The 60,948-nt window shown below is 43.5% G+C and overlaps 1 protein-coding gene across 1 annotated transcript; it reads left to right on the top strand.

Annotated features, from left to right (window-relative positions):
* The first annotated feature begins 13,964 nt into the window (after positions 1 to 13,964).
* Positions 13,965 to 44,726, top strand: Tmem123 (transmembrane protein 123). The gene is made up of 5 exons (XM_021171702.2): positions 13,965 to 14,177; positions 18,212 to 18,262; positions 41,053 to 41,319; positions 41,519 to 41,672; positions 42,377 to 44,726. The coding sequence occupies exons 1-5, from the start codon at positions 14,087 to 14,089 to the stop codon at positions 42,399 to 42,401; spliced, it is 588 nt and encodes a 195-aa protein (XP_021027361.1). The 5' UTR covers positions 13,965 to 14,086; the 3' UTR covers positions 42,402 to 44,726.
* The last annotated feature ends 16,222 nt before the right edge of the window (positions 44,727 to 60,948 follow it).

The following is a 60,948-nucleotide window of genomic DNA, read 5'->3' on the forward strand; positions in this document are numbered from 1 at the left end:
TTGGCCTCCCCCAAGAAAGGCTCTGTTCTCTAAGGCTTTTGCTCTCCCTGGGATCCAAGGGACTGCAGATTTGGACAATGACTTTTTGTGCTTTCAGCCTTGAAAGAGAAAGGTTAGGTAAACAAACACTGGGGAAGATGATTCACTGAAAGCCATGCTAAGGAGATGGGTAGGGAGGGAGAAGTATCCCCTCGAGGAAACAATGTCCACAGTCTACCCAGAAGCCCCTCCCCTATGCAACACTGGTAGAGCTTCCATCAATCAGCATTGTGGTCCATCTGCTTTTCGGAGTTCCTCAGAAAAGTGTGACTTTTCCTCTTTCACTCTTCCTCTCTTTTTCTTTCTGATACTGACCAAAATCTTGGCATGCTTTCCAGACACTGGTCTTTCTTGCTCTTTTTCTCTAAAGCTCCCTCCCCTTCTGCCACATAGACACTTAGCCTTTACTATGAAACTGTCTGCTTTCTTATTTTTTTTAAAGCCTTACTTTACTATTTTTAATTATGTGTATCTGTATGTGTCTGTATGTGGCTATGTGCACAGGAATGCTGGTGCCTGTGGAGGCTAGAAACCTTGAAAAACCCCTACAGCAGTTGTGAACTGTCCCATGTAGGCACTAGCAAAATTGGATCCTCTGAAAGAAAGAATAGTATATGCTGTTAACCAGAGCCCTACAGCCTCTGCCTGCTTTCTTCAAGGTGTAGGGGCACCACATTTTTTCCTGCCCAGAATGCTCTGCTCTATTCCAGTCATTTGGGTGCTTAGACCCATGAGGATGAAAGGAACATAATATGCACCAAGGCATCCCGTAAAGGCCATTGACCTTTTGATCTGGAATGCAACGTGGAGGGGAAGTAAGAACAGGACAATGGACTTCGAGTTGTTAAAAGTTGTCTTTGCCTCTGTAAAACCTGTTTATCACTATGGGAAAGGATGAAGTGGACTTTTTACTACTATAGAGAGAGAAGGAAAACACAACTCAGGGAAGTAAAAACAATTTTCCCCGCTCAACTGTGATTTCCATGGATATTTGTGTGCATACCTTTCTGATGGCTGCCCTTGAAACTCTCCTTAGCCTCCACTTCCATATGGCATGCTGTTTGCCTCTAAGACTGCCTTCCCACTAGCAGAAAGAATAAACTCACTTAACCTAGATTTGAATTAAGTCTAAGTCAATGATTTCTCCCAGTGGATTAAATGCCACCACACTTGCCCACCCATAGTTGATCTCTCAGACTCTAAGAATATTGTCCTCAAGCTTCCACCTGAGTCAGTCTAGGCTCCCAAAGAGGAAAATTCAATTTTCCCCAGAACAATACTGCACATCTCAGTGTGCATTTTTTTAACATTTATTGGTTTTTTTGTCAATTTCATATCATACACCCCAATCCCACTCATCTCCCCTCCCCTCAGTACCCACCTTCTACCCTCACAACCTGCCCCCCAACCAGAGTATGTGGGGGAGGGAGGAATCTCGTTGTAGAAGCTGTAGTGTGTATGTGTCCCATAGTATACCTTCTTGCCCATACTTCTTTGTTTGCAAATGTTTGCAATTCATTATGATGAGTTGTTTGTCTGGTTTGAGCCCTCTTGTGGGAAGCCACATGTGCCGTTGCAGGGTGGCGCAGGCTACTGCTGGCCACCACGCATAAGTTTGGGCAAACGACTAATGTGTACATATGCAGTAAAGATTTTCACCAAAACACTGCCTGGCCCCGGCATGATAATGAGGCTCTGCAAAGTACTAAGAGAGTTAACCAATCAGATGAGAGACATGCAAATGAGGTATGATAATGAGGTTCCGTAAGATACTGAGAGAATAACCAATCAGATGAGGAACATGCAAATGAGGTAGAATGCATAACTAATCCAGGTGTGAGACACGCCTCTCCTAGGCCTATATAAGCAGCACCAGTTCTGGGCTTGGGTCTCTTCGCCTCTGCAATCAAGCTCTCCCAATAAATGTGTGCAGAAGGATCTTGTTGCAGCGTCGTTGCTGGCGGATGCGCGCAAGACCCTCTGGCTTCTGCTACCTTATCAATACCTTATCAACCTCACTGGGACTCCTCTTCAATATCCCGTTGTTGTCCTGGGTCCTGGAGATCCTGTAGCTTTGAATCTGTAGGACTGGTCCCTTTACACACTCTATCAGTTCAAAGCCCTGAATCTGGGCCTGAGAGGTATCTGAGCTGGTCAGCTCTGCAGGTTCTCCCACACTCACAACATCAGGGTGAACTCTCCTGCCCTGCCCCGCCCTGCCCCAGCTGGCCTATCCAATGCCACTGGCAGCAGGGGGCAGAACCAGCTCTCCCACTCTCATGCCCTTGGGGCTTGTTCAACCTGAGCCCATGCCATCAGGGCCATCTCTACTGAGGCAGGGCCAGTTCTCCCACTCTCATGACCCAGGGGCCAGCTCTCCAGCTTGCCATAAGTAGCAAGGGATGAAGGGAGGGAGGAGGGCATCTTTCCCTCTTCCCACCACACATTCTTTTTAAATTTTTTTAATTTATTTTTATTTTAAATATGTGAATACAGTGTGGCTGTCTTCAGACACACCAGAAAGGTGTGAACCATTAGATGGTTGTGAACTACCATGTGGTTGCTGGGAATTTAACTCAGAACTTCTATAAGAGCAGTCAGTACTCTGAAGCCGTCTCTCCAGCCCTCTGCACCTGCATTCTTAATGGGGGCTTTATAACATCCGGAAATGACAGGACTGTAAGATAAAATTTCAAAAGTGAAACTATTTTAAAATATGCTATCTGGAGCTAACATTGGAATGCCCAAGCACAACAAGCCTCTTTCATTTCTCTCCCTCAGTTACCACATCCAAAATTGAATTTACGTTCAATGCGTACCCTAAGTACACTCCTGCCATTCTAGTTCTAACCCTACACATTCTCCTATGAAGGTTCATTTTCACTGTCCAATTGGCTGAACAGAAAATCACCATGGAAACACTCTGCTTGGCTTGTGCATGAATGTTTCCAGAGAGGTTTAAATGAAGGAAGACCCTGCAAGTGGGTGGTAAGTGGAGCTTGGGTACCAGACTGAGTAAAACATGAGGAGACAAGCGGTACCCCTGCTCTCATCTACCTCTGCTTCCTTAATGCCGTGTGACCAGCTGGCTCATAGACCGGTGACCGTGACTTTCCTGCTGTGAGGACTGGGTACTCACACTGTCATCCATAAATCCTGCCTTTGTGAAGTTGCTTTTTTCAGATATCTTTCTCGACAGTGAGGAAATTAAGTACTCTGCCTCTTAGTCACTCCACGGGCTGGGCGTGGCAGTGCATGCTATAATCTTAGGAGGAGAGCAGCAGGGTTGCTCTGGGTCTGAAGCCAGCCTGGGATACACAGAGAATACCAAACTACCTAGATTATAGAGCAAGACCCTATTGTTTTGTTTTAAGCAAAATAAAATAAAACCAACTAATAATAAATCCTAACCTCGCTTGCCATCCCTTGAATCACTTCGCATGCTTCGTTTTAAATGTTTGCAATGCTAGGTTTGGGTCCACGAGCTTCCCCAGTGCTGACTACGCACCGACCATTGAGCCATATTCCAAGCCCCTGTTTTATATATATATATATATATATATATATATATATATATATATATATATTCCAGTTCCTCATGTGAAAATTCTCAAGACATCATCAAGGCCCTCGCTGCCCATATGCAGTAAGCCCCAGGCATGCAGACTTTCGCTCTGTTCCCTTCTCAGAGTTGGTGCAATGTAGCGAGCCAGGCTTCTTTCAAGCCCTCAGAGTTCAGTAGTCCCTATTGATTATAAAGTGCCCAACTAATTCTTCTCCAACACATCACAGTCGTTGGGGTGTGTGTGTGTGTGTGTGTGTGTGTGTGGTTGTTTCCAGCTGCTCAGTCTTTGGCTAAGTGAATGAACAGTGAGCCCAGTTACTGACTCTGTCCCAGATGAGAGACTGTGGCACTGAGCAGGAACCAAATCTGTAGCAACTTCACATCCTTTTTTAAAACTTCCCAGATAGCTTGTTTATCTGTGCCTTTGATCTGAAACCTTTGTTTCTGAAACCCTGCCATTTGAAAAGTGTTTGTGTAAAGAAGAAGGAAGAGACTCGCCCCCCCCCCCCCACCTCCACCCTCGCCCTGCAAGGAAACCAGTAAGGCCTAGGACCAGAGAAGCAAGAACTCCAATCCAACTAACTGACAGAGGCCCTTCTCCACCCTCGGATTAACCCACTGCTGCTCCCTAGGAATCTCACCAAATTCCTGTAATGGGCCCAGACCTTAGCACAAATGACTTCATGAGGGAAGTACCATTCAGGCCATAAGCTCAGCACATGGACAATACCTGCCAAATCAAAAACAAAGCCCTAATCTATCCAAGTCTGGGAAAGTCTCTAACCTTGCCTTTTGCCTTCCATAATTCGACTTCTGGCTAACTGTTCTTATTAAATGAAGTATGTTAATATAGGACATGGTGTTTTTGCTTAAAAGCTCACTCTGAGAAAAGCTTAGGGCTACACTGGTATTCCCAATACCCTAGGTAGTTGTCAGCCAGTTAGCAAAGACTTTCTATTGCATTAAACCTGTGTCCACATAGTCTTCTCTGGTGGACACCCCTACCATTTATGAAGAAAAGACAGACACGTTCGGAACCTTTATGCAACACGAGTGGACCCTAGCTTCGTCTGTCAGATTGTAATCTCACATTTCCTATATTGTTTATATATCCCAGCAAAATCTTGCAAGCAGTGTATAATTACAATGTGATTACATTTTAGTTTTCTTCTAGTGAATGATTATTAATGTTTTTACAATGTGTTTTTCAATACCTTTACAAAATATAACATTATGTAGTACAGGTAAAGAAAACAAATTATTCTCAAAAACCCATGCACTTGTTATGGTAAGCTAGCAAGGTAGTTTCCTCAGCCAGTTTCTCTTATTGGCAGGCAGCAATTTGTGGTAATAAAAAAAAAGAGAAATAATTATTTCATGATGTATCTTTAAAAGTAATCTCGTAAGAACCATAAAAGAATCACAAATCTAAACTTTTATATAAAAATTAGTCGTATCTACCTTAAACCCTCAAAATACACATCTACTCATCAGCAATTCTTAATAAATCCTACCAGGAAGCTGAGGGGGGAAACTGGAATAAGAAATCAGTCATCACCAGTCCAGTCTCAGTGAAGTCACGTCAGCCAGTGCTGCCATTGTTCTTGTTCCCTGACCATAAGAGGTCCCTAGCTTAACTAATAAGAGTATGCCTTTCTGAACTTCAAAGTATTCCACAATATTTTTTGCATCAAAGCCAGTAGTAAAAAAAATCTCAACCTACCTTCACTAACAACTTTATTTTTCCAAATATTTTCTAAGGGTGGTGGCCATTGCTGACAATCTACATTGCTTAGTTCTTTTCTAGGATGGTGATTAAACCATTAACCTGCTCCAACAGCAATGCCTGAAAGAGATAAAGCATTGGTACTATGAATGCCAGAGATGCTGTCCAGTGAGGGAATTGAAGCCCCCTTAAAGTTTTCATAATTCTTAGATTAAGAGGGATGTGAGGGCAGCAAGCAGAGCAGAACTCCATAACAGAGTAAAGTCCTCAGGACACATAATCCTCCGGGCCATGCCACACCGAGGTTCACCTATGTGGCTTCGGTAACCTGTGGCCTGCATTCCATGGGTTCTAAAGCAATTTGTCATTCCTCCTGCATGGCCCTCAGCACTTGTGTCCACATACAAAAAATGTATACACTGTGTGTGTGTGTGTGTGTGTGTGTGTGTGTGTGTGTGTGTGTGTGTGTGTGTAAAGAAAAAAATAAGATGTGTTGGGTTTCAGATCCAGGACAAGTGGCTGAGGTGCATATTTAATATACCAAAGTGGACCTGGCCTTCAGCTTCTCCCAATTTGCCTCAGTTCCTACCTGTTACAGGGCATGGCTGGTATACTCTCCCTCTATGCTGAACTTTCCAACCTAGGGGCTCGACTTCCGCTCGGCCAGCAGCTCTCCAGTATATAGTCCAGATGTTTTGGTTTCCCCTCCCCCCTGCATCTTTCTTCTCTCTCTGCACCTGCACTTTCTCTTCCTTCTCCCCTCTGTCTCTTTCTGCTTAGCAACTTCACTGACACCCCCCAATCCCCACCCCCACCCCTGCCCCCACCCCACGCCGTGTGGTGAACGGCCCCCCAGAATGGCCCTCTATAAACCTTCCTTTATACTTTAATTTGACTTGAATTGGCTCATTTAGTCAGTGAGCAGAGATAACTTATCAAAAATGTTTTAAAGAAAGAAAAAATGGAGTAAGGGTTTCTTAACAACATTTTGAGATGTAACATGGGAGCCACTAAAATGGATAATGCTGAGAAAATTCATTGAGACTGTCCTTTAAGGAGCTTGCACCCACCGTTGGCTACATTTTTCTCTTTTCTAAGTGCCTCTTCTCCTAACTCTCATAAAAATCTCTAACTTGGCTTTCTCTCAACTGACTAGGTCTGAAATTATTTTCTATATGAAAGCCACAAACCCCGGTTTGGTCTCAAGTAAGATAACTCCACAGGCTGCTGGGAAGCAGGCTGGCAGCATGAACCTGCCTCTCTGTCCCTGACAGGGTGACATGAGGACTTCTGATTGACTCTACAGTAGGGCTGAAGAAACAAGAATCCCTAAGGACAGATAGCAAGATAGAAAACATCCCACAAAGAAGACAGTAAGGTATGATAAGCAACAGGGTACTTACCAGTAGAAAGGCCCTGGGGCTTTCCTGCAGCACCCAAAACTTGGAAGTATCCGCATCCTGCTGAGATAACTTCATTCTGAACAAACCCCAAAAGCACCCCAAGGTGACCTTTCCAGGCAACAAATAGCTCTGCATTCAGACACAGCTTCCCCACATTTTTCTGTTCCAATGCCACAGACCAAATCTAGTGTCTAAATATGATGGTTAGTATCATGTCAACAGAATAGAATCTAGAACCGCCTAAGAGATGACCTCTGGGCATGCCTGTGGAAGATTCTAAACTTTGGTGGGAAGACTCATATTATCTTAGTCATCTTTTATGTGTATGGGTGATTTGTCTGCATATATGCCTGTGCACCACCTGCAGGCCCAGTGTCCCGTGAGGCATCAGATCTCCCATGACTGAAGTTGTTGACAGTTGTTCCATCATATGGGTGATGGAAGTGGAACCCAGGACCTTTTGAAAGGCAGCCAGTGCCCTTAACCACTGAACAATCTCTCCAACCCAGGGAACGCTCATCTTAATTCCCTGGGTGGGGATCCTGGGTCTTATAATCATAAGACATAGAGATATGAACTGACAGCAAGCATTCACTACTTTTGTCTCTCAGTTTGGCCCACAGATGCAGTGTGACCAGCTGCCTCACACTCCTGCTGTTGTGACTTCCTCTGCCAGCATGGGTTATAACCTGAAACCATGAGCACACTGGGAAAATGGCTCTGTGAAGATGCCTTTGTCCTGTGGCTAATCATAGCAACTGCTAAGGGATAGAAACACACAAGTGTCCCTCTCATTGTCCGTCAGGCTGGACTCCCAAGACTGAGAACACCCTCTGGAGCCCCATGCTGGGCCAAGGGAAAGGCTGAAGTTTTGGTGAAGTTTGGTGAACAAAGGACAAACTTGTCTCCCAGGAGGATATTTCACACAGTTCTATTTAAGTGAGCATGTCTTTTTCCTGGCTAACATTTCATTTTTTTTCTAGAAAACAGTAATATTACAAAAACTCCAGAAAGACACCAGGACTCTCCTTTGCTCTGGTTTGACCAAAGTATAATTAAAAGTGTGTGTGTGTGTGTGTGTGTGTGTGTGTGTGTGTGTGTGTGTGTGTGAATGTGTGTGTGTATGTATGTGAGTGTATGTGTGAGTGTGTGTGTGAGTGTGTGTGTGTGTGTGTGTGTGAATGTATGTGAGTGTATGTGTGAGTGTGTGTGTGAATGTGTGTATGTGTGTGTATGTGTGTGTGAGTGTGTGTGTGTGAGTGTGTGTGTGTGAATGTGTGTGAGTGTGTGTGTGTGAGTGTATGTGTATGTGTGTGAATGTGTGTGAGTGTGGGTATGTGTGAGTGTGTGTGAGTGTATGTGAGTGTGTGTGTGCGCGCGCATGCATGCTTCACTCAGGAAATTCGCACCTATCAATGTAGCTGTCAGCGTCTTCAGGATTGTTCAGCAAGTACTCTTAACCACTGAGCCTCTCGAGAGTCTTTCCATTTTTCCTTCATCCATTTGCGTCTTAGCTTCCTTTAAGATGGTGGGTTTGGGGATCTAAGATCCCTTTAACAGCACCACTTAGTAGTGCTCCATTGTCAGCACCACTGAGCAGTGCTCCCTAACCCTCCCCTTCTTGAGAAGCCATTCTTTTAGAACATCAATCCACTAGGAACTTATTTATTTATTTTTACTTACTTATTTTTGTGTTTTTGAAATAGAGTCTAGCTTAGTGTCCCTGGCTGACCTGGGACTTGCTCTGTAGATCAAACTGGCCTCAAATTTGCAGCTCTGCTGTGTGTGACTCCCAGAATTCTTTGCTCACCTCCTTGTTAGAAGTGAAAAGTCCAACTTGTAAGCATTTATCTTTTGCTTTGTCCTGGTTTTTTGCTTATTTATTTTCCCTTTTACTCATGTACCTCTAGAATCTTGTACCGTGTCAAACACAAAAAATACTCAATTCTTGATTCATTATATGCACACTGGCTACAAATGTACTCTGAGAAAGACTGAACTAAAAGATGAAAGGAAGAGGTGGTCAGGGCAAAGAAATGGGGAAGTGCACTTTCAATGTAAAGTATGTCGATGTCTTAACTGTCAGTCTGCTGAAATGGAAGGTACAGGCACAGATATGGAAATGGACAGAGGCCAATTTACAGCATTTTGTTATACCTTTGCACAGCTTTACCTAATCTTTAGCTATCACAATCTCAAAGTCAGACAGATTCTGATTCTTTCCTCATCCAAATATTAATTTACCAAAAAGTCTTATTGGCCCACAACTATGAGTGATTATCCATAGCATGCAGAGCAGATGGACCCAGCTCTAGCATCTACTCCATTGTTTGTCTGTTTCTTGTGTAGGCTGGCTAGCCTCAAACTATGTAGCCAAAGATAGCCTTCAATGTCTACCCCTCCTGAGTACTGAGATTACAGGCATGTAGCCACAAATCCAGCACCTATTCCTTTTTAACTAAAAATTTACTATGGTGAATTTTTAAGCAAGTAGGATAGTCTGTCTACATTGTCAACTGGACTTTACAATCACTTAGCAAGTACACCTCTAAGCCTCTACTGAGGGTGTATCCTGAGAGGTTTAAATGCAGAGGGAAAATCATCCTGAAAGTGACTGGCACCATTCTGTAAACTGAGATCTTGCACTGAATCAAAGATAAATAGGGAGAAAATATGGGTGCAACCTTTCTCTTTCTGCCTCCTTCCTGAGGACATGCTGTGACCAGCTGCCTCATGTTCCTACTGCATCCTGTCACCCCTACCCCTATCCCATGACAGACCATACCTCTCAAACTGTGACCCAAAGTACAGCTTTCTGTAAGTTGCTTTCAATCAGTACTTTGTCATGATGATAAGACAAGCAAAGCAGAAAGTTTTGCTGAGAAAACATGAAATCTTTCTAACCTTTATAGAATCATTATAAAGCAGCCTCTGCTGTCCCTATGTGGAAAGCAACTCACATCTAGTCCTTCATGAATATTTTATTGTTTATTGTTATTTTAAATTTTATTTATGATTGGGGAGGGTATGCATATGCCCACCCCATGGATCAGAGGAGAACTTTAGAGACTGGGTTCTCGCCTTCCACATTTTTATGAGGGATGTTGTTAATCATAATATTGTATACTTGTACAAAAATGTATTAGAATTAGGAATTTCAGAAAACAAAGATTCACTACTGTGCCTAATATATAATTTGAAAATAGCCTTTTTTTTTTTTTTTTTTTTTTTGGTTTTTGAGACAGGGTTTCTCTGTGTAGCCCTGGCTATCCTGGAACTCACTCTGTAGACCAGGCTGGCCTCTAACTCAGAAATCCGCCTGCCTCTGCCTCCTGAGAGCTGGGATCAAAGGCGTGTGCCACCACGCCCGGCTCTCTTTTTTATTTTTAAATAAAGCAAATTTACACCTAGTAGCATGCTTCTTTCAATTTTTATTAGATATTTTCTTCATTTACATTTCAAATGCTATCCCAAAAGTCCCCTATACCCTCCCCCTGCCCTGCTCCTCTACCCACTTACTCCCACTTCTTGGCCCTGGCGTTCCCCTGTACTGGGGCATATAAAGTTTGCAAGACCAAGGGGCCTCTCTTCCCAATGATGGCCGACTAGCCCATCTTCTGATACATATGCAGCTAGAGTCAAGAGCTCCGGGGTACTGGTTAATTCATATTGTTGTTCCACCTATAGGGTTGCAGACCCCTTCAGCTCCTTGGGTGCTTTCTCTAGCTCCTCCATTGGGGGCCCTGTGTTCCATCCAATAGCTGACTGTGAGCATCCACTTCTGTATTTGCCAGGCACTGGCATGGCCTCACATGAGCATGCTTTTTGAAAGCAATGAAATATTTCATTTATTAAAAATATATCAAGAAATAAAGTATATAGAATCATTTTTGAGGTTCTCCCATAAAAATATAGTGTTTCTGCATTTATTATTGATTAAAATACTAGATTTTAATGGTTATAAAAGTAAATTATAATGTGGGTAATGGAGATGCATTTGCTAGGTTACTGTCTTGGTTAGAATTTCATTGCTGTGAAGACACACCATGACCACAGTAACTCTTATAAAAGAAAATATTTAATTTGGGCTGGCTTGCAGTCTCAGAGGTTCAGTTCATTATCATCCTGGTGGAAAGCATGGCAGTGTGCAGGCAGACATGGTGCTAGAGGAACCCAGAGATCTACATCTTGATCCACAGGCAGCAGAAGGAGACTATGAGCCACACTGGACATAGTTTAAGGACATATATGACCTCAAAGCTTGCCTCCAACAAAGCCATACCTACTCCACCAAGGCACATCTCTTAATAGTGCTACTCCCTATGGCCAAGCATTCAAACATATGAGTCTATGAGGGCCATAACTATTTAAACCACCACTTTCCTTTCTACCTTCTTTAGACTAGAAACTAAGTCACTGTTTATATAGCATATGTATGTTTGTATGCATGTGGAAGTCTGTGTCCATGTGTGTGGAGGCCAGAGGTGGATGCTGGGTAGCTTCCCCTATCTATCTCCACTATATACTTATTTTTGAGACAGTGTCCCACTGAACCAGAAACATACCAACTGGCTAGCCAGCAAGCTGTAGGGACCACCTGTCTCTGCTCTTAACAATAGGATTATAGGCATGTGACACATTTTTACATGAATGTTGGAGGTTTGGATTTGGGTCCTCATGTTTGCACAGTAGACATTTCACTGATCAAGCCATCACCCTAAACCCAACATACTTTAACCCCCTTCATTGGGGTCCATCAACATCTATCTTGCCACTAAACAACTATAAACACCATAAGGTTATGGTCCATCATATACTAAACATTCAATAAGTAGTTTGTAAGCCATCTCATAAGCAAAAGACTGACAGCATCTGTAGTCAGCTGGGAGGAGGAGGATTAGGGCATAAAGACCTGCCCAGATGGTTGAAGATTAAATGTAAAGGGAATCCAGAAAGACCAGTGAAAGCTGCACAGAAGGAAAGATCTGTGCAAACCGAACATCAACCTCTCAGTAGATGCAAGTGTCAACCTGTTTAAAAGAATGGTATTTATTTGAGAGCAGCATTGCATTGGGAATGTGTGTCATTGTATGTTGTATGCCGGCCCGAGGCCTACGTGAACCGGGTACACCTGGGAGGCAGGCTGGGGCTGAAAGAGACAAGACTGCTAGAGAAATTAATGGAGACCAAGACATGTTTCTGTTCGAGGCCCAAGAGTTTACTAAGAGACCGTGCTTATAAGGGGGAAGGCCCATCACCCCTGCCAGTCCACTCTTGGTGCCTGGAGTCATTCTGTCAGCACTGCTTATTCAGGAATGTCTCAAGGAGACAGGTTCAGCAGGTAGCAGAAGAGCAGGACACTTGTCACTTCAAAAGAAGCCAGCCAAGTCGGAAAGCTGCACAGCAGGTGGCCCCACCTCGGTGGCGACAAGGTTTGTAGCAGCCCGCTTCAGGCTGGGGAAGGCTAGCATTGTACACTGAGAATAGTCATAGAAATTACAGCAAGGAGAGGTTTCATGCTTTACTTTGTTCATTTTGGAAATTTTTGCTTGTTTTATTGACTGGTTGGTTTACTGAGTTAGGGTCTGATATAGTTCAGGCTGGCCTCAAACTTGCTATAAAGCTAAAGATGAGCACGAATTCCCAATCCTCTTTCAGCCTCCCAAGTGATCGAGTTACAGGACTGTGCCTCCATTCCTGACTAGTTTGGTTGAGACAGGGTCTCACTATAGATCAGCTCATCTTGGAACTCACTATATATATATATATATATATATATATATATAGTTCAGATTAGCCTTGAATTTTCAGCAATCCTCCTGTCTCTGTCTCCTAAGTACTGGAATTACAGTTTTGCGCTACTACACCAGCTAGGGAACTGTGTAAACATGTAAGGTTAGATTACATCAGTATTCTTGAAACATTTCTTCTCGGTCTGGGAAGTCAAAGGTAATGCCAGCAACTGACTTGGTGTCTGTTGAAGGCCCCTGGTCTCAGGCCACTTTCATGAGGCACTAATTTCACTGTTGAGATCTCTGCTCTTCTAGCTCAGTCACTTCTCCAATACCCGGCCTCTTTAAATCACCACACTGAGCACTGGGTTTCAAAAACTGGAGTCAGGGCAAGCATTCATTCTGAATACAGAATGATCCTTCCTCGTCCACGCCTGGAAGCACTTGGCTAGATTCTTCAGAAATAGAACCATCAAATCCTAAACACACAGCTGTTTTTTAAAACCCGTGGTAGATGCTGGTATTTTCAGGTTGGCTGATTGCAGCTTCATATGTCTTGTAAATGTAGAGCAAATGGGCCTAATTAATCCATGATCATCACACATCTATAACAAAGAAGCTTTGTGGAAGTCAAAAAGTATTTTTCATAACAAAGTTTTAGGCTTATCTTTGAAGTGCCCTGGATCAGGTGTTAGAGAGCTGCAATACCCTGTGGAAGCTGTGTCCATCTTCCACATTAGTTGAGTGATGTGCACTAGCCACATAATTTTAGAATTCTGTGTGGAATCAAAATGCAGCATTGGCTCTAGGGCTTACGAGGGATTTTGCCAAAAAACTAGACTACAACAGGCTGTTTTTGAGTCGGGACAGCGAACTCTAGAAGACAGGGATCTAGGTTATAGGTGCTAAGTTTCCAACTGGTCTGCAAACTGCACCGCCCACTCTACATGTTTTTCCACACTTGTAGAAAAAAGGAGGCACAAGTGGAGTACCAAGATTATGATGGTTACTTTGAAACTTTTTTGAGCCTGACTTTCCTACACTCCACTGAGAGGCTGCAATCATCCAGCCTGTGACTCCCTCTCTTACTCCGCGCCGCAAGCATGCCAATCCCACCCGAAAACTTCTAAATAAAGCCTGTCTTCAGGACGTCCTGGTAGACGACTACTCCTTAAAGTCAGAGATAGAGCCACAGCTGTGCCGACCACGCCACTCCCAAAGCCACGACCTCATCCACCTCCGAGAGCCCCGCCTCTTATCCGCTCCTCTGCACGGTTCAGAGAGCCACGCCCCTCCCGTCTGAGGCCTGTCCCCCTTGCCCCGCCTCTGTAAGCCACGCCCTCCCCCGGCTCTCCTCTTTTCTCAGAGCCACTCCCCCTCTTGGCCCTGTAGCTCTTCCCTGCTCCGCCTCCTGTGGGCCACGCCCCTCCTGACTTTGCGGACCACGCCCTGGCCCCGCCCCAGGCCGCCTGGCCCTATCCCTATTTGGTCACTAGGGGGACTGGCGGCGGCGTCTGCCGGGGAGCGGTAAGGGCGGAAGGGGACGCGGAGCGGTCGCGTGCGCGGAGAGCAGCTCTGGGCGCCGGGCGGTTGCTGCGGGCGCTCAGGGGCCCTGGGAACAATGGCGCTGTGCGCGCGGGCCGCGCTGCTGCTGGGCGTGCTGCAGGTGCTGGCGCTGCTAGGGGCTGCGCTGGACCGGACCGACGCTCAGGGTAAGTTGGCAGGCACAGGGGAAGCGCACTGCGGCGGCCTGCCTCTCCATGTCCGGCGTCCGCGTGGAAAGTTCCACGCGTCCGTGGTAGACTCCGCGGGCGAAGAGGGAAATGAGGTTGGGGTGGGTGTCCCACTTGCTCGAGGGCCACCTGCGGAGCGAGACTCAGTCTCTCCCCTGCTTGGGGACGGCAGGCCGGCGTGGTGTGCAGAACTTGCTGAGTTTCCCTGGGATGGCCCTTCAGCCGAAGACTTAAGTTGGTCCTCTTCACTGTTGTTCTGTGGCTGGTTGCAAGACCTGTAGATTGAAATATGTTCGCTAACTGCCGCAAAAACAGGTCTGATTATCTACCCACACAGCTTCCTGCTGAAGGTACTCCCAGAATTCAAGTTGGATTCCAGAGCCAGTTCTGGCTGAGTGGGAACCTTGGGTGTACGCGCCCTGTTCCCCTGCGCAGGTGAGGCTTGTGCTCGGACTGTAGTCACTACTACTGCGTACGCAGCAGCTTTGAGGTCCCTGTGGTCCAGAGCCTACGACGTCATCATTAAGGTCATAACAAGATGATGTTGACAGCCTTCTGTGTTGGGGATTTTGTTTCTCTTCGAAACCTTGACGTTTTGGACACTTTGAGAAGAACTCTGAGTTTGTGAAAATTCTATTGTCCCTTGTCACCTAACTAGAGTCCAGTCGCTAGGGAAATAGTAAACTAGGATAAGAAACTTTAAATGACCAAAGTCTTTGTGATTTTTCAGCTCAGTCATCTGTTGTGTTTTTCAGTCTCATCTATGAAGAGATAACCAGTCAGTTTACTTACTCAGATGATTTAGGCCCAACACCTGCTTTTGCTGGAATAATCCGGGTGAATTAAACAACCCTATTTCTGTTGTTGTGCTGAATTTCAGTTTGTTTTGTAGAGTCAGGATCTCTTGTATCCCTGGAGCCCTAGCTGGCTTTGAACTCCCTATGTGGCTGAAGATAACCTTGAACTTCTGATATTCCTAACTCTACTTTGGGGATTACAGGGCTTCTTCACTTCGATTGGTTATGTTTTACGTTTGCTCTTTTGACTTGTACCAGTGACAAACTGGAATTGCAGGACTACTTCTGAGATCAGTTAAGGAAAGAATGTTGAGACTCTGTCTTAGAGCAAATATTAGACTGCTTATGGGAGGAGGCCTTTATCCTACCCAGCTGCTTGCCTTGTGTGTACAAATACATCTGATTTTTTTCCTCTCACGAATTACTGATTGAAGTGGAGTACCCTTTTCTATCTTTTGCCCTCAAAACACATATTTGTTGTTGATGATGTTGATGTTGTTGCTGTTGGACTTTCTCACTGTGCTCTGCTTATGAGTGTCTCACTAGAGAGGTTAGTGCTATTTGGAAAACCTGAAATGCTTTGATGCCATGATTTCATGAACTAATAAAACCAATTAATTCAGTTCTATAGAGATACCTTCAAACTGTGCTAAAAGAAGGTATTGTTAAGGGAGTGTCAGGACCAGGCCTCTGGCTAATCCGAGGCACTTTTTAAGGCCAGCCAGAGCTACTTAAAGGAGACAGTATTTCTAAAGATTTTTAACAGCAAGCCAAAAAAACCCAAATAACTAATATTCGTAGTCTTTATGTACAGCATGTAATTAGTACAATTAGCATTACAATACACGGTGATTTTTTAACAGTGTTCTGAAACATAGCTAATATTCCAGGTTCATTTTCTGCCATTGTTCCCAACCACCACCACCACTATGCTAAATTGAGGTTTGTAAATCACCCTTAGAAACCTTACCAGCCATCTCCATTTCATAGCTGAGAAATCCTAGACTTCATGCAGTAAGCTAACGTATTTAAAGTAAAACTGTATTACACCTTTGACTTCAGAGCAGAATCCAATCTCAACCATTTCATCATCATATCACATCTCTCCGGGGTGTTGTAGAAAAGAGGAAATAATGCCATTGAGCTTTTGGCTTTTTAAAATACTATTCTGCTTGGCATGGTGGCATACATTAATCCCAGCATTCCAGAGACAATGCATGTTGATCTCTGTGAGTTTCAGGCCAGCTTGGTCTACATAGTACCAGAATAGCTGGGGCTGTATAAAGAACCTCTGTCTCAAAACACCAAGATAATAAAATAAATATATTATTAATAATAATGATTCCAGGTGTGGTGGCACATACCATTAGTCCTAGCATTTGGGAGGCTGTTAGTATTTTTTGATGCCAAATAACAAATTCATTTTCAACAACATTAGGAGAATGAGATAATTTTTCATTAACTTGTAACTAAAGTTACAAAACTTTAACTTGTAACTAAAAGTATGGAAATGTCTGTTAAAACATTCAAATATTTTGCCCAGAAATGCTGTCTTGGGAGTGACAGTAACTGAGTCCAGACACAGGTTGACCATGCTATAGAGATGTGCTGAGTATTGTAGCAGTGGGACACATTGCTTGTTAATAGGTTCACTTTGATGCCACAAGAGGGAGGACTCACGATGACTTGGTTGAGGAAGGAGCAGCTGACGATGCAACACCAGGACGATATGGGAGGAAGAACATAGATCTATGCTGACTTTGCAGATAATCCACCTGATCCACATCCAGACTCACTAAAGAGTTGAATAGGTTTTTTTTTTTTTTTTTTTTTTTCTGGGCCTCAGTTCCTGTCACTGCAAAACGATGCTCCTGTCATAAAGTTACCAGGAGGCTAAGATGAAGGAAACTTCTGTCTATAAGCACTTTATATTGTTGGCCCCAGCTTGATACGTGCCAAATACATCTGCATTGATCAGACCTTCCTGAGTTGTGTCTCACATGAATGATTCTCCCATGCAGAGGAAGATACGTGAGACACACATTGAACAGTTGCTAAAGATTTCAGTTACTATTGCTGGCTTTTCTTTGCATTTGACAGGTTTCTTCGGTTTGTTTTGAGTGAAGGGGAGTTGGGAGTGAGTTATGTTAGAAACAACACCTTTGTGCCTCTTTACAGGGCAGTGTCTCAGAGTAGGGCTCAGCCTGATAGCAACAGGGTTGGTCTCTATGACAAGGAACAATAATAGTATTATTTGAGCTCCCTTCCTGTGTAGGTTGTAGTCTTTTTTTCAGATTCCAGAATAAACCACGGAAAAGTTGCTTACCTGGAAAGTTAATCCGCCTGACCTGCTGAAGTCTTACGGCACTAGCTTAGACTTAGCAGTCATACTGAGATTTTCACTGAACAGTGAGAAGCCTACAAATCTCTTTGCACTGATTGACACTGGGGTGCCTGGTGGTTTTAAGACCAGGAGGCACCCATGAACAAGGAGGGCCTTTCCAGAGTGGTCCATACCGCCCAGAACAGCTGACATCCCTTCTGCAGGCACTTCAACAAAGCCGTTGTCACCAAAAGGTGGCACATGCCAGTTGCTAAGTTGCTAGGGAAGCTTGCTGTGTTCTGTGTGAAAGATCTAACAATGCAGCCTCAAACTCACTGACAGCTCCAGGATGTTTCTTAGCAACAATGGTCCAAGCAGAACTCCTGTGGTATTATCTCCCCTCCCCCATACCACTGCCATCCATAGGCCACGCCCATCAGCAGCTGCAAGTTCCCCTCCCCCTCATCTGCATACAAGCTCCAGAGACTCACAATGTCTGGGGTTAAGGGAATGGGATGTATGCATGATGGATTCACATAAACTAAATGGGTCTCTCAGTTACTTCAAGCTCACAGTTCCTTCTTTGAAATGCAAAGCCCTGGTCCTTCCCACTGCAGCCCAGGAAGCAGAGACAGCCTGACTGTAAGCATGTCCAGTGGACTGCTCATCAACCTGGTGACTCTGCCACATGGGCCTGAACTCTTCCTCAGGGCCCCCATCACACCATGGTGTAACAACTCTTCAAATCTCTCACACAAAGACAGTCAGACAGTTGGCTTCAATGTGTACACCCCTTGGAGCCCCAAACCTTTGATTGAAGGTTAGAGGGCTCCTGCTATGTTCCAAGTTAAATCTTCAGTATGCTTTAATAATGGATGTCTTTATTTTTATAGGCTCTCCAAGTGGAAACCACTCTGTGCTGATCTACAATGTTAACATAACAGGTAAATTTGAAAGATTCAAGGTTTCCTTCCATGTAGTTATAGCCATACTGACCCAGGAAGTATATTTAAGCTGATATAAGAACCTCAGCTGAGGCTGAGGTTGTCTCCTCCCAGATGACTGAAGCTTGTGTCAAATTCACAGAAAACAGTAACCAGGACAGGCCAAGTCTCAAAGAAAGAGAAAAATACTGCTTTTTTTTTATATTGCAGGAAAGGATTTTATATTCTGCATGTGGCTGATGAATGTGTGAGTCTTCAGGCCCTCTAATGAGCAGAATCCCTCTGCACCATCCTGGCTGTCTCTAAATGCAGCTCTTTCCCATCAGATTCCAACCTGCCATATTTAGTGAAACAGGCCCTCAGCTCACACTTCGTTTGGGACAAATGAGCTCCTTCTTGGGGCTGTGCACTCACTAGCCTGCAAGTGTCATCATATTGCATAACAGGGCATCTTCTCAATGTCCTTGTTTCCAAGGCTGAGTCAGAAACTGGAAAAGGTTACATGTATTCTGGTCTTCCTCAGTACTTAACTGCATGTCTGTGATACACCATCACAGCCTGGTTCAGTACTTAACTGCATGTCTGTGATACACCATCACAGCCTGGTTCAGTACTTAACTGCATGTCTGTGATACACCATCACAGCCTGGTTCAGTACTTAACTGCATGGCTGTGATACACCATCACAGCCTGGTTCAGTACTTAACTGCATGTCTGTGATACACCATCACAGCCTGGTTGCTTGGGGCACAAAGTGGGCTACACCTTGACCTCCCTCAAGTGTTTGTGTTTAATATTCTCATGGCAAAACATAGATGAGATAAAATTACTGACTTTTACAACTTAAGTTTACAGTTCCTGCTGTTATGTGCATTCATTCACATTGTGCAACTGTATGGAGTTGTCATTGTTAATTTCTTCATTAACCATGCCAATCAACACAGCTTAGGCTTGCCTCAAGTTCACTGTGTGATATACAAGCTGGTCTTGAACTTGTAGTCCTCCTGGCTCAGCCTTGTGGGTACTAGGATTAGAGACTCCTCCCTGGTCATGAGCTTCTCTCCCAGTGGCTCCCCTGGAGTCCAGTATGTTTCTCCCTCACAACTTTGTGCTTTGTTCTCCTCAGCTCCACCTTTCCTGCTGGTGCCTGGGAAGACATAGCTGTGCTCCTGTTATAACCATAGTAACGGCTATGCCGAGTTTCCATATATGAAGAAATATTACTAAATACAGAAGACTTTTCATTGGGGAGAAAAGGGCTAGAAAGATGTCTCCAAGAATAGTATTTATCACTGAGTAGTTAAAACTGCTTTACATATATGTTATTTGACTGTTAGGAGAGTGTCTTTTCCTGTTGACCTATTTTAGAGGGAAGGAAGACGTGTGTGTGTGTGTGCTGTAGGAGATGACATATCAGATAGGAGTTTATATTGTTCTTATCAGCAGATAACCTGAGCTCAGTTCCCAGCCCCGACATCAGAGGACTCACACAACACCCAAACCACTAAGTCCAGGGAATACAATGGTTTTGGCCTCAGCAGGCACCTGTACTCATGCACACACAGGCACACATGCACATAATTATAACTAAAATGATCTCTTTAAAAACAAAATAGAGCTTTAAAAGGTGTGGGGGAGTTACTGGGGGGGGTGTCTTGATTTGGGCGTTCCTAAATTTCCTTGAAGAGCCAGTTCACACTCCACCTGTTCAGTTCTTCATACTGTTATTTGCATACACATTTGTGTGTGTGTGTTCATATACTGGCATCTGAAGATTGCTGGTAATGTGTGATGTCCATAGATTTCTCCTCATGGGTTGTGGAGTGGAATAATCACTGTTATGTCTACTTACTGAGCAGATGTATTTTTGGATAGCCCACTTGACTTGGTGCTATTTCAGGCACAAATAGATCTGTGTTTGCAGTCATGAATGTTCCATCAAGGGATGGGAAGGGAGCATAAGGAAGTAAGGATTACAGGTGACTTTGGATGATGCTAACAAGTGAGCAGATTAAAATATATGCATGCATGTGTGCACACGAGCACAAGCATACACACACGCAGTAGAGACCTACAGCAAGGTCTGCTTCAGGTTCTTCTGTGTGGATTGACCTGTACAAGGCTGGAGAGAGCCAGCCCTACCCATCCCAGAGGAAAGAATGTTCCATGCAGGAGAAGTCACTAGCATAGACACCTTATTGCTGGTGCTCTTGAGTCTGGAGTGAGCCACTTCCAAGAGTATCAGCAGTGACCACCTGGCACATGGAGGCTGTTGCTCTTCAGTTATGGTATCATGCACAGGAGCCAGGGAAACCAAACAATTACATATTAGCTGTCAAAAACATAGGTGACCAGAAGCAGGAGTCCTGGCCACTCAGTTAGCTCTTCAGACAAGAGAGAGAGCTCTTTTTTGTACAATATCTTTCAGTGAGTCTAACCTACTGTACTCTCTCATTTTCAACAGCTAAAATGATGTAAGCAGCCTGGCTTTGTTTCCGTGTGTCTATAATACATTGGAGTTGTACTCAGGAGCCTTACCTGCTAGTGATTCAACCAGGGTTGGCTGCTGTACTGTTCTGTGGAGTGCACATTAACACTTTCAGCTTTTCTAACTGGGGTTCTTTTTGTTGCTGTTGCTGGCTTTTCTGTGCCTTTCCCCACTTTGTGGTTATAAAGGTAATTCTGGGTTCATGTGGAAATTTGTAATGTATAATAAATAGCTAACATCATTACTTGAGGTATTTTATTTATTTTGTGTGCATGTGTACATAGGAATGAGTTCTCTCTGTCCACCCTGTGGGTCCTGGGGATGGAATTCAGGCTGTTAGAATTAGCAGCATGTGCTTTTACCAGCTGAGCCACCTTGCCAGTCCAGTAACAATGCTTTACACTTGAAATTTGCTAAAAGAATAGATTGTGAGGTCTTACTATAAAAAAATAAATGTGTGAGAGAGGTCATGACTTGGCCATTCCCAGTGGGTGAAAACGTGTTATACATAGGAAATGTGTACACAATTTTACTCTATTTTGGTTAGTTTTGGGTTTCTTTGGGGTTTTTTGTTGTTGTTGTTTTGTGTGTTTGGGTTTTTCTTGTTGTTTTTCCCAGCTGAAATTCATGAGACAGTATTTGAAACATGGGGCTACAGAAATTCATGACCCTATACTTACAATAGACTTCTGTATGTGACCCATAATACATTTCTGTATGTGACCCACTGTCCTCCTTCCTTTCTTTCTTTCTCCTTTCTTCTTTCTTTCTTCCTTTCCTTCTGTCTTTCTTTCTTTCCTTCTTTCTTTCATTCTTTTCTTTCTTTCGTTCTCTCTTTCTCTCTTTCTTTCTTTTTAAACAACAGAAGCAAAATTACATTATCAAGAGAAAAGCAATAGTACCGTTCAGAGTGGGCTATATAGTCAGGTATAGTCAAGATGAACAGTCGGCCGGCCACATGAACAAGAGAACAGTCACTGTTTGAGGCTTCTTTTCTGGAGTTCAAGAGGTGGAGACTGCTCACCAGGTGGAGACTGCTCACCAGGTGGAGACTGCTCACCAGGTGGACACTGCTCACCAGGTGGAGACTGCTCACCAGGTGGAGACTGCTCACCAGGTGGACACTGCTCACCAGGTGGAGACTGCTCACCAGGTGGACACTGCTCACCAGGTGGAGACTGCTCACCAGGTGGAGACTGCTCACCAGGTGGACACTGCTTACCAGGTGGAGACTGCTCACCAGGTGGACACTGCTCACCAGGTGGACACTGCTCACCAGGTGAACACTGCTCACCAGGTGGAGACTGCTCACCAGGTGAACACTGCTCACCAGGTGGAGACTGCTCACCAGGTGGAGACTGCTTACCAGGTGGACACTGCTTACCAGGTGGAGACTGCTCACCAGGTGGACACTGCTTACCAGGTGGAGACTGCTCACCAGGTGGACACTGCTTACCAGGTGGAGACTGCTCACCAGGTGGAGACTGCTCACCAGGTGGACACTGCTCACCAGGTGGAGACTGCTCACCAGGTGGAGACTGCTCACCAGGTGGACACTGCTTACCAGGTGGAGACTGCTCACCAGGTGGACACTGCTTACCAGGTGGAGACTGCTCACCAGGTGGACACTGCTCACCAGGTGGAGACTGCTCACCAGGTGAACACTGCTCACCAGGTGGAGACTGCTCACCAGGTGGAGACTGCTCACCAGGTGGACACTGCTCACCAGGGGATAAGCATGGACACTGTTCTGGTTTTTAATTTTTATTTTGTTTTCTTTTTCTTGTTTGTTTAAATTTTTTTTTCATACAACATCTTCTCATCACAGGTTCCCCACCTATAACTCTCACCAGATAATGATTTATGAATTTTGCTTTGAATAGAGTTTCCTTTCTACTTTGCCAAGAAAGGAAAAGAGGGGAGGAAGGAAAGGGGAAAAAAAAGAGAATGGAGAAAAAAAAACCAACTAATAAGGTGTGCTTCTGCTCAGAGACTGGCCTAAGGACTCTGGGAACTGGTCTGGCTGCTTACTGTCTCCACTAGCTTTTTGTGTCTACCCATAGTATGTATTTCATGTTGTTGGTTGGCTATGGGTGATATGCAGTCTCTCTGAGTCTTTCCTCTCAGCTGGGCAGCACAGGGTAGATGGAGTGGTATATAAAGCCCCTGGCACACAGCACCAAAAAACCTAGAACTCAAGTGGTTCTGTCCCTCCTCCTCCTCCTCCTCCTCCTTCTTCTCTAGACTCCCCCTGCTCCCCTGCTTCAGGGCCTTTACCAGGACTGTTCTTGATACCTAAGGTACTGTCCTCTCCTGTCTCTGCCTTTGCCTGCCTGCTGTTCACTTGTCACACAGAGTGCTGAACTCTGAATGCTCAGGCTCTACTCCCTGGTGAGCAGTACTTGATCTCTGGTGTGTGAGTGTCTGTGTCTGTGTGTGTGTGACCCAGTAGCTCACTGGTCTAACTATAAATAGTGCCTGAAGGGGCAGTGCTGATTTCAGTCACCATCTTTTACCAGGGCCCAGAGCAGGACCTGGCACACATTACTGTTGGAAGAGTAAGCAATAAGCAAGTGTTCTGAATGGAAGAAGGCAGTAGTGTGCAGGCTGCTCCAGCCCTGGGTGCCAGGAGTCACCAAGGTGTAGCCAGCATAAGAGCACAGGGTTCTTGTGATCATGGATTTGCCATAATTAGATTCTGTGTAGAAGCAACCTTGACTCTTGCTTCTTCCCCAGATCAGGCTCTGTCCTGCTGTATTCTGGGTAAGGCCTCCACAGTGGATGCTGGCACCCGGCAGCTTCCGGCTCTGCTCTGTGTTTTTCTGTGAGAGCATAGAAAAGACTGGTTCCAAGGCTTCCTAAGTGGACAGAGACTTGCTGAAGTCTCCCCTGGCATTTGAAGTTGATTGTGTTACTTATAATTCAACAGAATCCACAGAGAAACTCAGAGGTGGGCAATCCCATGATTTGATTGACACTTCAAAGAGCAAGGTTCATGATTAGAAACCTGTCTACTGAGTACAAATGGCTCTGAGCCCCTCCCTCCCAGTGGTGGGAAGCCATATACAGGTGCTCTGCTGATGAAGTGGGTATAGCCAGTGGGAGCAGGGGCTTCAAGCTGGTGGATTGAGCTCAGATGTTTTGTTATTCAGGTCAGTGATTGGACACTTAACCTCCACCTCCACACACATTTGGAGACTATTTCAGAGGGAGAAGTTAAGAAGGAACACTGGCAGGTCACAACAAACCAGACAGACCCAGCAAGCAGAACTATGTGAGGAGGGAAAAAGAATTGGCCTACAGAAGAGAGAGATTCCCTCTTGCTGTGCCTCCGGTCTGTGCAAGGCAGAAGTGACTGGGGTAGTCACATGTTGAAGATGGGCAGTTTAGAGTTTCCCATTGGAAAGGGTCCACGTGGATCAAAGGATCCCTGAATCCTGGAAAGTATCTGGCAATTGGCTTATCTGTCACTTTTTAACTTCTGACATAAACTTTACAACTTGCTGCAGTCTTTTACTTCTTTATTTACATGTGGATTTGTCTGTGGGTGTGGGTCAGTGTCTGCGTGTCTGTGTGTCTTGACACATGCATGTAGTTACCATGGGAAACAGAAGAGGTACACGTGGGTGTGAGCCATTCTGTGAGATTTAGGAACTTGATTTCTGTAAAAGAGCAGTAAGCATTGTCTTAGTCACTGTCCTGTTGTTGTGAAGAGACACCATGACCAAGGTAGCTCTTATAAAAGGGAGCATTTAATTGGAGGCTTGTTTATCCATTCTTCTCACAGCAAAGAGGGTGGCAGTAAGCAGGTGTGGTGCTGGAGAAGTGGCTGAGAGCTACACACTGATCCAAAAGCAGAGATCCATGCTGAGCCAGGTGTAAGCTTTTTGAAACCTCCCAGCTCACCCCAGTGACGTGCTTCCTCCAACAAAGCCATGCCTCCTAGTCCTTCTTAAATAGTGCCACTCTCTTGATGACCAAGCATTCAAATATATGAGCAATAGGGATTATTTTTATTCAAACCACAGAGCACTCTTGACTCTGGAGCCTTCTCTCCAGCCTATATTGTGTTACCATCTTCATGTCTTATGTCCTGTGTCCCCACCATTCCCCTAACCCCAGCAGTGACTGAGGGTCCATTTCCTCTCAGGGGCCTTTAGTGTCTGCTCAGGCATTATTAACTGGTAGAGATGTGAAGAAAGTACAGTAGCTGGTATTTGGCAAGTGAGGTATGTTTCTTTGCTGGGTTTTAGAACATGTTACATGGTGATGGCCACTGCCTAGAAGCCTGTTTACAACAGAGCAGACATCCCACCGCAGAGCAGCTATGCCATTACTATGATGGGTATTGTACTTTAGTGGTTAACCTTGTTTAATTTGATAGTCTGTCCATTAGCTATCAAGAGAGGAAAGGGAACGCTCTCCAAGAAAGTAAAACTTTGCTGAAGTTTGCAAACTGAAACATGAGACACTACAAAGAATAGCAGAGGGGTCCCCATCATAAGTCCATTTAGGTCAGCTTAACACACATGTTCTCAGAACCTGTTCCTGGATTAGCCATGAAATTTCGGTTCAGAGCACCTACTGGGGTGGCTCACAAGCACCTACAACTCCAGCGTGAGGGGACCCAATGCTCCTTCTGGCCTCCGTGGGCATTGCACTTGTAAACACATAATTAAAAACAAAATAATGTTTTAAATGTTGATAGTATGGCCGTTGAGATGAGAATGGAAGGGAAGTGGGTGGGCATTAAGACACACGTGGGTTGCCCTGGAGGTTCTGAGAACGTGTGTTAAGCTGACCTAGATGGACTTAGTCATGATGGGGATCCCTCTGCTGTTCTCTGTAACGTCTCATGTTTCCGTTCAGAAACTTGAGCAAAGTTTAACTTTCCTGCAGAGTCTTCTCTTTCCTCTCTTGACAGCCTTCTGCAAGAGCAGTAACCATTGTTTGGGATTTGGGTGATTTTTTTTTTCTCTTTTTTCCTACAAGGTCTGTCCGTTTTTCCTGATTGTGGTTTCTCGTGGTCTACCTTACTGTAGGCTGGAGGAGCTGCAGGTGCTCACCACCGCACATGGCGTTGACAGCAAACTCTTTAGAGTTCTCGTGTGTGTAAGCAGGTGCTGCTTTGCTCAGTTTCTACCTATGTCACATATTACGATGATCCCCAGCCTATTTGTGTCAGAGGATGGCCAATATCATTCTCCTTCGTCTGCACTGCGCTGTCTTTGTTCAACAGTGGGTGGACAGTGAGGCTGTTTGCATTTTGTGGTGTTTGTGAGTAGCTGCAGTATGCAGATACTCATCAGCATGCTCACTTCCTCTCCTCTGCTTTGAGACCCAGGACTTGGGAGCTGCCCGATGCTGACTGGCAAATGCTAAAGTGGTCAACTAATGTTGAAATTTTATCTCCACCAGACCGACTAATGTTTGCCTTTGGTGTCTGGGAGCTCCGGTGTTGAGTACATGTATTCAGAGCTGTCACTTCCTCTCGCGGGACTGAACCTCCCAGCATTGTGTGACGGTCATATTTATTTGGACTGCTTTTGTATTAACATGTATTTTATCTGTGAGGTCTTTTAGGTTCCATTTTCATGGGATGTTGTCTTCCATCTTGTTTCTTCCAGCTTTCATGTCCCCAAACAGTTGAATTTAGTTTATTATAAAGACCGTATAGGAAACCCCAAATCTAGTGATTGCCTTTAATTGGAGGATTTGATGCATTCACATGCTAAGTTACTGTTGCGAGGATGAGTCTGGGTCTCGCCATTTTACAACCAGTTCTCTAGTTTTGCTGCATCTCCTCCTTGCACATCCTTGGCTAAGTGACTCATAGTATGCTTTGGTTCCTTGTTTACTACATTTAGGTTTTAATTACTACTCTTGATTTGTGTTCCTTTTTTTTCCATGAAGCTTGGAAGAAATAAACCTTGATTATAATTAGCTGTTTCAAAATGAATCCACTGATTACCTTAGCACTTGGGGACAGGAATAGCTAGCTGATCACTGGTGTGCCAGTGGGAGACTGTCACCAACGATCTTACTCAGCTGCCATCTTACTAGGAAGATTATTTTTTTAAACATGCCATGTGCTCTCTTTATCATCCTTTTCTAGTTTAAGAAAAGAAAGGCTTTCAATGTTACATAGCAACAAAAAACACAGCACAATGTGGTGATTGTAAACATCCTTCTTCATATTATAGAGTCAAAGTGTTTCTTGTAATTCCTTAACAGAGTGGAAACTTAAGGTTGTAGGTTTATTTAGCCCCAGTGTAGAGCACTTGCTTAGTGCAGAGGAAGGAGTGCAGTGCCAGAGTTCTATACCTGGCACTGCAAATAAAATAAAACAGATAGATACATAGATGAATAAATAAATAAAACAATTATGTATATCCTAGTGAACTCTTTAGTGTGGAATAGTTCCAGTAAAGAAATTGATTCTAGATTCATTTCTACTGGAGTTTGGGTTAAATTTCTTACTCGTGAGAGTTCTTGTTTTACTTGGGTTCCCTTGTGCTCGTCTTTCCCAATGCTGGGATTACAGGCCTTTGCCTCCAGCACCTCACTGATCCTGTAAAGGATCAGTTTTCCGTAACAGGAGGCCTTTGATGTTAAGGGTTGTCTTAGTTAGGGTTTACTGTGAAGAGACAACACAACCTTAGCAATTCTTATAAAGAAAAATATTCAATTGGAGCTGGCTTACAGCTCAGAGGTTTAGTCATTATTGTCGTGGTGGGGAGCATGGTGACATGCAGGCAGACACGGTGCTGGAGGAACAGAGAGTGCTACATCTGGATCCACAGGCAACAGGAAGAGGCAGTGAGCTGGCTTGAGCTTGTGAAACTTCAAACCCCAGTGACATACCTCCTCCAAGGTTAAACCTACTCCAATAAGGCCACATCTCCTAATAGTGCTGCTACCTATTGGGCTATGGGGACCGTTTTCATTCAGACCGCCACATTCCACTCCCTGGCCCCATAGACTTGTAACCATATTATAATGGAGAAAAGCATTCAGTTCAATTTGAAAAGTTTCCATTATCTTATCAGCGTCAACCCTATTTAGAAGTCCAAAGTCTCTTTGAAGACTCACGGCAATGACCTAACTGTAACCCCCTATAAAATCAAAATCAAGACGCAGATCAGATACTTCCAACATATATCCATTATACTTCCAACAGGATATCCATTACCATTCCAAAAAGGAGGACAGGGAGCATAGTGAGGAAATACTGGACCAATGCACGGCTGAAAACCAGCTGGACAAACTCTTTATCACTGTGTCTGATCTCAGTGCGCTCTTCAGATCTCCAATCCCTTTTAACTTTGCGACTGCAACTCACTTCTTTCTCTTGGGCTGTTTCCACTTCTTACTAGCAGCTTTCCCACAGATATCCACAGATATTACTAGTAGGTATCCACAGATCTGGCATATCAAGCATCTTGAGAGCTCTAAGGCAATCCATCCTTCACCTTTCCAGCTTCACACAATGGCCTTTCTAGGCCTCCATGCAGGGACATGCCTAGCCTCAGCCATTTTCCTTACTCACATCAGGAGATTCTATAGCCCCTTTCTTTTATCCTGATTCTAAAGCCAGAAATATGTGGCCAAAGCTGCTAAGTTCTGCTGCTGCTGAAGCTTAAACATGGGCCCTTCTTTTAAAATAGACCTTCTTCTGCTCTCTGTTTTCGATGGTTTCCTTCATTGCCTAAGCTTGGCTGTCCTGGAACTTGCTCTGTTGACCAGGCTGCCCTTGAACTCTAAAATCCACCTCCTGACTCGCCAGCTCTGGGACTAAAGGTGTGCACCACCACACCCACTCCTAAAGTCCCCTTTAAATCCTTTTCACGGGTTGGAAGTTTAGCTGGGTGAGGTCTTGTCCTGAGGTCACGGCTCCCTTTATTCCCTTTAGCATCAGGCTTTTCTTTAAACTTTTCATCTATGTTTTATATTTTTCCATGCTGAGCTTGCTCATTTTCATTATAGATATGCGTAAGACTGGCCACTAATAACTATGCCACAGAGGCTGTTTTGAAATCACTTCTACTAAAGCTGTTAATCCATGTTTTCAATTTAGCCTCAGGCAGATTTTTTGGAGAAGACCAGAAAGCAGCCACATTTTGCACGAAATATAACAAAAATAGTCTGTGTTTCACATACTAAAATCCCTTTCTGAAATCTCTTGAGCCAGGTCCTCACATTTTAGATCACCCCCAGCACCACTGTCCTTCATGCTCCTATTAGTATGACCCATTAAGACCCACTTAAAAGCATTCAGTTGCTTTTCTAATCCAAAGTCCACATTCCAGCAACAAAAAAAAAGTATGTTCTGCCCTGTTCTAGCCATACCCCATTCCTTAGTACCAACTTCTGTCTTAGTGTTCTAGTGCTGTCAAGAGACACCATGACCACAGCAACTCTTAAAAGGAAAAACATTTCACTGGGCTGGTTTACAGTTCAGAGGTCCATTATTGTCATGTTGGGAAACGTGGTGGCAGAGTGCCAGACATGTTGCTGGAGAGATAGCTGAGAGTTTTACATCTGGATCTGCAGGCAGCAGGAAGAGACAGTGAAGCCACTAGGTCTGGCTTGAGCTTCTGAAACCTCAGAGCCCACCCCCCAAGTGGCTTACTTGCTTCAACAAAGCCACATCTCCTAATAGTGCCACTCCCTATGGGCCTGCGGGTGTTGTTGTTTTTGTTTTTAAACAAAATCTCAGTGGTTCAATTTTACCAATGAAAACTCAGGAGCCAGATGTTAGAGTGAAAGCCTATATAGCTCAGAGAGGCAAAAAAAAGCACCCAGCGGACCTTCCTCCTCAGGTCTTGTCCCAGAAGCATCCCAGAAGCAATGCCCCTCTCTCTTGCTGTCTCAAAAAACCTCCTCCAAACTGAATGTCCTTCCCTTCTACTTCCTGTGTGTCTCTCCATCATCCACATTCCCTACTCTCTGGTTTTTAATAACTATGTTCACTTCTTGTTAACTAGTTGTTTGCTCTGCCTCTTGACAGTTGACTTTATTTAATCCTGTTTACAATAGTCAAGCAGAAAACTCTTGGATTAAAGATGTGTGCTAAGGCTGAGCCACACCACAACTAGAAACAGATTTTTTTTTTTTTCCAGTAAAACACAATCTCAGGTTTCACGGTATGATCAAGTACCCTGTAGCATAAGGGGCCATTTTTATTCAAACCACCACAGGGGGTCAGGGATCCAGCCCAGGTGTTCTGCCCCTGAGGTTTGTCCCCAGACATTTGTTTTTAAAATATCTTACCATTTATGCTTTGGAAGTCTGCTAGTTACCCTGAGGCAAGGAGAGACCTGAGCTCAGCCAATGTCTGTGAACCTGAAAGCTTTGCTGGACTTTGACACTTGATGTTGAAGTTGCTCATAGAGGGTTGTATCAGCTCCTTTCAGTTACTGTGATGCAGTGTCTCAGCAAGTGCAGCTAAGGGAGAAAGGGTTTATTCTGGCTTGAAGGCTAGGGGGTGCAGAGCTGCAGGAGCATGGAGCTGGCCCAGCAGTCAGGAAACAGGCGGGTCCTATTTCATCTGCACACAGGAAGTAGAGGGGACAAGAAATGGGACACAGCCTGGCCTAGTGACATACTTCTTTCATCGAGGCTCTGTCCTGAAGTGCTACCAGCTGGGGACCAAGTGTTCCAGAACAAAGGCCTGTGGGGGACTTTTCTCATTCAGGTCACTACAAGTGTAGGTGGTGGAAACCTCCTGTGCTTCTGAGTGGTGAGCACCCATATGCATGAGAGGAGGTTCTGACCACTGGGAGTGCCTAAAATTCACAGGCAGAGCATCTGACTTGACTGTAAGGTGCAGACAGTGTTTGGGATTAATAAATTCTCTTTGGATCCTGTAGCTCTTAGACTTTTACTGTCTGTTCCTGGCTTTCCCTCTTGCCTCCTACACATGGTGAAGATGGAAGCCAGGCCTCACACTGCTAAGCAAGACTTCCACCAGAGAGTGGCACTTTACTATGTACTTGGGAGGAGGGAAGTTACTGTACAGCTTTAGGGTCTCTGCCTCGGTTTCCTTCTAGTACTGCTTCTTGGGGTTACAAGGATTAGAATTAGTGCAGGCAAATGCCTGCAGCAGCAGCTGATGCGTGCAGGTGCTCTGAACCTGTTAGCATCCTTGTTAGGATGGAGTCCAGCATGCAGGAGTGGAAAAGTCAAGGTTGGAGTTAGGGCACCATGGTTACTTAAGAGTCTTAAAGCTACAAATTGCCAGCTGCCTTAGTGATGTTTGCTGACAGTTCTGCTCTTGAACTGGATATTCTTTTGTTGGTGGCACTCAACAGAGGTTCATTTTGTATCCCAAATGACATAGGAAATTTTTCAGGTCCATAAAGACACAGAGACTTAATTGGACATAGATAAAAACTGCTAGGATGCCTCAGGTGAGGTGGAAGGTAGGAAGAACGAAAACTGCAATAAAAGCATAAATGTGGTAATACAGATACAGGTTATCCTCAGGTCAGGGAGGAGCCAATACTGGGGGAAACATCTGGCCCTGGGGACATTTTGAGGGTGAGGTGAAAACCTAGTGCAGTGGAATCTACGAGACTCCTAGAAATGGGGTCAGGGCCCTCTCCTCAAAGTCCTGTGTTCAGAGACTCGTCTGGCTACCTTGCAGCTGGAGAGATGGCTCTGCAGTTAAGAGTGCTTGTTCTTACCAAGGCCCCAGGTTAGATTTCAGCACCTGCATAGTGGCTCTCAACCATTCGTCCAATGCCCCCTTCCAATTTCTGTGGGCACCAAGCATGCACATGGTGCAATTACATACGTGCAAACAAAACATATTGATAACACTCTAATCCCAGCACTTGTGGGGAGAGGGGATAGAAGCAGGTGGATCTCTGTGAGTTTGAGGCCAGCCTGGTCTACAGAGCAAGTTCCAATACAACCAGAGAAACCCAGTCTCAAAAACAAGACAAAACAAAAAATACAAACCATATATTCATATAAAATACGTCTTTCAAATTCTTTGAAGAAAATCTTAGAGGAAATAGTCCTTGAACAGGCCTGACAGGAGGTGTGGCAAGGTTGGAGGGAAGTGACACAAGTCTTTGAAGATTAGAGCTCAGCTGAGGGGAAGCAAGCCTGACTGCTCCCCAGGGCCAAGCCGATCTTCCCTGTGTGTTCCCTGCACAGTGTGAGTGGTAGAGCCCGCACTGCATGGTGCTGCCAGGTGTGACACAAGTGGTCTTGTATCCAATCCAACGCAGTAACCACAGAGGTTACTTTATGGCAGGAAAAGCTACCCAGAAAATGTGCCAGGACCTAGCTCAGTCTATTTTTTTTATTTTTATTAGATATTTTCTTCATTTACATTTTAAATGCTTTCCCGAAAGTCCCCTATACCCTGCCCCTGTCCTGCTCCCCTACCCACTCCCACTTCTTGGCCCTGGCATTCCCCTGTACATGGGCATATAAAGTTTGCAAGACCAAGGGGCCTCTCTTCCCAATGATGGCCGACTAGGCCATCTTCTGCTACATATGCAGCTAGAGACATGAGTACTCAGCTGGGAAACCACATAATAGAGCTTGCTCACAATGTGTCTAAAGTTAAAATTATTTTGTACTTTTCTTTTACAAGAGTAGAGATTCAGTTGTTTTAGGAATACATAAGCCAGGAGGAGAGAGAACTGGGGTCAGGTGGTCTGGGCACTCAGTGGAGACACTGCAGCCCTGGAGGCTCTGTGTGTTTATTATATAGAGCTATTGAATAGAGGGAATCTCAGTAACGGTATTCTCTGTAGGGGAACACGCTTCAGGCTGTAAATATGGGGAAAGTGGGGGAGTTCTGGTGGACATTTTCTGCATACAGTGTCAACACTTAGGTCCAAGAAAGGCTTTGCCATCCCTCTGACTCTGAGGCTATAAGATCTTAGACTTGGCTGTGCCATTCAGACAGGGCTCCCCTGCTCCTTGCAGAGTGTGTCTTGTTTAAAATCTTTCTAGGCCTTTGGACAATTGTGGACATTAGTAATGTATGCATTCAGTGTCTGAAGTGATGCTTTAGCATCTAAAGTAAAAACTAGAAAGGATCTTGTCCTCCTCCCATTCCTTCCAGTAACTCCTAGATATAGCCAGTGTTCACTGGAGTGAATAACAGAGAGACATGCCATGTTATTGGCTTTGTCTCTAGTATAACTGCAAGTTCAGAGCTCTGAGCGTGGTTGTTTAAAACTATCCCATTATGTGGCATCCATATATATCAGGAATTAGTAACTCCAGTAGGGCCAGTTCAATGTTGGCAGGGAATATGTAGGTGTGACCAAGTAGGAGTCCCCTCTTGGGTGACTGACATGGCCAGCTTATACGGGGAAGGCAAGTAGTAAGTATCCCCAACAGCCTGCTTCTGAAGGGAGCTGTGGAAGCTAGCCTCAGAGGCATCGCTTGTACCATATTCTCTTTCTTAGAAGATAATCTCGAGACAAGGGATGTTTATAACAAAACAACAACAAAAATCCCTCACCTTTTGGAAGGAAACATAGCAAAGAATTTGTAGGCATAGTGTGGGGATATGGATATATAACCCACTGTGCATGTGTGGAGTTCAGAGAACAAACTGCAGGACCCTGTTCTCTCCTTGTATCATGTGAGTTTCAAAGATTAAACCAAGGTCATCAAACTTGACAACAAGCACCTATGCCCATTAAGCCATATTTTATATACATAATATTTTATATACATAATTTTAAATGTTTCCCATTTTGTACTATTTCATTATATATAGGTGGTATAAATCCAGGTAGTTCCTTAGCCAAACCCCATAGCACGTATTAAGTTCTCCTAAGTAGTTCTGCGGTGATCTTACATATACATCATTAGCAGCTTGAACTATAATTGACTAGACTCCTAGATGTGGGATTTTGGACTCAGCAGTTGTTAGATTCTAAGGACCGTAGGGAATAAGAAAAATACCTGATTATATAACAAACCTATGTAACAGTACAGCTCTTAGAAAAAAAAGTTTGAATACTTTAAGAAACCAGTTGTGTTTAGTGCAAAGAGCAGATGTCAGAAAACATACTGTCATGGAGTAGTTACCTAAAATTTAAGCCACGGAGAGTAGTAGTATATGTCATAGAAACATTATCAAGTGAAGTAGTGTAATGAAGGCCTCAGTTTAGGACAATGGCTTCTGAGATGGAAGCAGTTGTGAGAATATGCTCGCACTTGGGGGGGCGGTGCAGGGGGTTATTGGCAGCACTGTCTTAGATCGGGTTGATATTTCTGTGACAAAACACCATGAACAAAGTAACTTGGGGAAGAAAGGATTTATTTGGTTTACACTTCCACATTGCAGTCCATCACTGGAAGTCAGGACAGGAACTCAAACAGGACAGGACCTAGAAGCAGGAGCTGATGCAGGAGCACAGAAGGGTGCTGCTCACTGGCTTGCTCCTCCTGGCTTGCTCAGCCTGCTTTTTTATAGAACCAGAACTGTCAGCAATGGGCTGGGTCCTCCTCCATCAGTCACTAATTAAGAAAATGCCCTACAAGCTTACCAACAGCCTGATCTTATGGAGGCGTTTTTCTCAGTTAAGGTTCCCTCCTCACGGATGACATTTTAGCTTGTCTCAAGCTGACATAAAACTAACACACAGACTGAGGAGAACACAGATGTTTCTGTTGCTGGCATCTCTTTGTATGCGTCAATATTGGTGGGTGGGAAGGGGCTGTGGGTACAGCAGCTGGCAGGTTCAACCTCCACCAGAAAACAACAGCAATCAAAGTTGTGAGACGCTGATTTTAAACCTGTGCTTTTCTACTTCAGGTGTTTGTGATTAAGTATGCACAGGTATTTGTTCCTGCTGCCTGTGGTGTCTTGAACATTGTCCGTGGGAAGTCAGTGTCTGGGTGAGCACTTCACATGACAAAGTGGAATCCGCTGGGCTTTGCTGCCGAACAGACAGTGCAGCTGCAGCTGGCGCACCAGGCTTGGAGGAACCATGAGGGTTAGCTCAGTTCTCTCGCCTGTCAATCCTCTGAGGCTATGACAGGAATCATACAGCGAAAACATGAACACCTGGCATGGCCTCTGGCTCACAGTAGCTGCTGCTGTCTAAAATGCAGTATTCCTGGAGAACATTAAGCATGTGTGTATTTCATTGTTGCAAGGTTTCATTTTCCATTTGTCTTTCAAGGAAAATGTTGGACATTAAGTATTAAATTTTCTAGTGCTAGAGCCAGGCCAGATGGCTTATGCAGTAGTCTGAGGCTACCCTTTACACGGTGTAGTGATCTGAAACACACTATACCATATAAAGGGTATTTCAGACTATTGGCAATCCTCCTGCCTCAGCCTTGTGAAGGCTGGTTACACGCGTAGGCCATCTAACCTGGCTGGACATAGAGACCTTTCCCTGTAATCTCAGTCTTCAGGAGACTGAAGCAAGAGGATTCTGAGTTTAAGGTCTGGCTGAGCTACACAGCAAGTTCCAAGTCAGCCTTAACTATGTAACAAGACATTGACTAAAAAAAAAACAAAAAACAAAAAAATGTGGTGCCTTTCCACAGTGAACTGAAACCATGTGCTGGTTTGGTTCAGTGCAGGTGTTGCCTCCAGGGGCTTCTTGGCTGACATTTGAGCAGACACGGTTTTGCTGACCGACTCTCTTTGTTGTGGGCTTGCTTTAAGCTTGTGGATGACCACATTCTTTTGTGGCAGCTGCAGGGTTGCACATGCCTGTTCTGTGTTTAGGCCTGAATCCTTTGTAACTGAGTGACAGGAGCATCTGCATAGCCTATGAAATTGCTAGTACAGCTTTAATAGTGTTATCTCAGGCATAATTAGCCCTGCAAGGACAGACTCTGCTATGAGGAAGGTCGCTGTCAATGCAGTTTAGCTCCCTGATGGAGATGAGCTGGTGTTTCTTTTATGCAGATTCAGGGAACATTAACATGTTTGGTGCGCACCTAGCTGAAACATGTATGTTTTAAGTAATTCTGAGCATGTTAGCAATGTAATTTTTTAACCTAAAGTCTGTTAACAATTTTCCAGCCAGGAGCATGATAACGGTTAGCACTGGGCAGTAGTCTTAACTCCTCGCCCTTTCCAGCCAAGGCTTCCTGACATCATGGTACTGCTGCCTCGTGTAACATAGCCAGTTGTTGACTCAGGTCAAGGGCTTTTCAATCAAATTGCCTAACTTTACTGGACAAGTTCCCGCCTGTATGCCTTCATCTTGTCTATAAGTGGGAGTAACAGCATCTGTCTCAGAAACCTATGAAAAGTGCAAATGTTTGCAAAATATATAAGAGTCCTAGGCACAGTGTTCACTAGGGAACACTGGCAGCTGTAACAGAGGGCATGGGGTCAGCTTTGCCAGCACACTCCAGGTCCCACATCAGTTATGGTAACTCCATGTGCCTCTTGGGATAGAAAAACCTGCCCTGCTGTCAAATGGATTCCCAAGGCTTGCAGGCACATTCAGGCCGCTCTAGGTACCACTCCACAGGGCCCAGAGCAGCCAGACCAGGGTGGGCCTTGGGTCCCATCTGTGCCAGTTTCTACGCATGAATCTTCTTCTGTAGCCTTGTAGTATGCTTTCTAATTGTCTACAGGAAGAAGTTGCATTCAGCTTGTGAAAATTGCCTAAAACATACTTCCACATTAGAATACCAACTCCTGAAAAGGGGAGAAACCATCCTCTTCCTTCTTGATCTAGAAAAGCCATCGACAGTGTGGGAGAAATTTTTTTTAATTATAGTATGTGTTTGTGTGTATGGGGTGTGTGTGTACCATCATGATGGCCCCAAGAAACATTAAATTCTAAGGTAATAACATACAATTAAGAACTATAATTAAAACCCATATATTTGATTGAAAGGGAGATAGAGACGCTTTGGAAGGAAAGAAAGGCTGCCCTCACCTCTAGCCTGGCTTGTAACTGCACTGTTTCCTATCTGTCAACTCCACTGTGAACCCCTTACAGTAAGGCCTTCTATGTCAGTGGGCATCCAAGCATCGTGTTTGGTGTAGAGGTAGCACATGTATAGACATGGAATGTACTGAGCAGGCCCTAAGGAGCCTAGCTAATTGAATCTTCTGGGCAGCCTCACTGCCCTGAGCAGCCAGGCCATCTACCCTGCACTGTGCATCCTGCTGTGCAGGGAACAGCGCTCCTGCAGAATTTCTCAACAGACTGGATGGAAAGCCATCTTTGTCCTGGGATCTTTAGCTGACTGCTTTGATTGAAATAAGATTCATAAGCTATTTGATGTTTAGGCAATAGATGTTCCCCTGTGCTGATGTGATTCTTAAAAGGCCCAGTTTTCTCAGAGACCTCACTTTTGGTACAGATTTTTGGTACAGATTTTTCTAGATTTTTTGTTTTTTTGTTTTTTTGTTTTTTAATCTAGATTTTCAGTTCTGTGTTCTGTCAAATAATTTGAATTTAGGATTTTTAGAACGTGCCTGTGGACTTGCAGCAAGAAAAAGCCTATTTGGTTTTAAGCAGGAATTATCTCTGAGTTTGTTTACCCAGAACATTCCGGTTGTGTTGGAAATAGTTCTTTTTTTTTTTTTTTTTTTTTTGGCTACTTTAGTGAATTTAGAAGGCTACAACTTCATACTGAAGAATTGAGTTTTTAAACCCAATGAGAATTTAAGTGGGCATTTGATACCCTTCCATCTTTTGGAACTTGGTTACAGGACTAAGGGAAATTAGCTTCCTTCATAGTAGCCTCCCCGTGTTGAGGTAGCTGAAGCCATCCAAGTATTCAGGTCAGCTAGGGAGACAGCTTCACAGAGAGCGTCATTGGCTCTGTTAGACAACCGTGGCTGTCTGCTTCTTCCTAAGCTGAAACTCATCATAAACTGTGACGGAGTTGGCTGCTAACAGCTACCATGAAAAGTAGGAGACAGGAAAGCGCCCCTTGCTTTACAGAGGGACTTTTCCAGTGCAGCTCTCACTGGGTTGAGCTAACAGTACCTCAGCTCATACCCACCTGTGGTACAGTGTTGTGTCCGGCCAGCAGATCACAGCCTGGGTTCTAGCCTGGAAAGGCATTTTGGAAACCTGGAAGAGAAGAGGGGCTAGGCGGCGAGAGAAAGAAATGTAGCTAAGACAGTATTCTGATCAAAGCTCAATTTTACTTTTTCAGACACTCAGTTATAAAGGAAGGGGAAGGGAACCCAATTTCCCGCCAAACAATCTCGGGATCCAGTAGCAGGATGAACACGTGTGTGGCTCCAAGCAGCAAAGCGACAGGGTCCAGCAGTAGGCGTGGCAGAACGAATGAGCAGGAAACTCCACCCTTGAGCAAGCAGGTTCCAGGCTGGGGAAAGGGAGACCACAGTACAGGACTTTGCAGGCACTGGCTCTCAAGGACTTTAAGTGACTTCGAAGCTCTGCTCCTGTGGCAGCACTAACTGGGCTAGAGGAGTGACGTCTGGTCAGACTGCTGCAGGCCCAGACACCAACGTGTGCATGTGCTCTTCTGCATTGCATCTGCTGTAGGTATATGAGGCTGTTATTGAAAAAGAAGAAAAAACTTCACTAAAGGAAGCATCATAAATGTTGTTGATGCATAGATTTAAAACAAATCACCACCAACAAATAAAAACTATACCTGAGCCAGCCTCCCTTTGGACTTGATGTCAGTCCTTGGCCCTATCTTTGAGCAGAAAGCTGTCTGGCTCTTCAGAGAGTTGCATTTAGGCCTTCATGTCTCCATGAGAAGCAATATTCTGTTACTTTCTCTCCCTGAGCCAAGGGTAGAAGAGAACACTGTTCCCTCACCTGCCTTTTCAACCTCAGCTTAGAGCAGTGGTTCTCACCCTGTGGGTTGTGACCCCTTTGGATGACACAACCCACCCAATGACCCAATCCTTTGATAGGGATTGTATATCAGATATCCTACATATCAGATATTTACTATTCATAACAGTAGCAAAATTAGTTACAAAGTAGTAGTGGAAATAACGTTATGGTTGCAGGTCACCATAGCCTAGGAACTGTATTAAAGGGTTGCAGCGTTAGGAACCTTGCGAACCACTGCCTTAAAGACTAGAAAAGAATGAGCAGCTCAGCTGGGTGATGACAGCTGGCGGCTGGCCTGTCTTCTAGTGATATCTGTGCAGGTGACAACTTTTGGGTACTCATCAGTCTCTGAACAGTAAAAAGAGAGGGGAACACCAGGCTTAATATGCTGTCATTCATATATTACATTTATTGTTTATACTTTATTCCATTTACTTATTGGTAGTATATGAGTCTGCATGTGTGTATGACATAGCACATGGTGGAGGTTGGGAATGGCTTATGTGAGTCCTCTCCTTTTACCGTGAGGGTCTCAGGGAACAAACTGCTCCTCAGGCTTAACAGCTAATACCTCCCCACCCATTACTGTTTTGTTGTTTGAAGCAGGATCTTGCATTTTAACTCTGGCTAGCCCCAAATGTGCTAGCTTCCCCTGCTTCCGCCTCCTGGGTGTTGCCTTTTTCCCGTTGTGTGCCTGATTGCCCAGGTTTGTAGAATTCACAGAAGGAAACCAGTGACGTTTAATTATACTTCTGATTAAAGGAGTTAAGTGAACAAGTGTAAATTCTGACCTTACAGACATTGTCCCTGCATTCAGTGCTCATGTTACGCTCTTAACAGCACTTTTCCCTTTGGAGGATGTTACCAATGAATAGGCATTTCCAGCTAGTTGTTTTCCTAGCACGTTTGATTTCCCAAGCAGGGAACTAATATTTCCTGTTCTGTTTTACCAGTGTCACTTTATGGGGTCTGAAGGCTGTCTTAGTGTGCAGTTGAATGGAAAGCAGTGTTGTTGTCTCCTGCAGAGGCCACTCTGGTGAGCAACAGGATAAAAAGACTGCATTTCATTGTGGCTTCTTTATAATAGAATTCATACAGCCATTTTAAAGTGTGATTGGATGTTACAGTATTCAAGATTGAGTAATAAAAGGCTAGTTCAAGTATGACACCTTCTAGAATAATGATAAATGTTCTCTTGAGCTTAAAAAAATAGCTAATACTGAGTGGGAGGACTGAGTAGATAGGCTAGGTTAAAAGCAGACAGATGCATCTGAAATGTAAATATTAAGAGCTGGGGTAGAGCCCCTGAAAACCAGTCTGTAGACCTGAGCTTGAAAGACATGTGTAGATGGTAACATTCAGAGTCATCGTTTGGAAAAATAAGGACTGTGGTGCTGATGGGGCAAGAAGTCTGTGATATTAATTTTTTGCATCTTACTATTTGTGAGAATACAAATGGTCAACAAGGGAAACTAACACACTGTTTTGTTTCTGAGTGGTGGAAAGCCAACACAGAAATAAACCACACAATCTTAGAGAGTCAGAGGCACAGTCCAAGTCTCCACCCCACACATGTCGGTGCTGTAAGCAGCTGCAGAACTTCAAAGTGGATATTGTTTGGACTGTTAATGTACAAGGATTTGCTTTTGGGCACATGGAGTATTTTATAGTCTCTCAAGGGAAATGCCTACCAAGTAAGACATGAAGAAGACATATTTCTGTAGTTGGGAGTTTTATTTAAGGACTGACTTCTCTCTCCACCTTCCATGCACATAATATTTTATACCAAAAATTATTTACTGGGCATTAGCTGGGGCATTGGCACCTGTCAAGCAGCTCTGTAGAACTGGCTTTGAGACGGGAGGCTTTCAGAAAGACATCCTCCATCTGTGGGCAGCTGTCACCATCACACAATGAGCACTTAACTGAGGCAGTTAGCCCATAGCCACCGCAAGAGGTTGTTTTACCTTAGGGACAGTTCCACCTGCTCCTCTCCTACTGCACCCACTGGATGTCCTCAAAGTTCTTGAAAGAGTGCGGCACAGAACCTGAAACCCTTTTCATACTCACAGTTTATCCTTCTAGACATGAAATAATTTGCTGCAGGTTTTGGTGGCCTGTGTTCTCAGTACTCAGGCAGGCTGCAATGGGATTGCCACAACTCTGAGGCCAGCCTGGGCTACATAGCAAGGTCCTGACTCAAAACAAAACAAAACAAAACAAAACAAAAATGTCTTTTAAAAGTCTAAAATGTGAAAGGAAGCAAGGTGCAGTTTCATAATCAGAGAGGGCTCATCTTAGAGGGTTGTCTGCTTTGTCTCTTTACTCAGCGTCCTAGCTCTGGGCGTGGCTTTGCTGGTAGTTTGGGTGTGGCACAGCAATGTTATCGACAGCACAGCTTTCCTGCTATCACCCTGATTAGACCCGTTCTGTGTGGCACCAAGACTACTAGCGTGTGTGGGATCTTTTACCATAGATCCTAACAACAATTCTTGTCCTTGGCATTTTTTCAGAGAATACCAACCAGACCATGAGTGTGGTTTCCAACCAGACCAGTGAAACACAGAGCACCGTGAAGCCTTCCATACTGCCAAAAACTACCACAGTTATCACTGTGAAACCTGCAACTGTTGTTAAAATATCAACCCCAGGCGTCTTACCACATGTGACTCCTACTGCCTCAAAGTCTACACCCAATGCAAGTGCTTCTCCAAACTCTACCCAGACGTCAGCATCCATGACAACCACAGCCCACAGTAGTTTATTGACAACTGTAACGGGTATGTATTAAAATCACTTTCTTTTTTCCTATACTGTGAATTAGCTGTTAAATGCCACATGAGAGCCAGCATTCTATTCTACAAAAATATAAACTTTATGCGCCTAAATTTTTTCTCACCCATACTTCAATGTTCTTACCTAGAAATTCGGACTTAGACTATTTCAAATAAAGCACAGATATCTGTTGTATCTTCTTAGTTTCAGCAACTACTCCTCCCACCAAAGGCAAAGGATCGAAGTTTGATACCGGCAGCTTTGTTGGTGGTATAGTGTTAACACTGGGAGTTTTATCTATTCTCTACATTGGATGCAAAATGTATTATTCAAGAAGAGGCGTTCGGTACCGAAGCATGTAAGTTGGGCCATTTTGCATACTTTATCATGACCAATACCAGAGTTAGGCAGTGCTCACCTCCAAGACAGACTTATGCTGTACTTGAGTGCAGGCTAGTGAGTGTGGATACGTACTGGTGAACCCGTTTGTACTTTACCTGGGATCAAACACTGTTTTACCAGACTTTAGCAAGCTCCTTTTGTTGGCTTTTACCACTCTCATAAAAACTGACAAGCCAGGTCTCATCGTTGTCACAACTTAGTACATGTGCCCTGGATATGTCATCAGAACCAAAGAGTACTTTTGCTACAAACATGTTTTGTTTTGGTTTTTTTATTTTTAATGACAAAGACACATGCACAAAAGAAATTCCTCTGACTGGGTGAATTTCCCTGGTATTAGTACTTACTGCAAGTACAGACTTTGATAAGCCAGGTGTGCTGGTCCATGACTGTACTCCTGGCTCTTTATAGTGGCCTAACTTCCTAATTTTAACCTTTATGGGCTAATTTCCCCCTCATGTGTACATGGCCTGTGCCCTGTGAAAGTCAGAACAGAGATGTGACTATGAACCTGTTTGGCAGTCTTAACCACTACAGTATGGTGGGTATGCACAAAACTTAATGAGCAGTGATAATTTTGATTGCAAAAATTAAAATTATTCAGTTACCTTTCTTACAAACAACAATTTTACAATAATTTTAACTTTTTATATATTTCAGTGACGAACATGATGCCATCATTTAAAGTACTTCAGTGGTCAAGGAAAGAAGAAAGACTGCAGCCTTATCAATTATTTTGGTTTATATTAGTTTAAACTATTATTTTCTTGGAAGTAGTATAAACAAGTCATGCATATAATGAGCAGTGAATTCCATGAATATCTGGAAATTTCTCATTACTATAGGTAAAGGGTGTACTCTGGGTAAAATGAATATTGGGAACTAACAGGTAATTTATCCAGTGATTGTATTTCCTTTAGCAAGACAAGTCCTATCTTTTGGAATATGTGCGTGGCATTGATTGGTCATGTAGGACCAGCATCACTGAGTAGCAGGACCCATCTGGCATACAGATGAGGAGGCTGTCACAGCATCCCGGATCTCAGTATCTTCGCTGCTCACATAAAGCACTTGAGTGCCAGTCAGAACTGGGTGATCCTAATTCCTGCCTCAGGTTCCATGGTTGAGCTAACCAGCTTTCAAGTGCAGTTGAAGGAAGTTTCAGTATTTTAGGGTTTAGATTAGAGTTCATCTAGAAGTAGAACTTGCACTCCAAGTGCATCCCCCACGACCTCCTGTGCTAACGGCCACCGAGCACTGGGAGCTCAGACTTGGCTCATCATCTCCCTTCAACTGTCAGGATTGGGATTTCTTCCTTTGTACATAATTTAGGCAAAGCTGCAGTGCTCACCCGGCTTCTTAAAAGGCGTAGCAGCATGAAGACGGCTGTCATGCTGCTGTGGAAACCTGTCCCAGCATGGCGAACTGGTTTTCACAGTCACTTGTCAGTTGAGTTCTAGTGAATGTCTTTTAGGCAATGTGGAGCTGCTTCCCATACATAGAATTTTTTAATTGAATCAGAAATGCCATTTTTAAAAAGCTCCATGATATGATGTCCCACCCAGTGTTTAGAAGTCTATATTAAGCCAGGAATTGTAAAGCCCAGGCCTTTGAACCCACAGGGTACAGATGCAGTATTTTTGTACACTGTCAACTTAGTCAGATTTAAGAAAATGACTTTTTTATACTAAAGTGTATTTTGGTGAATTCTGCTTTCCTTATCCCCAAGCCCACTCCTTACCCTTGAAAAGAGAGCTGCATCCTGATATTTCCAGGGAAGCAGCCTCAGGTCACCAGAGCAGCCACGCTCTCTGTGGCAGTGTAAGTTCTAAAGTTTATACTCAGGTCAAACTCAGGGCCAGGTTTAACAAAGAAAGTGTTTAGTTACAAAATACTAATTATAGTATGCTATTGTAAAAGGACAAAGTGAATTATAGCAATTTCAAAAAGTGTAGAAATAAGCCAAAAATATCTGAATGAGCACACATCTATGTTACAATTAAAAATGTAAGTATAACTTTTGTAATCTGCTTCTGATTTTCAAAACAACGCACGCTACCAAGAATTTTCTTATATATAAGAATCATTTCTACTTGCTTTACATCGGGTCCAACTGACATGGTGAGGCATGGACTGCTCAGGTTATGTTAACACGGAGAGAGATGCTAGGAAATGGACCATGGAATTAGACTAGTTTCAAATGAGGGCTGCTGAGAAAGCCACACTTCTTATTGGCTTTCAGCCACTGCTCTGCTTTCTGTGTGAAATACAGTTCAAGGCCTGGGGGCAACGAGGGTGGTGAAAGTTTAACTTTGTCTGTTACATTCTTGGTACTTCAGTACCTGCCAGAGATCCTCTTGAATACTTGTTTCTTTAGCACTTTGGAGATAAAAACCACTGTATAAAGGCACTGTTATTATTTGCCTCTTACATTTCCACTGAGTTGGGGGTTAAAAGTAATTTACTTAATATCTTTTCTAATTTGTTACTTTCAAATACCAGGACTTTGTTGAAGAGACTTCTTTTTAATGTATAAAAATTGAATGTTTCCTAAGTGTAAGTTGTCTTCCAAGTCTCACTTAAGCAAATGCTTACCTTTCCTAGCTTTCCTAGAGAATGTGTTTGTTAAGATAAAACAATGAATAAATCCATAGGAGGACTAATTCAAATATGACAGTTGGCAACATATTTTATGGTGTGGTCATTTTGTATCTTGAGGAGAAAGACTAAAGCAAACCCTTATTGCCCTTTTTCTATTGTAATGACCAATTTTGGTATTTCATTGTTACTAAGATCTATTTTTAGAATAAAATTTGTTCTCCATTCAAGTTTAGTGTTTTGTTGAGTATGCCCAGAAAATGCCTCTTTTATTTATCTAGTATATAATTCTGTTGAATACACAGTAACTAACAGCTTTCACAATGGGCCAGACCTTGAATGGTTCCATTTCAATAACAACATCCTGGGGCTGGTGAGATGGCTCAGTGGGTAAGAGCACCCGACTGCTCTTCCGAAGGTCCAGAGTTCAAATCCCAGCAACCACATGGTGGCTCACAACCATCCGTAATGAGATCTGGCGCCCTCTTCTGGAGTGTCTGAAGACAGCTACAGTGTACTTACATATAATAAATAAATAAATCTTTTTTAAAAAAAAAAACAAAACTAAACTATACAATCAATAACAACATTTGTTCCTTGGCACAGGCTTTGGAAGTTTGCCATTGTGTTCTCTCATTTCTTCAATATTCTTCAGTCTCTTTTGCAACAGCTGAGCAGCCATCCATTTATATCCGAGACCACTACTCCCACAAACACACCACACACCTCAAAACAGCCACTTATTTCATGCCAGGAATGGGAGATGCCATCTCTCCTGACCCTGTGTAAACTCAAAACTATGGCCTCTACCTACATGCCCACACTCTTATCTACCTATGTTTCAGACATGGGAGACTCCCCACAGAAAGTTCATTTGCACCATGGACCTCGAGCCATGTGTACATATAAAGTACCAGCTCAGCATTCAGTGAAACTTAGAACTTGCTTCAGACCTTGGCTTCAAGGTCTAGATATCCATCATCAATGCTACTGCCTTAAAAATACCTCATGCCTAGAGCCCTGGGGCCACTGTGTTAATGTGCCTATGCTACTAATGCTAGCTCATCAGTCACCAAAGAGGCCTTAGAACCTCACCTTCACCCTGTAGGTACTGTAGCCATGTGCATGCTAACATGCCCTTGTTCCCAGTTTCTTGGCTGACACCTAAATACTTGTCAGCTCATCAGCAGATCCACTGATCACAAGAACCCTTGCTCTAATCTCTGAATCCATAGCCACTCCACAGGCACCACCCTTCAGGTGATATGACAGTAGGCCTACAAGCTGGACCTGGTGCCTTGAAAAGCCTTAGCTATGACCTCTGGGGTCCAGCAGACATCACAAGTGAAGATCCACAAAGCAGGCTCACAGTATGGAGCTCTGAGGGCCCCTACTATGTTGGCCAAACTAACCCAAGCTGCCAGCTGCAGAGAATAAGCTGCTTTCCCCCAGCTTATTCTCTACAGTCCCAGACCACTGTACTTCTCCCCAACGCCTACCAAGTGTGAGCCCTTTGCCCCAAAACCATCCTATAAGAGTGTCAGAGCCACTAAATGCACGGGAATCAGCTAAAAATGTGAACCAAGGAGACATTGGTACCAAACAACCACCACTTCCCAGTAGGTGGAGAGCTCCAAACTATTAATATACAAAAAAAATAATATAGTCAGGATAGTCATTTTAAGGAAGATTGAGTGTTAGAAGATAATATTCAGTTCAACAAAATTAAACAAGTGGTGACATGCCAATTGCAATATAATGATGTGCCGGCTTCTCATAACTGTAGTGGAATAACTTGATAGTCAAAAAAGGACTGCTCTTGCCTAAGTTGTGCAAGGGGGAAGGGGTGTTGGAAGGAGGCTCTATCCATGATTGGTTGGCTACTTGCCTGCTTTTGGGCCTATGGCAGGGTAGAGGGTCATGGTAACATACAACAGAGGAAGTTGTTTCTATGGTACCTGCAGGGCACTGGATCCAGGACTCCCCAAGATACCAAAATCCAAGCAAGATCATGACTAGATTACTTAAAATACCTAGCCCAATGCAAACTGGACAACAAATTGTGCAGTCATCAGAGATAAAAGATATTAAGAAATGAAATCCTATGCAGTTTATGAGCCAGTATCACAAGTGAAAGTACTGACAGAGTTAAAGAAAGAAAAATTAAATATCAGCTAAAAAAACCACCCCAAATCTGGAAAAATTCATCTTAAGAACCCAGGTACAGAAAGATCCAAAGTCACAAATCATACTTGATCCAAATTGAATGACAGCATGATATTATAATCACATTGCCAAACACTGACAGGATCTGAATGCAGCAATAAAAAGATGTATAGTTCACACAAAAGCTCCTATTTTGCCATTGTGAGTTCAGTGGGAGCTGACATGTAAGAAGAGTCGGGTGGCATGATGTAATTGAGGTTCTGAGGTAAAAACAAAGCCAAGACTGAATGGCAAAGCTGTCCTTCAGACACTGATAGACTCGCCGAGACAAAAGTAGGGGCGGTGCACTGTCAAGGACATAGCTTTACAGAGTCGTCTTGAGAGTCACTGTCTTTAGATTGGACTTAGAAAGACCAAGCATTTGAGATGACAGCTGCACTAGCTTGTTATTATGACAGTAAAAAATGGGAGGGGTATGGTTAAAGTACAGAGTCGTTTATACAATCAAAGTGGTTACTACCTAAAAGAAATAACCACAAAGGAACAATCAGTGAGTGCAACAAAGATAAATAATAGATCATATTACCGCTGCTGGTACAGAAGGTTACCCAGTCCCAGGGAGACAGCCAGAGACAAAGGATTTGCAAGAGCTAAATAATACGATTGCTGCCTGTCCATATAGCTCAGCAACTGACAAGATGCTGCAGAACAGAGATGTTTCAGATTCTGTACATTAGAATATTTGCATATGCAAACGATGTATTTTAGGGGTATTGTAGGATTCTTAAGGATAATCATTTATGCTTAATCATAAACACTAGATGAAAGATAACTTCTATGATATTTTTAATGTGCCTTTATTTGAACTATGTGAGATCAAGTATGGAAATTTCCTCATGTCACTCAGGAATTTCAGATTTTTAGTTTTTCGGGTGTTAAAAATAGGAATAATCAGCTTTATGTTTAGTAAATAAATATAAATAAACTAAAACCTGTAATCAAAATCATTGACTGGGCTGAAGAGATGCTCAGTAAACCCAGTGATCACTTCACTGTATAAGCACCAGGACCTGAGTTTGGATTCTCAGCACCCACATAAGAGCTAGGAGTGGCAGTGCAGACCATAACCCCAAGACCTGGGGAGCAGAGACAGACAGATACAGAACCCTGGGGCTTGTTGGCCAGCCTACCCAAAAAAGTAAACTCTAGGTTCAGTGAGACATCCTATCTCAAATAAATACATAGATGATAGGCAGACATCATGACGATGATGATGATGATAGACAGAGATAGATGATAGATAGATAGATAGATAGATAGATAGATAGATAGATAGATAGATAGATAGATAGATATAAAAAGACAGTAGTTGAGTGAGGAAGGTATATTATCAAAGTCAACTTCTGACCTCATACACATGGGAAGATGAACACACACACAAACACAACATTGGATTTAATAAACAAGACTCAATTTCATGCTACCTGTAAAAAAAAAAAACTCACTTTGGTTTTAAAGACAAAGTTTGAAAGTGGTGGATGTGTGTTGGCTATGCTTGGTTGTCAGCTTGCCTACATCTGGAATGAACTACAATCTAGAAGTGGAGGGCTCATCTGTGAGAGACTTTCTGCTTGGTTTGAAGTGGGTGAATCCATTTCTAGTCCGGACCTTTGAGGTAGGAAGATATATCTGTGATCCAGCACTTGAGGAGGGAAGATGTGTGCCCTTGGTCCAGATTTTGAGGCAGGAGATATACACCTTTGATCTGGATCTTGAGGTCACACCTTTCTGCTAGAAAGACAAGGGTGAAGGAGGCTCTTGCTCGTCAGCTTTCCTTCACCTTGCCAGCAAGTCCATTCCTGGAGTCTACCTATTTCTTCAGGATTCCACCATATACAGAAGACTCAGTCTTATGAGACAGAACATTTTCTAGATTCTTGGACTTTCCATTCACAGCTAGCAATTGCTGGATTAGCTAAACTGCAACTTGTAAGTCATCCCAATAAAAATTCATATCTACATGGCTACATTTTGATGAATCATACTAAGTTAAAAACAAATGAGAAACAAGGTCAGTATATGACAGCAGGTTAGTTGTCAAGGGGATAACAAGTGAATGTCTGCTGTACACTCATAATGGTGGAGATACTCATTATTGCCTTCTCAACAATGACAAGTATCAGATAGAAAGTCAGCAGGTACTCAGACTACACAGTGAATGAAAAAAGAAATAAAAAGGAAAGGACATGACTGTTCCTGGTATGGTGGAGGAGGAAGTTTGTTGTAGGTATGTAGGAGAACAGAGCCAGAGGCAGGGACATCTGGGAGAGTCCAGAGTAGACATGACTAGACTGAACTGGGCCATGTGGGGTGATGGGGAGGGGAAAGGAGAGAGGGGAACTAGGTACAGCAGCCAGGAAGCTAAAGGCACAAAGGAAGTGGGTACCCAAAATGTCTGGATTATATAGGCAAGAGCCTCTGGGCAAAGGGTAGCCCAGAACCTGGGCCAGAAATTTTCAGGGTAGAGGATGAGTAATGCCAGTCATAACCTGTAATAGGTAAGGAACTAAGGAATTGTGGGAGAACCTGGAGACCAGGGTCTGCTTTGATATGTTAAATTGATACCTCACCTATTTGTCCTGGGTTTGAAACCTAACACTCTAGATTTTTTATTGATCATGAATAAGGAAACATAATTGTCTGTTGTGTCTGGCCAGCAGATCACAGCCTGGGTTCTAGCCTAGAAAGGCATTTTGGAAACCTGGAAGAGAAGAGGGGCTAGGCGGTGAGAGAAAGGAATGTAGCTAAGACAACATTTTGATCAAAGCTCAATTTTACTATTTCCAGACACTCAGTTATAAAGGAAGGGGGAGGGAACCTGATTTCCCGCCAAACAATCTCGGGGTCCAGTAGCAGGACGAACAGGTGTGTGCCTCCAAGCAACAAAGCGACAGGGTTCAGCAGTGGGCGTGGCAGGACGAATGAGCAGGAAGCTCCACCCTTGAGCAAGCAGGTTCAAGCAGGTGGGGGAAGGGAGACCACAATTGTCAATGACCAGCTGGAGTGTGGTGTGGTGGAGGAGGTTTCTTGTAGGTGTGAGGGAGAACATAGCCAGGCAGGGATACCTGGGAGAGTCCAGAGAGGTCATGACCAGACTGAGCTGTGCCAGGTAAGGGGTGGGGCGTTGGGGAGGGAGAAAGGAGAAAGGAGAACCAGGTTCGCAGCCAGGAGGCCAAAAGGTGCAAAGGAAGCAGGTAAACAAAATAGTTGGATTAAAGAACAATCCAGCTCCCTGCGTTGGAGAGTTCAGGGTAGAGAGCGGGGTATTCCACCCTATCCTATAACAGATGGGGACTGAGGGATTCTGGGAGAACCTGGGGACCAGTGTCAATTTTGATATGTTAAATAAGCACCGTAACCATTTGTCCCATGTTTGAAGCCTAACACAGAGTAGACCAAAAGGCCTAAATTATAGTAAAAAGGCAGTCCTAAAAGTCTTGGTGAGAGGTCTTGGAGTAGGTGGCTTTATTGGAGGAGATGCATGACTAGGGGTGAGCTTTGAGGACTCAGAAGCTCAAGAAGTTCACTTCTTGCTGCCTGACCATCCAGATGCTTCCAGCTCCTTCTCCAACTCCATGTCTGCCTGCATGCTGCCATGCTTCTTGCCATGGTGATGATGGATTGCACCTCTGAACTGTAACCCAGCTCTAATTAAATGTTTGCCTTTATAAGAGTTGCCATGGTCACGATGTCTCTTTCCAGCAGTAAAATCCTAAGACAGTACACATACACACACACACACACACACACACACACACACGTAATATATATACATATATATATATATATTAATTATATATTAATATATATTATATATTAAATATATATTATATAATTGATATATTAATATATAATTTATATAATTAATATATAATTAATATAGCACAAATATATTTACATATATTTATGTGTATTTATATATTAAATATAAATATATAACTCAATTAAAAAATCATTAAAATGCCAGGCAGTGGTGGCACGTGCCTTTAATTCCAGCACTTGGGAAGCAGAGACAGGCAGATTTCTGAGTTCAAGGCCCAAGGACAGGCACCTGGAGAGTTCAGCCATTTATCACAGGGAGAGCTAGTTTTTGGCGATGCAGAGGTGGGAAGGCTGTCTCAAGCAAGCATATGGCTCCTTGAATGTGTTTTCATTAAGGAGGGTTTTATGGGCAGTGCCATTCTAATGCCAGGCTGAGTTCCCTCAGAGCAGCCAGGGACGGGAGGGAGCCCTGAGCTTGCTGTGGGGGGGACTCAGCACAGAAACCAGCTCCCTGCATACTGCACTTGCCACTGAAGGAAGGGAGGGAAGATGGGAGCTTTTGCAGGGGGAAAACACACAGAGGCAAACCATCTGCACACAAGACTGCAGTCTCTTTGGTGAGGCTTCCAAGAAGCAGGACAATTAACCTTAGAGATTTAGCATCGGTAATTTGGAGGCTACAACACAGAGTCCAAAAGTAGTTGCCTCACACCCACAGTTGCTCAGTCCACAAGCCTGGAGGTCCCAGTGTGGTGCTGCAGGCTTAGAGGATTACTGGAGAGCTACGGGTTTTCACTGGGCAGTGGAATTCTGAAGAAGTTGCTTCTAATGTCAGTGAATGAATGCCTCCACAACAGGACAGGTGAACTTACCAGCCAGAGTAAGGGCAAGCGGATGAAAAGCCAAGGTCCTTTCTTCCTTGATAGTTTTATATGAGCTGCCACCAGAAGGTACAGCTCACATTTGGAGTGGAACTTTCTGCTCCAGATAATCTGACCAAGAAAATCCCTCTCAGTCGTGCCCAGTAGTTTTTGTCTTACTTGTCAAGTGGACAATCAAGAGTAGCTATTACAGCTCTATAAGGTTTATTATATCTCTTTTAAAAGGTCACTGAGGGGCACTAGAGAGACTGGTCAGTGGTTAAGAACAAGTTGAGTTCTCAGCCACAATAGTGGAATCACAACTCCTGTAACCCAGCTCCAGAAGATGCAATGCCTCTGGCCCCTTTGAGCACTTCTGCACATACATACACATAAGACACAAATACAAAGAAAATCCATTTTAGACAGACAGACCAGAGATTGCCTAGAGCTATGGTGATGGGGTGTGGCATTTTACCTAGTCAGGGTTATGCCAGGAAAGGCTGGCATGTACTGGCACCAGGACCTCTGGGGGCTAAAGTCTGGGAACACTTAACATTGCTCCTACATTTATGTGGTTAAATGTTCCAGACACTGAGATATAAAATGCTTTGTTTGCCATCCCAGAATGCACCTTGAGGGGAACTTGAGATATTCTGAACTCCCTGTGATTCTAACCTGTCTTCTGCTTCCCTGTTTGAGGGCTGTCACCAGCCTGTGTAGCTCTCCCAACCCCACCCTTGACTCTTTCCTTTCAGATGTCTTTATTTTCATCCTCCCACTTGGGACCCTGTCTAGAACCCTGACACAGCCAGTCTGGGACCAGTTGAGGGGCCATGCAGATGGTTCATCAGGCAAAGGCATGTGTCACACAGCCTGATGCAAGTCTGATACCTGGAAACTTAGTGAAAAAGGAAGAAGAGGCCAACTGCACAGTGCCTTCTGACCTCCACTCATACACCTAAGCACACACTATAAATAACACATTTTATTACTTTTATTACTTCTTATATTCTGAGCACTTTCCCCTCCCACCTCTGCCCCTCCACAAACCACTCATCCTCTATTTCTATTGAAAAAAAAAAAAGGCAGGATCTTGTATTCTGGGTCTCTCAGAGACCAGTCCACGCAGGAGAGCATGTGGGCCACAGGAGTAACAAGCTTCTTGAACAGGGTCCCTTCGGATCTTCATCTTCAGCCAGGAGGCAGAGCTGAGGTCCAGACCTCTGTGCACCTTCCCTGCCAGAAGAGAGCTTGCCTGCAGAGAGTGCTGTGACCACTGGGATTCGGGAGAGAGTTGGACTCCCAGGACTGCTGACAGAGGCTAACAGAATCACAGGAGGAACAAGCTCCAACCAGGGACAGCTAGAACATCTAACACCAGACATTACCAGATGATGAAAGGCAAAGGTAAGAATCTTACTAACAGAAACCAAGACTTCTTGGTATCATCGGAACCCAGTACTCCCACCACAGCAAGTCCTGGGTACCCCAATACCCCCAAAAAGCAAGATTCAGATTTAAAATCATATCTCATGAAGCTGGAGGAGAATTTTAAGATGGGCATTAATAACTCACTTAAAGAAATACAGACCGGGTTGTGGTGGTACACACCTTTAGTCCCAGCACTTGGGAAACAGAGGCAGGCAGATTTCTGAGTTGGAGGCCAGCCTGGTCTACAGAGTGAGTTCCAGGGCAGCCAGGGCTATACAGAGACCCCAGTCTTGAAAAACAAACAAACAAACAAACAAACAAACAAAAACAAAACAAAACAAAAAAACAAAAAAATACAGGCAAACACTACTAAACAGGAAGAAAAACTTAAAGAGGAAGCACAAAAATCCCTTAAAGAATTACAGGAAAACACAACCAAACAGGTGATGAAATTGAACAAAACCATCCAAGATCTAAAAAATGGAAGTAGAAACAATAAAGAAAACCCAAAGGGAGACAACTCTGGAGATAGAAATCAGGACAGCATCAGAAACAGAATACAAGAGATGGAAAATAGAATCTCAGGTGCAGAAGATTCCATAGAAAACATGGACACAACAATCAAAAAAAAAAATGCAAAGTGCAAAAAGATCCTAACTCAAAATATCCAGGAAATCCAGGACACAATGAGAAGACCAAACCTAAGGAAAATAGGTATAGATGGGAATGAAGATTTTCAACTTAAAGGGCCAGTAAATATCTTCAACAAAATTATAGAAGAAAACTTGTCTAACCTAAAGAAAGAGATGCCCGTGAACATACAAGAAGCCTACAGAACTCCAAATAGACTGGACCAGAAAAGAAATTCCTCCCTACACATAATAATCAGAAAAACAAATGCACTAAATAAAGATAGAATATTAAAAGCAGTAAGGGAAAAAGATCAAGTAACATACAAAGGCAGACCTACTAGAATTACACCAGACTTCTCACCAGAGACTGTGAAAGCCAGAAGATCATGGACACATGTTATACAGACACTAAGAGAACACAAATGCCAGCCCATGCTACTATACCCAGCAAAACTCTCAATTACCATAGATGGAGAAACCAGAGTATTCCATGACAAAACCAAATTCACACAATAACTTTCCATGAATCTAGCCCTTCAAAGGATAATAAAGGGAAAACTCCAAAACAAGGAGGGAAATGACGCCCTGGAAAAAGCAAGAAAGTAATCCTTCAACAAACCTAGAAGAAGACAGCTGTGGGAATTTGAAGGCTGGTCTCCAGATGAGCTGAGGTCTGAACCCCAATGGTCATAATTCACCTTCATGACACTATAGGCGTTCCCTTATGCTCCTGGAACTCTGGCTCCTGCCTAATTTATTGCCCCTCACAGCCCCCACAAGAGAAGCATGGTCAGTAGTCACTTAGGCAGTGGCCCAAGCTTCTGACCTTCAGGCTAAACTCTTCCCCAGTTACCTAGCAATAGTAAAGACCATAAAAAGGGGTGTTCAACCCCACCTTGCCCTCTTACTGCTTACTCTCTTGTATCCCTCTTACCCCTCACTCTCAATTTCTCCTTGTCTTCTCTCCTCTCTCCTTTCTTTTTGTCCTCCCCTCTCTCCCTCTTTCTAGCCTTCTCTCTCTCTCTCTCTCTCTCTCTCTCTCTCTCTCTCTCTCTCTCTCTCTCTCTCTCTCTCTCTCTCTCTCTCTTCTTGCTTTCTCTCTGCATTTCTATAATAAAGCTCTTAAACCATAGAGAGTCTCTGCTCCATCAAGATCCGCTGCACACTCTGGTCAGTGTTGGGACCCTCTTCCCTTATCCCTCTCTTCTATAGCCCTGGGCTTTAGAAAGGTAGCTCCGGGGTCCCCAGGCAGGGATGCCCCTTGGCCACCCCCTGAAGAGTGGGATAGAGGAATGCCCACCCAGGAATGAGTGGATAGGGTAGGTAGTAGCCCTTCCACGCCTGACAGACCAGAGAATAGGGGACTCTGGCAGGGTGTGGGCCTTTTTTCATCCCCCACTCCCCCCCACACTTTTTAGTTCCCACAGACAGCCACAGGAACAGAATCCCAACTCTAACAACAAAAATAAAAGAAAGCAACAATTACGTTTCTTTAATATCTCTTAATATCAATGGATTCAAATCCCCAATAAAAAGACATAGACTAAGAGACTGGCTACATAAACAGGACCCAACATTTTGCTGCATACAGGAAACCCACCTCAGGCATAAAGACAGACACTACCTCAGAGTAAAAGGCTGAAAAACTTTCCAAGCAAATGGTCCAAAGAAACAAGCCGAAGTAGTCATTCTAATATTGAATAAAATCGACTTCCAACCCAAAGTTATCAAAAAAGACAAGGAGGGACACTTCATACTCACCAAAGGTAAAATCTTCCAAGATGAACTCTCAATTCTGAATATCTATGCTCCAAATGGAAGGCATACACATTCATTAAAGAAACTATAGTAAAGGTCAAAGCACATATTGCATCTCACACAATAATAGTGGAAGACTTCAATACCCTACTCTCATCAATGGACAGATCGTGGAAACAGAAACTAAACAGGGACACATTGAAACTAACAGAAGTTATGAAAGAAGTGGATTTAACAGATATCTACAGAACATTTTATCCTGAAACAAAAGGATATCCCTTCTCCTCAGCACCTCATGGTACCTTCTCCAAAACTGACCACATAATTGGTCACAAAACAGGCCTCAACAGATACCAAAATATTGAAATTATCCCATGCATCCTATCAAATCACCAAGGACTAAGGCTGATCTGCAATAAAAATATAATAGAAAGCCCACATTCACGTGGAAGTTGAACAACACTCTACTCAATGATAACTTGGTCAAGGAAGAAATAAAGAAATTAAAGACTTTTTAGAGTTTAATGAAAATGAAGCCACAACATACTGAAACTTATGGGACACAATGAAAGCAGTTCTAAGAGGAAAACTCATAGCTCAGAGTGCCTCCAAAAAGAAACTAGAGACAGCATACACTAGCAGTTTGACAGCATAACTAAAAGCTCTAGAACAAAAGGAAGCAAATTCATCCAAGAGGAGTAGACGGCAGGAAATAATCAAACTCAGGGCTGAAATCAACCAAGTGGAAACAAAAAGAACTATACAAAGAATCAACCAAACCAGGAACTCGTTTTTTGAGAAAATCAACAAGATATATAAAGCCTTAGCCAGACTAACTAGAGGGCACAGGGACAGTATCCTAATTAACAAAATCAGAAATGAAAAGGGAGACATAACAACAGAACTTGAGGAAATCCAAAACATCAACAGATCCTACTACAAAAGGCTATACTCAACAAAACTGGAAAACCTGGATGAAATGGACAATTTTCTAGACAGAGACCAGATACCAAAGTTAAATCAGGATCAGATTAACGATCTAAACAATCCCATATCCCCTAAAGAAATAGAAGCAGTCATTAATAGTCTCCCAACCAAAAAAAGGCCACTATTAGATGGGTTTAGTGCAGAGTTCTATCAGACCTTCAAAGAAGACCTAATTCCAATTCTCCTCAGACTATTCCACAAAATAGAAACAGAAGGTACTCTAGCCAATTCATTCTATGAAGCCACAATTACTCTGATACCTAAACCAAATAAAGACCCAGCAAAGAAAGAGAACTTCAGACCAATTTCCCTTATGAATATCGATGCAAAAATACTCAATAAACTTCTCACAAACTGAATCCAAGAACACATCAAAACGATCATCTACCATGATCAAGTAGGTTTCATCCCAGGGATGCAGAGATGGTTTAGTATATGGAAATCTATTAATGTAATCCACTATATAAACAAACTCAAAGACAAAAACCACATGATCATCTCATTAGATGCTGAAAAAGCATTTGACAAAATCCAACACCCATTCATGATAAAAGTCTTGGAAAGATCAGGAATTCAAGGCTCATCCCTAAACATAATAAAAGCAATATACAAAAAAGCCGGGCAGTGGTGGCACACACCTTTAATCCCAGCACTTGGGAGGCAGAGGCAGGTGAATTTCTGAGTTCAAGGCCAGCCTGGTCTACAGAGTGAGTTCCAGGGCAGCCAGGGCTACACAGAGAAAACCTGTCTCAAAAAAAAAAACTAACTAACTAACTAACTAAATAAATAAATAAATAAATAAATAAATGATAGATAGATAGATAAAATAAAATAAAATAAAAGCAATATACAGTGAACCAGTAGCCAACATCAAAATAAATGGAGAGAAACTTGAAGCAATCCCACTAAAATCAGGGACTAGACAAGGCTGCCCACTTTCTCCCTACCTATTCAACATTGTACTTGAAGTCCTAGCCAGAACAATTAGACAACAAAAGGAGATCAAGGGGATACATATTGGATAGTCAAAATATGACTATTTGCAGATGATATGATTGTCTATATAAGTGACCCTAAATATTGCACAAGAGAACTACTAAACCTGATAAACAGCTTCAGTGCAGTAGCTGGATATAAAATTAACTCAAACAAATTAGTGTCCTTTCTCTACAAAAAAAGATAAACAGGTTAAGAAAGAAATTAAGGAAACACCACCCTTCACAATAGTCACAAATAATATAAAATACCTTGGTGTGACTCTAAGGTAGTGAAAGATATGTATGATAAGAACTTCAAGTCTCTGAAGAAAGATATCAAAGATCTCAGAAGATGGAAAGATCTCCCATGCTCATGGATTGGCAGGATTGATATAGTAAAAATGGCTATCTTGCTGAAAGCAATCTACAGATTCAATGCAATCCCCATCAAAATTGCAACTCGATTCTTCACAGAGTTAGAAAGGGCAATTTCAAATTCATCTGGAATAACAAAAAACCTAGGATAGCAAAAACTCTTCTCAAGGATAAAGGAACCTCTGGTGGAATCACCATGCCTGACCTCAAGCAGTACTACAGAGCAATTGTGATAAAAAAACAAAAATAAAAACAAAACAAACAAAACAAAACTGCATGGTACTGGTACAATGACAGATTGGTGGATCAATGGAATAAAATTCAAGACTCAGAAACCCGTGAACCCACACACCTATGGTCACTTGATCTTTGACAAAGCAGCTAAACCCATCCAGTGGGGAAAAAAGACAACATTTTCAACAAATGGTGCTAGCTCACCTGGCCGTTATTATGTAGAAGAATGCGAATTGATCCATTCTTATCTCCTTGTACAAAGCTCAAGTCTAAGTGGGTCAAGGAACTCCACATAAAACCAGAGGCACTGAAACTTATAGAGGAGAAAATGGGGAAAAGCCTCAAAGATATGGGCACAGGAGAAAAATTCCTGAACAGAACAGCAATGACTTGTGCTGTAAGGTCAAGAATCGACAAATGCGACCTCATAAAATTGCAAAGCTTCTGTAAGGCAAAAGACACAGTCAATAAGACAAAAAGGCCACCAACAGATTGGGAAAGGATCTTTACCAATCCTAAATCTGATAGTGACTAATATCCAATATATACAAAGAATTCAAGGAGCTGGACTCCAGAAAATTAAGTTACCCTATTTTTAAAAATGGGGTAGAGAGCTAAACAAAGAATTTTCAACTGAGGAATACCTAATGGCTGAGAAGCACCTGAAAAAAATGTTCAACATCCTTAATCATCAAATCAAAACAACCCTGAGATTCTCCTTCACACCAGTCAGAATAGCTAAGATCAAAAATTCAGGTGACAGCAGATGCTGGCGAGGATGTGGAGGAAGAAGAACACTCCTCCATTGTTGGTGGGATTGCAAGCTGATACAACCACTCTGGAAATCAGTCTGGTGGTTCCTCAGAAAATTGGACATAGTACTACTAGAAGATCCAGCAATACCTCTCCTGGGCATATACCCAGAAGATGTTCCAACTTGTAATAAGGACACATGTTCCACTATGTTCATAGCAGCTTTATTTATAAGAGCCAGAAGCTGGAAAGAACTCAGATGTCCCTCAACAGAGGAATGGATGCAGAAAACGTGGTACATTTACAATGGAGTACTACTCAGCTATTAAAAATAATGAATTAATGAAATTCTTAGGCAAATGGATGGATCTGGAGGATATCATCCTGAGTGAGGTAACCCAATCACAAAAGAACACACATGATATGCACTCTCTGATAAGTGGATATTAGCCCAGAAACTTTGAATACCCAAGATACAATTTGCAAAACACATGAAACTCAAGAGGAAGGACGTGTGGATATTTTGTTCCTCCTCAGAATGGGGAACCAAAAACCCATGGAAGGAGTTACAGAGACAAAGTCTGGAGCTAAGACAGAAGGAAGAACCGTCCAGAGACTGCCCCACCTGGGGATCCATCCCATTAACTACCATCAAACCCAGACACTATTGTATATTCCAGCAAGATTTTGCTGATAGGACTCTGATATAGCTGTCTCTTGTGAGGTTATACCAGTGCCTGGCAAATACAGAAGTGAATGCTTACAGTTATCTATTGGATGGAACACAGGGCCCCCAAAGAAGGAGCTAGAGAAAGTACCCAAGGAGCTAAAGGGGTCTGCAACCCTATAGGAGGAACAGCAATATGATCTAACAGTACCCCCCCCCCCAGAGCTCATATCTCTCGTTGCATATGTAGCAGAGGATGGCCTAGTTGGCCATCAATGAGAGGAGAGTCCCTTGGTCTTATGAACATTATATACCCCAATACAGGGGAATGCCAGGGCCAGGAAGCAGGAGTGGGTAAGTTGGGGAGCAGGGCATGGGGAGGGTATAGGGGACTTTCAGAGAGAAAACTAGGAAAGGGGATAACATTTGAAATGTAAATGAAGAAAATATCTAATAAAAATTAGCATTAAAAAAAAAGGCAGGCCTCCTAAATAGGTCATATCAACTTGCTGTAAGACAAGGCACCTCCCCTCATATTAAGACTGGATGAGACAGCCCAGTAGGAGGAAAAGAGTCCCAAAAGGAGGCCATACAGGCAGAGACAGGCCTTGCTCCCACGTTAGGAGTCACACGAGGACCAAGCTATAACCACAGCTTAGATGTGGTGGGCTTAAGTCAGCCCCGTGGAGGTTCCCAGGTTGCTGGTTTTAGTCTCTGAGCCCCCATGACACCAGATTTTCTTGTGGTGTCCTTACCCCTCTGGTTCCTACAATCTTTTCTCCTCTTTCTACAGGATTCCCTGAGCTCTGGCTCATGTTTGGCTGTAGGGGTCTGCATGTGTCTCCATCAGTTGCTTGGCAAAGTCTGCTGACATGGTTAGGTATCAATCTATGAGTATAATAGAACATCATTACATATCATTTCATTGACTTTGGGGGTGGGGACAGTTGTGTATGGTTCTATCCTAGATCTCTGGGCTATCAGCCTCTGGGTTCTGGCTATTCAGGTAGTGTGAAAGGTCGAGTACTTCTTGTGGCATGGGTTTCAGGTTGGATCAATTCTTGGTTGGCCACTCCCTCGAGCTCTACTCCATCTTTACCCCTGCACATCTTGTAGGAAGGACAAATTGTAGGTCAAAGGTTTTATGGTTGAGTCATTATCGCAATCCTTCCACTGGATGTATTGCTTGGTTACAAGGAAATGGTCAGTTCTGGCTCTATATCCCCCATTGCTAAGGGTCTTAACTAGGGCCACTCTCAGCGATTCCTGAATTCCCATTGCACTAGGTTTCTCTTTCCTAAGATACCCCCCAATTTCAGTTATCTCTCCCACTACTCTCTCCATCCTCCTCACACCTGATCCCTCCTGTTCCCATCTCCTACCCTCTCCTCCTTCACCCCTGATATCTATTATATTTTCCCTTCCCGAAGAGGTTCAAATGTCCACCCGCACACACACACACAACTACTCTTAAGAAACTGCCACTTGGCCAGGCATGGTGGCATGGTGGTAAATGCCTTTAATCCCAAGACTCGGGAGGCAGAAGCAGCCTTGTCTACAACGGACAAACAGGGCTTGTTACAGAGAGACCCTGTTTAAAAACAAACAAACAAAGCCAAATAAAACAAACCCAAAACCAAACCAAACCAAAAAACAACCAACCCCTGCCACTTGTCAGAACATAAGGAATCCCACCAATAACTAACAGTCTTCCTTTTCCAAACATGTGCCACTAAACACATCATAACAATCACGTACAAGCAGGTAAGAACACAGCTGTAGTTTAAGCAAGACATAAAGCACTGCTAAAATATAAAGTACGACTCTCTTAAATTTTCTCACATTCTTAAAAAGCAGTTATGTAAAGGTGAAAGAACTGAATCTACAAAGCTGACTTCTGACCTTCACATACATGCTTGCACGTTCTCTCTCCCCCGCTCCCCCCTCTCCCTTTCTCTCACAAACACAC

The sequence above is a fragment of the Mus caroli genome, unplaced genomic scaffold (genome assembly GCF_978045245.1).
Source record: "Mus caroli unplaced genomic scaffold, Mus_caroli_1 scaffold_11, whole genome shotgun sequence".
Classification (NCBI taxonomy): domain Eukaryota; kingdom Metazoa; phylum Chordata; class Mammalia; order Rodentia; family Muridae; genus Mus; species Mus caroli.

Coding starts and splice junctions, on each gene's coding strand:
- Tmem123 (XM_021171702.2), top strand. CDS start 14,087: ATGGCGCTGTGCGCGCGGGCCGCGCTGCTGCTGGGCGTGCTGCAGGTG. Junction 18,263..41,052: donor CTACAATGTTAACATAACAG/GTAAATTTGAAA, acceptor GCATTTTTTCAG/AGAATACCAACCAGACCATG. Junction 41,320..41,518: donor TTTATTGACAACTGTAACGG/GTATGTATTAAA, acceptor GTATCTTCTTAG/TTTCAGCAACTACTCCTCCC.